The following is a 72,089-nucleotide window of genomic DNA, read 5'->3' on the forward strand; positions in this document are numbered from 1 at the left end:
GGTCACTATAGTAATAAAGTGAGGGTATAAATCCATCTCCCTCCCTTTGGCCTCCCATTGTTGGACAATATTGTATGGATATGCCATTTTATACTAGTACTATTGTTTCTCCCTCACCTTACGTCTCTGATATGTGATTGACATATAAAATACATTAGCGTCATACATAAAAAAAGAAAAAATATTAAATGAAAAATGTATTTAACATTATGGAAACATAACTTTCAATTAAAAAAAATCAAACATGTGCCCAAAATACCCTCATGCACCAGCTTCAGTGCATTTCCAAACACAACCAGATCATTATCGACATGCATGTATGTATGACCCACTGTTGTTGGCTAACAAATTTAAATTTTCATTGCAATGTGCCACACTTATGCACCGATATGTAACGTTCAGGTTATCAAACGCATCGAGTTATAACTATATTTTTAAATATTATTTTTGTGGTGTGTTTGTTAAATATAAATACACGAGGTATAACACATTGACATAGAATTTGTTCCTTTCCTGACATGTTTTCATTTATGGAACACATCACAAAAATGGTGGTGTGTTACGTTCACACATAAAAATGTGGTGCACCCTGTAAATTTACAGGGTACACAACTACCAGTGTGAGCTGAACATATTGAGTGCAGTACACAGGAATTTCCTTTTTTCAAAAACAATTTGGAAATTTTAATCTAATTTGCAATTCTAATATAATAAAAAATTAAATTAGAGAGAAATATATATGTTACCTAGAAATTTTTCTGTCAGGGAGGCATTATTGACACATAATGGAGAAAATAAAATTTTACCACAGTTTGAAAATTTTGGAAAGTTAAGCAATGAGCATGGTACAAAATGATGTTTAGCAAGAGAAGCACTAATGTCAGGGCACTTGCATGAGGCAAGAGTTGGACTGGTGCTTCAAATCTCTCTAACTCTATAGATGGTAAAAGTGAAATTTGTCATCGAGAGGTTTTTCTATTTAATGCTCCTCTAGTGCGTTACTATAACCATAGTGATTCAGAACATATCCAAGAGCATCATGTTATTTTTAAAAATATAAAATATATAGTGTTTATTTTGTTAATATGCCTTGGGTCATTCTAATACAAGTATTTCATCAGTGATTTGTTTGAGTATAGCACTACTATTTTTTTAGAAATTAAAAATAGCCTAGCGGGTCCCTTTACAAGATGACCTAATATTTTTTAGTACATTTACCACACTAGTGCATCGTTGGAAAATAACACTAAATTTTTTTGAAATTTAGAAACTATAGCAGTTCTCCTTCTTGGTATCCATCGGAGAATCTTACTACATGAAGGGCACCGGTGTTATGGGTGTATATAGGACCAAAATATTTTAAAACTAAAATTTTTCTTGGGCTATCAATTATTCAAGCACAAGTGTATGGTGTTATTTACCGTATTGTGTTTTTTTACTTTATCAAAATAAATTTTCTACGATGCACCATGTTCTATGCAGCATCGACGCTTGCATGTATAGTAAAGCACTTGTGCATTTGTAGATTCTAGATGCACTGTCAAAAAAAGATCATCTTCCCTCCTACCTCCACCAGTGACCTCCACTACAAATGGATTTTTGGGTTATTTTGATAGGGGCTTCCACAAAAATATTTGCTCCAAGTCCCTTTCCTTGTAGTGTGGGCGTGGTCTAATGGAAAGTGTTGTATAGGAATTTCTCCAGCAAAAGATGAAAAAGTTTCTATCACATCGTACTAAGTGTGGTAATTGTTTTAGCTCTTTCCTCGGAATGGTGGTGTGATGAAACTAGTTAAACTAACGTGGGGGCACCACACTTGTATTTTGGTTACATGGTAGATCTATATAAGTCACAAAATAGTGCTTGCAGATATGGTAGGGTTTAATGAGCTAATCTCCAAACGGGCATAAATTTGAATCTAGGATTTAGATTGAGAAAAAAATATTATATTGTTGGAAGGATCTCACTAAGTAAAATTCAATGGTGATGTTTGTTTTTAGATTTAAGAGGGTTGGAAAAAGAGGATTTTTGTGACCATATTTTCATGAAATTCATTAAATATCAAGTAAATTTTAATGTTGTATCTTCCATTTTCCGAGACAGGATGGGACGATGTGTTACAAAGTGATACCAAAGCATGGTTCAAAACTAGACCTGGAGGGGCTCAAATGTGCACACCTAGGATGAATAATTGATCTTCTAGTCTCTTCTCAATTTATGAATGTGGAATGATTTTAAATTATAGTAGATACTTTGTTTAATTGAACACAATTATTGATTTATTATTTTATCTTTAAATCTACATAGTAACTCATATTTGATGTCTCTAATGGTTTCACATCAATTCTTGTTGCAAATAATACAATGTGATGGGAAATTATATTTAGTCACATTTTCGACGTCTAACGATTATGTGTGTGTAATAGCATATAGGAAGACATCAATGAGAAATGAGTAAAGGGGATGGGTATCAGGATTGAGTAGTATGGCACAAATAGATCCTAGCATGATCAATAAGAAGAATCAATTGGGAAAATGAAAGAAGAGGACTCCCTTGCTTATATGGGCACTCTCAGATGCCAAAGAGTTGATCTGAGAAGATGCAGAGGAGATAGTGAAAATATTGTCAGAGCACAAGAAAGGTAAAGAGAAGTAAGTGTTGTGAAATTGCAGATCCTATAATTATGGAGAAGGAAAAACCAATACAAGACGATGCCAACTACCTATAAAGGCACAAGTCAAAACTGAGCAAGTAACAATTCCAATAGAAAAGGTTTGAATTCCGTAAGGAAGGAGTCTGAAACCTCTCCGTTTCTTTGTAAATATTTTTTTTTCTTAGATTGAACTATTTTTAGTTGTGATGGCTAGAAAGCCATAGTGAACTCAATTTGAAATAAAGTATGATGATGTAATAAGTAAATCTTATGAATGAAAAACGAAAAAACTGAAATTACTTGAGGAAAACACTTGAGTTAAAGAGATTATTGCCAAGATACGGAAATCAATGTGGACGGCAAAGATCAAGACAAACTTCCATTAAAAAATTCCTAAAAATCCTTAGGTGTTGGTTAATAAATTTTAATATTATTGTGGATAAAATCTATTAAATCATTCAATGTAGAACAAACATTGAGTAAGGGTGAATAAATTTTCCTTGGAGAAAATCTCATGCTTTAACAAAAGAGGGGAAGATAATTTTTTCGAAAGATACCAAAGGCCTACACTATTGGGTTGGAAGACCCTAGAAAGTAGGACACCGCTAAGGAAAAGTATTGTAGGGAAGCAACACATAAAATACCTTGTCTAGAATCACAAGAGGTTTTTGATTTGATGGCAATGAGATATCATCTCGGGGGGGACCAGTAGTGACGATTCATGCTTGGGTGGAAAATTGGCTCTTCCCAAGTAGTTTCCAATTCGAACACAGTTATAATTTATGTTTATGGGTTTCACATCAATTATGTTGTTTAATGGTTATACATTAATCATTGTTTTCACTCGGTGTACATTAATTATTTTATTACGAGTTATTTGTAAATTTTGTACATGCGTAGTATGAAAAAATAAGTTTAATATTTGAAGAAGAGCACTAAGATGGGTAGGTACTATGCGACAAAGCAAATCTATATACCCTACATACACATATCTGATGTGTGAATATATTATGAAATAAATTGAATATGTGAATTATTAGTTGCACAATAGTGAGACTTTATTTAAATATTGTCAATTTTTATATGTTGAGACATATATGTTAAACATATTTCTATGATCGTGTATGCTAGAAACAACATTGATATGGCTATGCAGTTTTTAGTGTCACAAGTACTATGGTAAATAAAAAACAAAACAAGATAAATATATTTTGTCTAACCTAGAATTTAGCAAAAATTTCAAATCTATATGTTTTCATACCCAGCTAGAAAGTCCTCACTAGGTATGGTGATGCTATTAGGAAGGGATTCATGATTTTTCTCAACCCGAAGAAAAATGAACTATTGGTCAAAATTTTATGAATTTTCTCTAAATGATATATGAAGGTAAAGAAAGATTCAATTTGATTTCTAAAGGTGTGCACAGAGGAGGGTTCTCAATAGCAACAACATGAGACTTTATCAATTGCCTTGGGAGGCTAAACTAACTTTACTAATTGAAATAAATTATTTCCATTATTGTGGAGGGGATCTCTACCCTACATGTAAAATCAATGCACATACAAGAAATGTTCACAACATAATTAAATGGGGGAGAGGCGTAAAAGTAGAATAATGGCCAGATGAATAGAATGTGACCGTGTATTTTTTTTATAGTTTGGGTGTCATCTGGATTATTTCCAACACTAATAGTGTATTAATTATAGGAACGAGTTAGAATCCCAAAAAATGATTGTGTTAGAACTCAAAGGAATCCCCTATGATATGCAAAAGGCATCATTCTAGATAATGTATAACAAGTTATTAGGCATAGTGGCCAGAAAGGAAGTTATATATTTATAAGATATGAGTGGTCGGTTAGAGCCGTTAAGGCTATGGAAAGCATAAACATACTAGAAATGTAATATTGCTAATGCCTGGATAGGGTTATACCTAGTAAATTAGGATGGGATTTCATGGACAATGATCTCCACCTATTCCTCGAAATAGCTAGAGCTCATGATAGTTGAGATTATAAGATATATATAATATGGGTGAATATACCTTATATGAACACATATAATGGTAATTGTGTACACAAGGGTAGCAAAGAATTAGGGAAAAACGTAACACAGAAGATAACCCCCTAGAGTGACATTATATGGCCATCTATTATGTCCTAGAAAAATAAATTAAAAGTGATTTTAGGGAATGAGAAGAAATACATATTCGTATTATCTAAATCATGGAGTCACAATATACAAATAGGAGGCTAACAATGAATGAAACATTACCTGCATTTACGTTATACAAATAGGAGGCTAATCATTGAACGAAATATTACATGCCATAAATAATTAGTACAACAATAAAAGAAAGGACCATTCATTAATTGAGTATATAGATACATATCATATACCATTTGAATAGAAAGACAGAGTGTGGAATGTAGCTTGTTAAAACCAAGTTAGGAATTCCACATAGAGAGCAGAACTGAAAAGGGTTCAGTCCAAGCATAAGTTCAATCACCCAAGTACATATTACATTTACAATTTTAAATTGGAACAAGAACCAACTGTGTGGTATCCTTTTGCTAGGGACTTTGGGGAAGTCGATAAACATGTTCTCGTTAACATAAGAAATTTTTAAAAACAAGAAAATTAAACGGAGCACATGAGAGCGAAAAGGAACAATGGGCATTGGTAAACTTCTCTGAGCAATAAGGGGCATGTAGAGAAACAACCTAGAGGTGAACATAAGAAACCAGTAATGGAAGAATAACCCCAATGTTTCCTTAAGTTTTTTTATATATAAAATAATGAAGAAGTATATCAAAACCTATAGGCTCCAAAAACAACTTGCATAAGACCACCATAGTTGTATAAAAGATTTCATAAGGAGAGGAAATGTAGTGAAAATAATGGCATGTAATAAGAAATCAAAAAACCATGTTACTATAATACTTAGAGGAAAGCATGATTTCTTCAAGCTTGTCTCTCTTCAACCAACAAAGAAACACCAGTAACCAGTAGCACCTAAACAGGGTGTGTGGTAACCATGTTTCAAGAAAACAAATTTAGATTGATGACCTATTCCTTCATGGAGTGAGCTTTTCCCCAGAGGATTATAAACATACCATCTCTCAATACAGTCCTAAGGTTGGGAATGAACGAAATGAGAAAAATAACATGGTAAGAAAATCCAAATTCATATCTTCGTAACTTTAAAATTTTAGTAGGCATGAATGATATAGGAAACATTGAGAACCATCAAAATGATATACCTAGGGAAGAAACAATATGTGAAAATTGTAGTAAGGAGTTGCATCCAAACCATGTCATCGATACGCTTGGCTTGATTAATAATTTACACACCTTGAAGAAGAATCTCAATTAAGTATAATGGAGCAAGATAAACAGACAAGGAATATTGGTAAATAGAAAGTGAAGTTAGTGTAATTACTAGTGTCAAACATGAATGAGAGGATGATGTTGGAATGCCATGATAACCTGCAAATTTGAACCGGGTGCTATTATCTATGTTGTTCCTCCATGGCATAAGTGATAGAGATCTTGTAGTATACCTAGGGGGGATATTATGGGGTATAGAGGGAGTTACTGAAGGGAATAATATAATAATGTGATGGGCCATAGTTAATATATAATGTCTTTAACCCACATCATGTAAGGGACAACAAGTAGTTAGGAAAAATGTGATAATCCCATTGTATTAGATACATGGTATTTACCCAAGGTATTGTATGTATGAAGCCTATATAGAGGCTAGAGACTGCCCATGGAGATATGTCAAGGATTATTGTATTGGCAAGCATATGGATTGTGGAGTGTTCTCCTTCATTAATGAGTGATTGTATGGTTTTTCCCTACCTCAAGGGTTTGATATTAATAAAGATATGAAATTTATCTATTTTTATATTGTATTGGCTCTTGGGTTTAATTGCAGTATTGGGCATATTTCTATTCTCATATATTTACATGTCAGATATGTTACTAGTGGTATCTACTAGATATTACTAGTAGTACACTACTAGATATTACTAAGAGTATACCTAGGGGGATATTATGGAGTATAGAGGGAGGTACCCAAGGGAATAATGTAATAATGTGATAAACCCATTGTCCTAGATACATGGTATTGAAATACCCTTGGTAATGAACCAGGGTATTGTATGTATGAAGCCTATATAGAGGCTAGAGACTCACCATGGAGATATGTCAAGGATTATTGTATTGGCAAGGATATGGCTTGTGGAGTGTTCTCCTTCCTTAAGGAGTGATTTTATGGGGTTACCCTACCTCTAGGGTTTGATATTGATAAATATCTTGAGTTTATCTTTATCTACCTTGTTATTTTTGGGTATATTTTCTTTATCATATATTTGTAGGTCAGATATATTATAGCTCTACAACATTGATACAAATGGATAAAAACCCCAAATGATCTCGATGATGAACTAACTACAAGGTTAGAAACTGATTAGGCCTCTCTAATGTTGGATGGGCATGAAGCAGATTCCAATGTGAATGGGTAAGTGTTACTAAACCATGTGATCATCACATGGGTCTCATGTACGTGGTCAAACTCCATTGACCATGAGAAATGAAGTCTAAACACCAACTGAGCACATTTTTCATTTGGAATATGTTAAAATATTTCACCAAGGAGGTAATGAAGAAAACACATAAATGTGAAGGTAATTAAGCTAAGACAAGAAAAAACCACATTATCAAAATGCGTGACAAAACATAAATATTTTAGGGGAATTTTTTTAGCCTAAGTGAGCAGCAGGACCTACACGATCTTTGACATGTTCACGTATAACCAAAAGAGGGAGTATCACATGCATCATGTATAGAAGGAATTAAGTATTTAGTCCTATAACAAAATGGAGGAATATAACTTCCTATAAACCTTTAGGTATCAAGACAATTAGTGGGGTTACTCGCCACCAAACTTAGGAAATCCACTTCACATTAAAAGTAAACTTTGGATGTAAATTGACGTAAATAGAAGAAAAATAAATAAAAATGAAAATAAGTGCTAGATGGAGAAGTGTTATGGAAGTGATAAGCGGAGAAGTTTTACAACAAGGAAGAAACAAAAGGAAAATACAAAGGCATGTAGGTGAAGGAAAAATTCTAGTCAACACTCCAGAGAAAGAATTAGAAGACACTCACCGACAATAAGATGTTGTAGCTTTGAAAAAACATCATAAGAGGAGAAGCAGTACGAGTTCAATGTTAGAGTTGTTTAAGAAATTGAATTCCCTTACCTTGGATGGAGAGGTAAGTAATGCTAAATAGATGGAGTCTTGGCAATTGGGGATCAATAAGTATTTCAAGGTGCATGAACACCCTAAGAATATGAAGGCCAAAGAAGTTATTTTCAACTTCAAAGGAAAATTTATTATATAGTAGGAATATTTGAAGAATGTTAAGGACATCAAGAAGAAATAAATTTCACGGAGAAAGTTTGAGAAATACTTCTAAGAGAAGAACCTATCTAAGAAGTACTATGAAACTAATACCAAAGAATTCCATGACTACAAATGAGGTAAATTAAAATATGTTGAGTAGAGAAGGAAATTCTTAGATGTGTTGCAGTATGTTCCTTACATCAAGAATGAGAAGGGGAATATCCATAGGTATCTTAGTATCTTGTCACAAGATTATTGGGAATAAAAGGAGTATGATGATCTAGAAGATGAGGCATTTCTATGACTAGTCCAAACACAAGAATGAAGTCCAAACGGAAAGGAAGAAGAAAGATAAGGTAAAATTTAGAGGACAATTAATGAATTCTGTAGGATATAAGGAATGAGGGAAGAATGGGAAGTTCACTACTTATTCTTTGAATGAATATCAAAAAATTTCCATAGTGATTGTTATAAATGGACCCTCAAAATTAGAAAAATATGCGAGTGAAGGATCAGGAAGGGGTTGGTATATTGTTGGACTTATGGACAGAACCATTTTTGGAGGAACTATCCTCAGTGATTGTAGATGATCACACAACTATACAATGTAGAGGAAGCAACAACAATGAATGATGTGGGCCATAACATACCACAAATTTATGTTGCATTGCACAATTTGTAGGTAGACCAACAAGTTATAGTAATCCAACCAATTTGTTTCAATTTTAATTAACCCACATTCTAATTTTAGCTATATCAACACAAATATTGTAGATACATGTAAATTTAGAGACGAAACTTATAAAGGATCATGGTTGGTTCAACTAGACACATGAAAAAAATGACAAGTGACATATATAGTGGAGTTATGCCCTATGGAGATTTCTGGTATGGCCAGCACATGTACTTTCAATTTATCACCAACGGAAGCATATGATGTCTTAATTAACATGGACCATTTGGAAGCCCAAAAGAACAATATTGATTGCTACAAGAAACCATTGTAATGCCTCAGTGATGATGGTGAGAGGATAACATTACCGGAGATAAAGAAACCATTCTCGGTTAGGAAACTATCCATGCTTAAGTGAAGTGATGAAGCCTTAAGGACTACACACTATACACAATAAATATGGATGATGAAATGTAGGGAATAGAGGATCAATTTTAAAGTCACATGATGATAAAACAATTTAGTGATGTATTCCCATAAGAAATCCTTAGATTGTCACCCAAAAGAAATTTTGAATTTACTATTGAAATAATTACCACCAGCCTACATCCATCTTAACTCTGGATCTACCAAGCACCGGGAGGGATCAAATATATTTTACTATAAAAGAGGTTTGCTTCTCAAGATATTTTATCCCTCTCAATGCTTGGTATAGTTGTAGTTAAGGTGGATGTAGGTTGGATTTATTACTAACTATAATTATAATTATTAATTTTTTTATTTTCTATTTTATTGTTTTTTATTTTTATGTAATTTTTCCAAGTCAAATTTTTTTTATTGATAATTATTATGATTAGCCTTTTTATTTTATTTCTTAATTTTATTTTCATTTTTATTTATTTTGATGGACTCAAAATGTTTACGGCACGTTACAACATCTCTATGTACTGGACAATGCTTCTCTAAGCAATCACCTTTAACTTTTTATTGTTTTTTAATTGAGGCAACATTTAAATGTTTACAAATATTAACATCACTACAACATTTGCCCATGGTTTTTTCTTTTAGATTTAATTTAAAAAATGTTATAAAATAAAATTAAAATATATTATTTTGATTTTGAAAGGAGTTATGGTTTTTGGGCAAGTAGTATTGGTAAGCTATGGTGTTGGTCAATGGTATTGAAATAAATCCTATGTACAAGTTAAGAATATCCATGTTAAAATGGGGTGAATATCCAAGTTTAAGAATCTTGTTATATTGTATTTTATTGTAAGTATTAACTTTTAATTTTAAATATCTCATAAAATTAAATTGAAATAAAATATTTAAATTTTTGTTTTTGTTTTGAATCGAGTTATGATTTTTGGCTATGTGGTGTTGATAAGCCATGACATTGCTTCATGGTATTGTAATAAACTCTATTTATATGTTAATAATATCCACCGTAAAATGGGGTGAATATTCATAGTTAAAAATCTTATTATGTTGTGAATATTAAAATTTTATGTGCTTATAAATTAAATTTAAATATGGTTATGAAATCATTATTTTAATTTATATGGTAAAATGGATCTTAATTTATAACTATTAAATATATATATATATATATATATATATATATATATATATATATATATATATATATATATATATATATATATATATATATATATATATATAGATAGATATATATATATATATATATAGATATATTATTTTCTTTTATCTAAGAAATTGTTCGTAATTTTATTAATAACAAAATTAACAATATAGAAAAATTAATTGAAAAAAACATCTACATCTAACACCTACATTTCTACACTATAATGGGCTTTATAGTACCTCTCCATGCAATAATAATGGCAACATGATGTTGAAAATTATAACTAGAGTTTCTCTTCATTATGATGTAATTATAATCATGACATTGTATATTCTTTATAAAAGAAGAAAATAAAAGAAAGAGAAATTATATTTTTTTGGGAGTATGAGTTTCATACTCAAGTTTAATCCAGAAGCATGTTCTTGATCCTTTTAGTTATTCTTGGTATTCCTAGGACTTTCTAGGATAAATAATAATATTGGTCATGTGTCATAGTCCCATTTCGACTCAGCGTAATGAAGGAAAATATTTATTTCATCAAGAAATATCCATGGATAATCCCAACATCAAGCCGACCAAAGAGAAATAGCATGTGGTCCTAAAGGATGCTTATTTGATCCTTAAGAAAGGCTATAAATACAATAGACCTTGACCTCATTTGGACACTCAACTCGACAAATTTTGATGCACAATAACAAAGGAGAAGAAGAGTAGTTGGGAGAAAAAATAAGAGGCACAAAAGGTGAATTTGTCAAGAAATTATTTCTCTTATCTCGCTAGGGTTTGTGAAGCTGCTAGTTGTAGGAGAAGAAGAATGAGGAGCAGTTAAAATGGCGCCTAAAATTACATGGTCAGGATTCTGTTGCAGCGGTTGAAGTTGTAGTAGCAGTGTAATAGTATGAAATTTCTGGATGTTGTCTCAAGGGATATGTTGTTGTGTGATGGTGTAGGGCTTGCAGGATTTTTTGGCTTGGGTCTTTGGGTTTTTTAAGTCTCTTTTTGTAAGTGAAATACTAAGAAGAAGAGAATCATGTTTCTAGGTTTTCCCCTTGAAGGGGTTTTTCTATGGATTGGAGCCTACACCTTGTGTACTATTTCTCTTTGTGACCTTCATCATATATGATAATTGCTTGGTGAAGAAGTATAAATAAGTAATAAAATACCAACTAAAATCACAAGTGATTATCAATATTAGGAAAATAAGTTATCATCATCTGTCTCCATATTTCCTACCATGGTATCATAGCTAAGGTTCAAGAAGGATACTTAAGATCACATTTTATTTGGGACTATGACAAGAGTTATGATGATGAGTTTCAAGTTTCTAGAAAATATTTTTACCTCCATATTGAAGCTCATCTCCAAGGTATAAAATAAAGAAATAGAAGGATGTACATTCTCTGGGACAAATTTGAGTGTCGTCGAAGATCCAAAGCCCGATGTAGGGAATAGGTCCAAGGAATAACTAGGTCGGTCTCCATCAAATGCCGATAAGCCTATCGATACCCCCATGTTAGAATTGATGTAAACATATAAATATCTATGTAAAATATCCTTCCATTACCTGAGTTGATAATGTAACGAATCACATTTTTACCAGGGTGAGGTAGACTTAGGCCAAGTGGGAAGGACTCTAAGAGGTATACTTGAATGAGGATTATATAATATGATACATAAAATTTGGTTTTGTAGTAGCTTTTATTTGTACTAAAGTTGTTTGAATGTCCTTCTAAAAACCTATAGAGTATTCCTTATATTGAGGGCAACCACCCACCCATGAATCCTTACTTTACTAGAAGAAACCATGCTTTCCATATTTCCTTTTGTTCTCGAGGAAAAAATATATCGGTACCTTTTAGTCTGATTAGTTATTTGGAATGTTAAAGGGTGAAAATGTATGGTTATTGACACTAGTGCCTCCAGATATATTACAAGAAAATGCAGTCAACATCAAACCTTGTCAAAAGGAAATTATTTTGTGACATGCTCAAGTTAAAGTTTAATGTAATAAAGGATAATGAAGGAAAAATGAATAAGACCAAGGTCATGGGACATGTATTCCAAACTAAATGTTGGGAAATTTCTATAATGTGCATCACTTGTGTTTTATTATGGCTAAGAAAATTGGCACAGACATTGACAAAAGCATTGCAAAAGGGAAAGATGCATTAGTTGGAATTTCATTATGGAAATAAAGGAAAATAGGAGAAAAGGGAGATGAAGAGAGAAAATTTTATATGGAAGGAAAATTAGGGGAAAATGAAGGAAAACAAAGAAAATAGAGGCATCAATGATAAAAAGGCATAACAGAAATAGTTCACAACTTTAGCTGGTTTAAGTTTTTGTTAGTGTTTGGCTTGCATATATTTTTAGAGAGAGAGGGAGGGAGATCCAAGGGAAGAAAGAAGGCAAGAAAAGGAAAGAAAGGGAAGGAAAATCATAAGAAAATGAAAGAAAAGGTCAAGAAAAATAAGGTTGGATCAACAACTTCAACAAGAGGATTTTATAGGTAACAAGTAGCATGTGTAATTTCATAGATAAGGTGTGAATGAATGATACGTGCTTTTATTTATTTGGTTCATTTGTTTTCATTGGCATGATTATTTTCTAGTTTTATAGTGGTTTCAACCTCACCTTTCCATTTCCTACATAACCATGGTATGATTGGGTTCATTATTAGCTAACCTTTCGATTGTCAGAAGTTTTTGGATCTAGATGAGGTGGCCTGACAACAATTCCCAAGGGTTGCAAGTGGTGATGGTTTCCTCTAGGAAGCCCTCGACATATGGGTGGAGATAGGATAATTCCTCAAGGTATGGTGCAGGCATTCTAAGGCATCCAAGCTTAGTTTTCTTTTGTGACCTTGGAACCATTTTAGGTGAGATTAGAGTAGCTTGATGGTAGAGGTGATTTAACCTTCAGAGTCCATGGTTGTTTATGTCTTATTTTATCCCATGAGGCCTTACATTCATGCTTGGAATATGCCATGAGGTTGACTGGCTGAAGGCAATATTTGGTTTATCCCAATCTATGGTCAGGTGGTAGTTGGAAGTCCTTGACATTGTGTTGTTTTTTCTATGTTAATAAGAGTTATTTTCCTATTATGATTAATCAGCATATGTACTAGTCATTATATCGATTTCATGGAAAATTTGTCATGGTTCATATTCTCGTTATATGTTGGTTATATGCATGGTACTATGATGTGTTCTAGTAATGTCTATTGTTCATGATTTTATAACTTAAGGAATGGTTGATGAATGTATGCATAAAAATTCTTAGTGAATCTATCTTGGGATGGAATTATACCTTCTTGGTGAATCTTGGATGAATTTCAAACTCTCATGATTAGGTATGTAGTCATGACCTCTAGCTTCTATGTTTACCATATGTTTGACCAAATGTATGTCATGGATTAGGCATGGGTAGGTCAACTTCTTGTTCAAGTTATCAATGGTTAGAATTGTTAGCATCTTACTTATTCTTCTATAAGGTTACAGGTTATTTAGGGCAGTGGTCTGGAGGCTATCCTGAAAATTGGCTCACATCTCGAAATTGCAGACACAAAACAATAGTTGTTGGGTCATAACCGCATGGAGGAATGCTTGTGGGTGTGATTAAAGGATTAAATGCATGGATGTAGTGTCAAGGGTGCATTTGTGGATCTAGGTTAGTGAGAAAGGGTTTCCGCTCACAAATTGATCACTTGGGGTGGCTAGTTGGCTCTTGAGTGGTATGTAGTCCATCGGGGATGTTAAAAAGGTTTCAATTTGTAGACCCCACTTCCATCACTATAACTTTGAGGTCGGGTCATGTCATAGTACTAATCATCTAATTTTTACCTTATAGGGCTTATGAAAGTGTGTAAATTGGTGGTAGGGTGTTACATATTGGTATCAAAGCTTCTAGGTTCAAACACATTGACTGGATGGGCTAGATGCATGCGTAATAACATGAATTTAAGGGTTATGGTTATCATTCACATGATTATTGTCACAAACTTATGTTATCATACATGATATTGATTTATTGATTTCATTATATATATATATATATATAGATATGATGCTAATCTAGATTTATTTGTGCAGATGTGATAGCCTCCTGTGAACTTTGTTGAGGTATGATTTTGATTATGGTATATATTTGGTTTAGCTAATGACATGTCTTTAGGAAAGAGAAGGCCAAATATGAAGATAAATATGGTGGATTAAAGTTCACATGACTCCCCTTAAAGAGCTGCTGTGAATTCTATGTAATGGGAAAAGTTAGTTGAGCACCAAGGAGAAGAGTATTCTAGTGATATATAGTAACACTGAAGAGTTTAAGGGAAAAGATTAAAAGTTACAAGGCATATAATAAGATACTAACTGAGTTAGAGGAAGTATTTGAAAGGGTTGAAGGAAAGCATGTAATACTTAATGAAATGATTCTATAGATTCTTTCAGAGTTGCAGAAGAAATGTAAAATGGGGATCAGACATGGAGATAGGAAGGAGGAGATGAATAATACAACATATTGTAGTAGGTCCCGATCAGGGTACATGTTGGAAAAATATGACACAGTCAATGGTGGCATATCATTCAATACACCTAATAGGATGAATGGTAAGTATGGATTTTATTCTAGTTCTTTTTCTAGGATACATTATCCTCATCAACGCAAGCACCATAGGAGTGTTAGTTTTTGTAGCATTGGATGTGTTATAGCCACAAAATTTGGTGGAGAGGATAGAATACATGAGATCTCCAAAACCCAAAAACCATTTCTAGAAATTCCACCTAGAATTTTTTCAACTAGATTATTATGCAATTTTTAAATATTTCCTATGTCTAAAGTTAACGAATATGGTTAATTAATTAATATTAATTGAGATAAGCTAAGAATCATCTCTAAACTCACACATATCTAAAAGGAATTAATGCAGACCATCGATTATGTTTTAGTATTGGTCTTTGGTGCTCCAAAAAAGGATTATAAGAAGAATTCGATGGGTAGATGGAGAACACACTAGTGAACATACTCATTTTCCCAGGAAGTTTGATCTTCTCAGTGACAGTGATTCAAGAGAGAAGATAGAGACAAAGCGTGAGTAGCAGGTGGTATATGAGGGTAAAGGCATTCCAGGAGGAATTTTTCCTATTCCAGGAAGAGACATTCACTGGAAGGATGAATTCCATAGAGGTTTTGTGCAGAAAGTGACGTAGAAGGTCTAGTGTAAGGCTAGGACGCCAATCCCGGGGGCAGAAATTAGAAGTGGAGTGTGTGAAAATTCTTAAAATATTTTTTTGATTATTTTCCTCAGATTATATTTTCAGTAGGGCATATAATTATTATTCTCATCGTTATTGTTGAAGAATAATAATAAAACCTCCATCTGCTACACCGGTTTTCCCACATTGGGTTTTTTTGGGGACATTTGTCCAAAAATGATTGTGTTAAAATTCTTACTGTGTGCTAGAATTTCTCAGTTCCTAGTATTTTATTTTCCACAGTATTTTTATGGTGGAAATTACAGTTGTGATTTGATTCATTGTTTTCCTTAGAAAATAAACTGCATAATTAAATTTATAGTTAGAAGAATAATTTTCAGTTTTTGTAATAGATGAACTTTTCACATGGTATAAGAGCTCAAAATGATGAACCAAGAAGCTTAGAAGCAGATGAGAGAATTTCACTAATCAATAAGAGTAATAGGTTGGAGTTCTTGAGGCATCATAGATCGTTAACTGGCAGATTCAGTTGCTGAGTGCATCATTTTTGTTTTCAGTTGTTGGTAAGAAGAAAAGTTTAGTTTGATGTATCAGTAATTATAACAATCAGAGGGAGCAACTGTAGCTCATATTTTCGCTAAGTAGACTCCTTGGTTGGACACAAAGAAATAGTATGAAATTACAAAATCAACGTTGGGAGGAAACAAGAATAACACACTGTAAATTCTTCAACATTGGCATGGACATACTTAGCATTTAGCAAGATTCAATTTTGTCTTCTAAGTTGGAGGACGAATTTGGTTTCTTGTTAGGACCACCTTCATAGGGTATCTGGCATATAGATAAAGGAGCATCACCTCATATGACATGGGTTAGATAATATTTCTCGAGCTATAAGGATGAGAAGATGGACTTCAATATTACTATGGGAAACAAAATGAAATGTACTCTAGTAGGGAGAGGTACCATATAATTTTAGAGGGATTCAAGAGCAAGAACCAATGCTACAAATGTATTGCATGTGCCAGGGTTGGGTAAGAACATGATTTCAGTATCCCAATTGTAGGATAAGGGGCATGATGTCCACTTCATAGGGAACAAAGTGTATTTAAAACACTCAAGGTTGAAGAAGGTAAGACAAAATGGAGCTCAAAGAAACAAATTGTACATGTTGCAACTTGACTCCCCAATGGAAGTAATAGGTAGTGAGAGTAGGAGTGGGAAGGAGTTGAATTAGTTATGGCATGGGAGAATGGGACATCTAGAACATGAAGCACTCAATACGCTAAGGAACACGAGTTCTAAAACTTGGAATGGAACATGATGATGTGTGAAAAGGATGTGTAATTAGGCATTATGCTAAGGAAACATTCCTAGGACGTGACAACAAAGAAGATGGAAAGTTAGGACTTATATGATTAGATATTTATGGTCTGATATCCACTAGAGCTCTCAGTGGTCCCAAATAATTCATCACTTTTATATATCATCATTCCAGGAAAACCTAGATCTACTTCTTGAAGACCAAGGATGAGGTCTTCGATCGTTACAGAGAGTTTAAGGCTGTTGTGGAGAATGCGGCATGGAAGAAGACTAAGGTGCTTTGCTCAGATAATGGTGGAGAATATATTGATAAATAATTAACATATTTTATTGCAAAGGAAGGAATCAAAATAGAATGAACAAATCCATATAATCCACAATAGAATGGAATATGAAAGCAGAAAAACAAAACCATAGTTGCGGCTACAAAATCTATGTTATACGACTAGGATTTGCCCATATTTTTATGGGTAGATACATGTAAGATGATCATGTTTATTCAAAATAGGAATCCTCATAGCGAATTAGGGAAGAAGGAGTCTTCATAGGGAAGAAGCCAAAAGTCACTCACTTCAGGATTTTTGGTAGCATTGCTTATTACAACCTGCTAGATGAAAAGTGTATGAAATTGGATTAGACTGGAGAAAACGGGTTTCTCATTGGGTATAGTGACACCTCAAAGGCATATAGGATCTACATTTGTAGAAATAGGAATATTGTGGTGAGATGAGATGTGAAATTCATGGAGGACTAAGCTTTGAGGCCATCTCATGAGATGCCTACAGGTGACCAAAATCAATAAGAAAAAGATACTTTGGTCTAGTAGTAGGGGCAGTTAGTGGGACTAGCAAGAGGAAAATCATAGGCCTCAAGTACAGTGAGTAGTACTAGTATTTCCATAAGTGCAGAATATTTAGGATGTTCTCATCATATGGAGTAGAAAAGGTTAGAAGAGGATGAGTTGGTTCAACCTCCCCCCACTAGTGGTCGAACCATCAAAGAAGTTTATTAGACATTGTGACATGCAAATGAGTTTATTGGAACTCTTAGGATGAAAAAAATACAACACAAATAGCGTGACAGGTATAAAGCATTGGCGGCTAAGGTTTTATAGCCTTCCATATTTCAAGAGGAAACACAACATCAGGTCTGGTTAGACGTGATTGTAGAAGACTATTGCTCTATCATGACCAATGGTGTTTGGGAGGTAGTGCCAAGGCCTGAAAACAGGTCAGTTGTAGGCTCCAGATGGATCTATAAGAAAAAGTGTGTTGCAGATGGTAGTGTGTAAAATTACAAGGCTAGGTTCCATGCAAAAGGGTATTCACAAAATAAAGGGATAGATTATGAGGAGACCTTTGCCTCAGTTTCTAGACACACCTCTATCAAGTTAGTTATATCCCTAGCATCTCAGGTGTGATGGAATATTCACTAGATGGATGTGAAGACAACATTTTTGAACGAGGTAATAGAGTAAGAGGTGCACATAGAAAAACCAGAAGATTTCGAGAGTTGTGAGAGATGAACTCATGTGTGCAGACTGAAAAAAGTTGTATACATGCTCAAACATTTTTTCAGGGCATGGTATGGTTAGATTGACAGTTACTTGGAGCAAATGGGGATCATCAAAGATGTAACACATATCATTGTTAGATAGGAGTTGGTTGATAGTAGTAGGCATACATCAGTGATGTGACAAGAGGTGACACAAAGATAGGGTGTTGTGACAGGGTGTGCAACACTAGAACACAGTCCTCGCTAAGAGGGAGTACTATTTTTTTAGAATTAGATGTGTTATAGCCATGAAATTTGGTGGAGAGGTTAGATTACATGAGATCTAAAAAACCCATAAATCAATCTATAAATTCCTCCTAGAAGTGTCTCAATTATATTATTAACCAATTTTTAAATATTTCCTAAGTCTAAACTTAGGGAATATGGTTAATTGATGAGCATTGATTCCTCGATAACATTAGAATCATCTAGAAACTCACACAGGTCAATAGGGAATTAATTTGGTCCATCAATTATGTTTTAATCTTGTTCATTGGTGCTCCAACAAAATATAATAAGAAGCAGTCGATGGGTGGATGGAGAATGCACTAGTGTAGATGGTCAGTTTTCCAAGCAATTCGATTTTCTCAATGGCAGTGATTCAACACAAAAGATAGATCTAGAGGGTGAGTAGCGAGTGGTATAGGAGGGTAGAAAATTTCTAGGGTGAAGTTTTCCAATTCAAGGAAGAGATAGCGAGAGGAATTTTGAAGTCCACAGAGGCTCTGCGTAGGCACCACACAGAAAGTGATGCAGAAGCTCTTGCATGAGGCAATGAAGTCAATCATAGGGGCAAAAAATAGCGTGGACAGTGAGAAAATTCTAATAACAATTTTGCTACTATTTTGCTCAAAGTAGATTACCAGTAGAGTGTCTAAATTATTGTACTTAGAATTGTTGTTAAACAAAAATAATAAAACCGTCATCTACTACACTAGTTTTCCCACATTGGGTTTTTTCGGGGACATTTTTCCAAAAATAACTTTGTTAAAATTCTTGTGTGTGTGCTAGAATTTCTTAGTTTCCTGTACTTTATTTTCCATAGTATTGTTATGGTGAAAATTATAGTTGTGATTTTATTCATTGTTTGCGATTGCAAATAAACTGCATAATTAAATTTAGAGTTAGAATAATAATTTCTAGTTGCTACAATAGATGAATTTTTCACAACGAGGAGTGAGTACTTGTGATAGGAGTTTAAGAAAGTTAAGCCACCTGATTTTGATGGAGATATGAAGAAGTTAAAAGATGTGGAAGCATGGTTTCTTGGGATAAAGTAGTTCTTCATATTGCATTGCTATTAAGAGAAGATGAAATCCAAGATAGGCACCTTTAGTCTTAAATGGAAAGAATATATCTTGTGGGAATATCTGAAGCATGCTAGAGGCATTAGATAAGAGGACATAATTTTGGATGAGTTCGACAGACTCTTCAGGAATAAGTATCTGTCTAAGAGGTATTATGATGACAGGGCTAAGGATTTTTATGAGTTGAAGATGGGTTCTATGACAGATTATCAATACACGATATGGTTCCTATTGATATTAAGGTATGTTCCTTACCTTGAGGATGAGAAAATTATGACTGAAAGGTTCATCAATGGGTTTCTAGCAACATTGAAAGACCAGATTGAGTTTGATGAGCCTCAGTCACTGGAGGAAGCCATCAGGAGATTTAAATATTGTTATGAGCCATGGAAACACAAGGGTGAGCCTAAGCATGATTGGGAAGGGAATGGCAAAGCTAGGGGAAAATGAACTTGAAAGTGTGAAATAGAACATGATGCATGTGAGAAAGAGAATGTGGCTCCTTATAAGAAGTTTAATGCAATAGAGAAGAGAAATGGACCTCATCCTGGAGACTAGCAGAATAAAGGTGATGGTAGGGTACCATTGTAATGTTGGGTTTATGGAAAAGACCAATGAAAGAATGATTTTCTATTGTACCAGGGTGGTAGGCCTTAGATTTACAATGCTCAAGAGGCACAAAAATTGGAGATGTTGTTGACAGTATACCTTGGATTTATGCAACAGTGGATAATAGGTAGGCTAATCATCAGGCATCCATTATGAAGATGGAAGGTAAGCTTCATGATCAAGTTTCTTCCATTGTAATTGCTATTGGATCTAACTATATCGATATTAGTCCTGACCTGGTGGATAAGTGTTGCTTGAGTAAATAAGTGCATACAGAATCTTGGTTGGTGCAGTTGGCTACAGGGACCAAGAGAGGAGTTCATCATTGGGTGAAATCTTGTTCATTTGAGATTAATGGTATGCCTACATCAACACATATAAATGTAAGTCCTTTGGGATCATAATATATACTTTGGGCATGGTTGACTATTCATTCACAAGACTAATGTGGGAAACTATCACAAGGTTATTGGATGCCTCAATGATGAAGGAGAAAGGAAATTATTCCAAGGAAAGAAGATGCCTACATAAGTGTGGATGGTTACAACTATGCAAGCTAAGTGTAGTTGTGGGAAGGGATGTGTATTGTTTGTAGTCAACGTTTCTAGTGACAAAGGGAAGGATGCTGAGGATGATGAAGTCTTGACAAAGTATATTATTTTGTAGTGGTTTCACAATGTGTTTCCTGTAGATATATAAGAGTTACCACCTCATAGGGAAGTGGATTTCTCTATTGATTTGGTACCAGGATCACCACAAATATCAAAGGCACCTTACAGGATGAATACTCTAGAGTTGGTGGAACTAAAGTTATATCTTTAGGAAATTCTTGAAAAGAGTTGCATAAGGCCAAGTTTATCACCTTTCGGTGCACCTATGTTGTTTGTATAGAATAAGAATGGTACTCTCATAATGTCCATTAATTACAGGTAGTTGAAGAAGTTGGCGATCAAGAACATGTATTCACTACCTCAGATTGATGACTTGTTTGATAAATTGAAGGGAGTAGTAGTGTTCTCAAAGTTTGATCTAAAATTAGGATATTATCAAAGAAGAAGATATATAAAAGGCCACATTCCATACCAGATATGCACACTATGATCTTGTGGAGGTTCCTTTTAGTCATACTAATGCTTCAACTACCTTTATGTGTTTGAAAAAAAATGTGTTTCATCCTTAAGTGGACAACTTTGTGATTGTGTTTATTGATGATATATTGATATATTTCAAGAATGAGCAAAAACATATAGAGCACCTCACAACAATATTGATATTGCTGAGAGAGCATCACTTGTATGCCAAGCTCGAAAAGTGAAATTTCATTGAGACTGAAATTCATTACTTGGGACATGTTGTTTCAAAGGAACATATGAGGGTGGATCTAAAAAAATTATAGCTAGCATGGAGTGGAAAACTCCTAAGAATGTGGATGATGTCAGATCATTCATTTGGTTAGTAGGTTATTATAATAGGTTCATCTGGAACTTCTCAAGGATTTCCTATCCTATTACATCATTACAGAGGAAAGGAAATAATTTTGAATGGAAGGAGGAGTGAGCAACTAGTTTTGAGGAGTCTAAGAATTTGCTTGAAAATGCTCACATCTTGAAGAATGCAGATCTAGATAAAGAATTTTTAGTTTGTACATATGCTTGTAAGAAAGGAATTGGTGGTCCTAATGTAGGAAGGACATGTGGTATGTTATCATTCAAGGAAACTGAATGAGAACGAGAAGAAATGTGGACTCGTGATCTTCAGTTGGTAGCTATTATTCATGCCTTGAAGATGTGGAGGAATTATCTTCTTAGAAGGAGATTTATTTTGATGAGTGATCATAGTGGGCTAAGGAATCTTTTTTCACAAACTAATATGAATGAAAAAAAAAGCTGGACAACTATCTATCCTTAGTGATTTTGACTTTGAAACTGGATTCATCAAAGGAAAGGAGAAAAACTTTGTAGATTCTCTTAGAAGGAGAGTATAGGTGAATCAAATTTCAGCAACGAGTCCTTCTGGGATAGATTTATGGTAGCGGATCTTGTAGGAAAGGTGGTAGGATTACATGTGCCATTAGCTGAAACATAAATTACAACAACATGGTCAGTGTGATAAGGATGAGGAGTATCACCTCACGACAGATGTCTTGGTTAGATTCAGGAACATTATTTATGTGTAAAATGATGGCAAACTAAAGAGGCTTATTTGAAGGGAGTTTCATGTCAATGATTATTCAAGTCACCAAGGATACGGTAAAACATTGACAATTGTTAAGAAATTCTACTATTGGCCGAATTTGAGAAAAGAGGTGGTTGAGTTTGTTGCTAGATCTTTGGACAACCAGAAAGTTAAAGTAGATTGTAAGCATGATCCAGATTTAAATAGAAATGCAACAAAATACAAAGATAAATATATACACAAAGATGCAGTGGAAATAATACTTCATTTCATTAATGTAAAACACTGAAATATGCTTACAAACAAAAATAGAAATAAACCGGCTAGGGCGATCATAGCTTATCTCTCAGAAAAGATGTGGCAACTACATGCCTCTGAACTGTGTTACAATTAGGCTTGAAGACCTATTTATTGTTGAGAAACAATGGAAAACCCTAAACATCCAAAAGCTTAACCCTAGAAGATGAAACCCAAAATTGTGGGCCTCGTTTGGGTAAATTGGTACATCAACTTCTTGGGGTTGTAACTTTGGCATACGATCTCCATTTGACGTGCACAGTATCTCGTTAGAAAGATCCATCAAAGAGCTACAACTTTGGGAAGAGAAATTTGATCCACAAACACATGTTTCTCCTAGGTTTCCCAAAAAATGTTGTTTACAGCCTCAAAACAGCTCTGGAAGTTCAGGACCGAAAAACTGCAAAAGATAGTAAATTGTGTTACAATTAAGGAAACTGAAAAGTTGAAAGAAACAATGGTGGGGGTCCAAGTGGACTTGGTAGGTGGCCACCAATATCCACCTGGATCATTCCTCCCCCCCTAGGAGACAATGGTCTCCCTTATGTTGAGTTCCTCCATTAGATGAGGAAACTTCTGCTGAACTTGGTCCCGAGTGAGCCACTTGCCCTAGTGAAGGAGTTGGCCTACTTTTACAACTTGATACAATTGGATATTCTGCTAGTGGGTGTGCTTGATCTGTGTGTCCATGATCCGATCAATTGTAGCTTGTTCCATGAAATTTGGATTTAACTCTCTGGATGTGAGTTGTTCTACAATGTTGGATGTGTCTAGTAATGGTAGAAAGTATAGCCAAAGGTAGTCCACATTGAACACTAGGTGCAGACCAAGGAATGGGGGAATCCTGAGCTCAAATGCATTATCTCCCATAGCCTTGGTAATTGTGTAAGGACCATATTGAAGTGGTCTAAGTTTTCGATAGGCTTTGGTAAGGCATTCCTTTTGCAAATGCAACCAGACTTTGTCACCCACTTGAAACTTGTGTGGCACCCGATGTTGATCATTTTGCTGCTTCTACATGGCATTTGATTTCTCCAAAATTTCATGGACCTACTAGAGAATATGTTGGATGTTCTCAATGAAGTTGTTTTCCTTATCTGTTTCAGACTGGACATGAGTTGAATCTGCATGAGTAGCTGCAACTGGCATGGCCATATTGATGGGACATAGTGGCTGGAATCCCAATCCCACCTGAAAAGGGCTGTGGCCAGTCGAGTTGTGGGGAGCCTAGTTGTAGTTGTGTTGAACATAGGGGAGGCTCTCATCCCATGTGTATGGATGCTTTTATTTTTACATGCGCAGAATGTGTATGATCATCTTGTTGATAACCTCTGTCTCGCCATCAGTTCGAGGATGGAAGGTTGTGGACTTAGTGAGTTTGGTGTCGAGCATCAACCAGAGACTGGACCAAAATTTATTGAGGAACTTGTTGTCCCAATCTAGGATGATAGACTGTGGGATCCTAAAGTGTACCCACACTCGTTTAAAGAATAGTTTAGTAGTGGCTTCTACTGTGATATTCTCCTTGCAGGCGACCATAATGGCCATCTTCGAGAACTTATCGATGACCACAAAAACATATTCATTTCCATGCTTAGTGGAAGGAATACCTGACATGTAATCCATGGAGATGGATTACCAAGGTCAACTAGGGGTAGGTAGTAGAGAATAGAGGCCTCGTTTCTTGATGGTCAGTTTGGTAATGGCACAGGGAGTACATGATCTAATGTACTTCTCGACATCATGTCGAAGATTCGGCAAATAGAAATACTTCTGTAGTACTGCCACTATTTTCTCAACCATGAAATGTCCAACAGCCCGATTGTAGTGTGCTTCCCAAATTGTCTTGGCACGCTCACTTGAAGGAACACAAAGGTGACCGAGGTGGCATAACAGGGCATCCTGGAGGTGAAAATATGGAACACGTTGACCCTCCAAGAATTTTTGGTATGTGTGCCTCAATTTTGGGTTGCTTTTGTAGAGAAGTGGCCAATCAGAAGTCGCGTGCCTACAAGAGTTGAGAACAGAGGTTAATTCAATGATAGGTGGTCGACGGAGGCGCTCTGCAACATTATTGGTGCTATCCTTCTTATACTTGATATTCAAATGGAACTGTTTCAGGTATGTGGACCACTTCTGATGGTGATCATTCTGCAATTTCCCATGGGTCTGTATGAACTCCAGGGGTTGGTGGTCTGTGTGGATGACCATTTCCTTCCCCAAAATGTAATGCTTCCATTGTCAGCAAGCTTTCACAATGGAATACATCTCTTTGTCATAAGTGGGATACTTCCAAACTGTGTTTGAAAGTGTCTCACTATGATATGCCACTGGATGCCCATGTTGAGTAAAGACTCCCCAATAACATAGTGAAAGGCATCTGTCTCGACCTAAAATTGTTGTTGCAAGTATGGCAATGTGATAATGAGTTTCGTGCAAAGGTGATCTTTCAACTCTATGAATGCCCTCTGTTAAGATTCAGACCAAAATAATTTTTCTTTGGCTCCTCCGTGGTGACTTGACTCAAGGGCCAAGTGATATGAGAAAAACCCAACACAAACCTACAGTAAAAGTTGGTAAGACCTAAAAGGTTGAGGAGCTCTGTCAGAGTGGTTGGAGATGGCCAATCGTGAATGACTTGGATCTTAGATGGATCCACATCCACCCCATGTTCATCAATAATGTATCCTAGATACTAAACTTGGGCAATGCCAAAAGTGAATTTCTCCAAATTGGCACATAACTTGTGTTGCTGCAGTGTTTGGAGAACCTGTTGTATGTGGTGGAGGTGCTCTTCCTAACTCTAGTTGAAGATCAGGATGTCATCCAAGTATACCACTATAAATTAGTTGGTGAATGGCCATAAGATGTCATCCATTAGCCTCATGAAGGTTGTAGGAGCATTCATCAATCCGAAAGGCATCACCAACCATTCGAACAGGCCCTCCATGGCTTTGAAGGCTATCTTCCACACATCAAAGGGTTTGATTGGTACCTGGGGATATCCTGACTTCAAATCGATCTGTTGAAATATTTTCCCCCCTTTAGTTGGTCCAAGAGGTCATCAATCCGTGGGGTTGGGTACCTATTATAGACAATGATCTTGTTTAGTACCTGATAGTCAATACAGAGTCTCCAAGTCATGTCCTTCTTTTATAGCAACACGATCAGGCTCCCACAGGGCAATTACCTTGGATGGATATGACCTCTCTACAGCAGCTCTTGAATCTGTTTCTTGATTTCATCATTCTCCAGAATGGAGCATTGATAGATTGGTCCATTGGGCAACGACACACTTGTGGTCATATCGATGGAGTGCTTGACCTGACAGTGTAGAGGAACCCCTGCGGGGGAGGTGAAGATGTCCTCGTACTCCTGGACAACCTTGTCCATCTGTAGTTGTTGTGCGGAGGGGCCCTCTCTAGAGGTTGTGGCCACCATATTCTTCTTTCTTTGAGGGCATATCATCAGGAAAACAAATTTCCCAGTTTTGGAAATGAGCTTATTATTGTTTTGCAGTAATCAAAGAGATGGTGTTAGGAGGTGATACCTCCAGTATCTTGTACAACTTAGTTCCTAAAGTGACAATAATAGCATGGGGCCTTGATTCATACATACCAAGTCACTTCCATAAGTATGGTTGTCCTAGTAATACATCACAAAATTCAAGGGGAGAAATGTCACACAATACCTCATCCTTGAAGGGCTTCATATTGTATGAAGGCGACACTGCTGGCTCACATGAAGATCTCGTCCTTGGTGAAGCCACCTGATGGTGTACAGTTGTGGATGTGCTATGGTCGGTAAGCCCGACTGCTTCATGACCTCTGCCGAAATATGGTTCTTTTGGCTCCCGCTATCCACAATGAACTATAGCGGGTAGCCATTTACCTACATCTAGGAGTGGAAGAGATGCTCCTCCCCCTGTAGATCTTCGGGTTCCTCCTTCTGGATCTCTGTGGTGGCAATGGTGGTCTTGGGCTCCGCATCGATAATCTGCTTCCCTTTGTCATTCCCCTTGTTAGGTTTTGACTCAGAATTGGAACCTGCATCTAATTCTGAAGCCTTTAGCTCAGTCACCAGTGACTGCTTGGCCCGACACTCACTTGTGTTGTGAGTGGAGCTCTTACAAAACTCACACCACTTTCCCATCTCCTTTTTCGACTTTGCAGCACTATTCATTGCTTGTAGCTTTGGTGGGTTGCCTTGGGCCACCCTGCCTTTGCTTTGTCCATTGCTTTGCAGTTTAGGGGCACCTTTCCCTTGCTTCAGATTTACAGATCCAAAGTCTTACTTCTCTTTTTTTTAATTTTGCTCGACCCTAACGGCATATTGGTATGCAGTGGTGAGCGAGGAGATGTTCAGGAATTATATTTCTTCCTGGATTTACTTGTGCAGGTAGCCATTGTGTTTGAGTACCAAATGCTGCTCAGAATCCTTGATACCAAACTTTGCACGAAGGGTATGAAAAATATTGGTGATCTCTGGCATGTCTTGGTCCCTTCCCTGCTGCAACATGGTCCACTTTATGTATTGATCCTCATAGCTTCCAATAGGGTAGTACTTCTCCTTGATGGCATCTCAGAATGAATTCCAAGTGGGTGCGACTGAAAATAGTGAGCTTGTACTTTCATCCTTATGCTCGCAGTAGGTTTCCCACAAGTCCTTGATGTGGGGGGCTTCTTTGAGAAAAGTGAAAATAATATTTTCTCGACTAGAAAAATCATGAACAAAAAAATAACCCTCTAGCAGATTTAACCATTTATCGACAACATCTGTGTCTATCTGACCCTCGAATATGGGGATTTCGAAATTAACTTATACCTTAAATGGTGTGTCATTTCTAGAGTAACTATTGGAAGCCAATGCGTCACCTCGAGGTAGCCGCTGAAGGATCTGGACAAAGTTGTCCATCATTGCATTCCTTTATCACTCAAGGGCTTCTGCAAGAAAGATTTTGATAGGATCTCCTACCCCCTCATCTTTCTTTTCATCCGCCATGGGAGGCTATTGGGATTTGTGAGGCTGGTCTTGCAAAGGTTCGACTAGTTCAAGCCCTAACTACTTATATCCTGACCTCGTTGGGGACATGCAAAGCAAAACATAGAAAAAAAGCAGACCACTCTGATACCACTGATCCATATTTAAACAGGAATGCAACAAAATACAGAGATAACCATATACACAAAGATGCGGTGGAAATAATACTTTATTTCATTAATGTAAAATACTGAAATATGCTTACAAACGGAAATGGAAATAAACTAGCTAGGGCGATGGTAGCTTATCTCCGAGAAGAGATGTGGCAGCTACATGCCTCTGAATTATGTTATAACGAGGCTCAAAGGCCTATTTATTGTTGAGAAACAATTGAAAACCCTAAACATCTAAAATCCTAACCCTAGAAGATGAAATGCCAAACTATGGGCCCCATTTGGGTAAATTGGTACGTCAACTTCCCGAGGTCGTAACATTGGCATACGATCTCTGTTTGACCTGCATAGTATCTCATTAGAAAAATCTATCCGAGAAATACAACTTTGGGAAGAGCACCATCGGTCCACGGACCCATGTTGCTCCCAATTTTCCCCAAAAAATGTCGTTTAGGGCCCCAAAATGGCTTTGGAAGTTCATGACCTGAAAAACTGCTAAAGATATTAAACTATGCTACAATTAAGGAAACTGAAAATTTGAAAGAAACAATGGTGGGGGTCCAAGTGGATTTGGCAGGTGGCCACTAATATCCACCTAGATCAAAGCATTTAGTTGGTTTGTTACAATTTATTCTAATTCTAGAGTGAAAATAGGAGGTCATCTCCATGGAATTCATTACAGGATTTCCAAGGACATCGAAGTAGCATGATTCCATCATGGTTGTGGTTGACAGGTTAAGCAAGGTAGATGAATTTATTGTAGTGAAGTATACTAATTAAGCTATTGAGGTAGCCTAAATCGTCATCATGGAGATAGTGAGACTACATGGTGTTCCAAATAAGATCATATCAGATAGAGCTGTCAAGTTCACTTTCAGGTTTTTGAAGTAGTTGTTTGCAGGCTTGGGGATATAGTTAACTTTAAGTACAAATTATCATTTGTAGATAGATGGATAGTCATAGAGGTTCGACCAGATTCTTGAGGACATGTTGAGGATGTATGTCATTCATTATTATAGGAAGTGGGAGGATTACCTTCCACTAGTATTGTTTTGTTATAAAAATTAGTATTAGGAGACATTGAGGATGAGTCCATTTGAGGCTCTTTATGGGTGCTTTCATAATACTCTTATTAGCTGGAGTGATACAGTGAACGAGGTAGTTATTAGACTAGGCATGTTGGATGAGATGGAGCGGGCGATGCAAGTTATCAAGAGCACTTTGAAGGAAACACAATATAGGAAGAAGAGTTATGCATATTAGGATAGAGTGTTCAAAGAGTTTCAGGTTGGGGAGCATGTGTACTTATGCATCAATTCGAAGAGGAGATCCTTGAGGATTAGATCATGTGCCAATATGGTAGCTTGGTATTGTGGGCCTTTTCATATCCTTGAGAGGCTTTGACTAGTGGCCTACATACTTGCATTGTTTCCAATAGTTAAATTCCATTCCCATGTTTCCTTACTGAAAAGATATGTACAAAATATTGATCATGTGATTGATTGGTATGTATTGAAGGTGGAATCAGAGGGTATTTCTAGCCAGAACCATACTACATTCTAAAATGGAAACAACTCATGTTTCAGAAGCAAGAAATAGAGTAAGTTAAAGTGTATTGGAAGGACGTTGGGCATGTTGATTGTTCTGGAACCTCCAACATGTCAAGGGATCTCGCCGGTAAGAAGTTCCAACTAGACCTCAAACTATTTGGAGTAGGAGTCCCAACAGTGTGTAGTAACACTATACCTTGACTGCGATAAAATGCAGAGGTAAGCAACATATCCTTGTCAAAAGAAAGTGTGTGACATTACAGAAAGTTAGGAGAGATGCATGGGGAGGTTATAACACACGGAAGGGGAAAATAAGTGTATCCCTTAGAAGCCTGTAATAGTATGCATCCTCAAAAGAACACACAAGCCAAATGACATCACAAAATGGAAATCATTATAGTCGACAAGCCAAAGTGATGTGTTAAACCAACAACATGCTTCAATAAGATCCATACAATCACATACGGAATAGTAAATACATCAGTGCATAAGTAAAGCTACATAAATTGCTAAAGTATTTAGAATAGTCGAACTAAAATAACAACATATGCATGAAATGTGATGGCTCTATTATATTATATAAAGTCAAAATTCCATCCATACATACAACCATGATAGCCACTAGCATCAGTAGTGGAATGTTACATTCAACATCACGTGCTCCTCCAAAGAGACATACTCACTTTTCACTATGGAAAACCCAAGGCTCTTCATAGTACTCTCCAAGCCCTCTCTAAGAAATTCCTAGCAAACTCTTGGCTCCCAAAAGCCTATTCTATGAGCTATGATGTTCTATTTATAACAAAGGGTCGGTTGACCCTTGACATTCCCCTTTGTGAATATTGGACTACCCTCTTGACTCTTTGCATTACATATGACTGTTTGTATTCCACTAGTCACAGTTGGAATTTCACTTTACGTAATTTTTACAAAAATGATACATTTTCCACATATATTGATGTGGGACAAAAATGGATTGAGTTAGCCAAACAAGACAACACTAAGACTCAAACAACGGTGGCAATGCTAGCTCATCAACCTTCTCTATGTGATCCTCAGTGACAAACTGATACCATGCTTGGTAGTGTTTAATCATTTCCTTGTACTCTTTGATGAAGTCCTTCTAGAAATGAACTCTTGCCTCCATTTATTCTGAGTATACTGATTTGGAACCTGAGTCCAATTCATTGTGTAACATGTAGAGCTTAGTATTGAGCATGGATGAACCAGTGATGTTCATCTGCATGTTATCTGTGTTAAGTTACAAATCTGCATTGATGGCCATGATCATCACCTGATCGAAGTATGCATCGAACTCCAGTATGACTTGGTTCTTCTCTTTGGCCTTGGTGAGCATACCAATTGATGGGGTGCCATACTTCCTTATCATGACATCCAAACTCCTGTACAGTCATACATATGAAGCCTCGATAAGCGTGATGAGTGACGGGAGTTCCTTATAGTTCTGGATTTGACTCTAGATGCACATGCTTTGTCCAACACCACATGTGGCTTCATCTTCTTGTGTAAGTGAAGTGGGGCTCCCTTGTACCTAATTTTCACGAAAAATTTTAAGGATTGAAAATTATCTTGAAGTTTAAAAACATTGGCGAATCTCACTAGTCCCTAACATGTAAACTATAAAATGTTTATTGTTGTATTTTTAAAATTATTCAAATTTATAATGATTATATATATACTCTATATATAATTTTAGCGATTTTTAAGGTATAATAATTTTATATTGTCAAATTTGGCCGAATCATTTTTATAAGAAATGGAAACTGTCAAATCATTTTTTTGGAAACATCATGAAAAATTAGTCCACCTACGAATATTAGCCCCTAAAATTTTCCATGCTCATTTTCCATGTCGTACATGATAAAGTGTGGCATGTTTGTCTGTGAGCATTCATGCTATCTTAGTGGAGCACTGCTAATGTCGATGTAGGTGGATAACTACCTTGTGAAAGGTGACCAAACTATCATACAGTTTCCAAGTGACTGTCTCAAGAGCCAATACTCCACCAGGTATGGCCATCTTCATCTCTACTTTGGTAGATCCGATTGATTGTTCCTTTCTTTGCCTGGCCTCTTGCAATTCCTTATCTATGTGCTCATTTTCTGCTCTCATGAACCTAACATTCTAGCTAGTGGATTTGGCATAAGCATTTGTAGCATTCGCCAAGGTAGCTAGATGTCTCTATACATATAACACAATCATCCATTCTTCCAAGTGCGTAGGTGATGCATGCTCATCTGGGGTGTGCACTCTACCTTGTTGTACAACTTTTTACTACGACTCATGAAAGGTTATGTTGTACATCTCTATTCTCAGATGGTCCCTAAGGATGAAATCCCCTTGTTGACTCAAGACATTCTCTGTTGTTGGAGTTGGTGATGCCTGTGGAGTGACGTCGGCTACTTTTGGCATTAGGTCGGTATCCTGATATTGTTCTAGCTACTCCACCTTCATATCCATCTATTATATTATCTCTTACTCCTGTAGAGAAAGTTCTTGTTACTGCAACCGCTCACTCTGTTCCTCATATGCTACGAGCTCAAAGTCTTCAATCTGTATTGGTGCAGTTTGCACTATCTGCACACCTTTCACTTCATTCTATTCTCATTCATGTTCCTATTCATGTTCATGCTCATGTTGTGCTCCCTTCTCTCTTCTGTGAAAATCTTGTTCTTCCCTGAGCTTCTGTTGGACTTCCTACAACATCCTATCAGTATATTTCAGCCTTTTCTTTTCCTTCTTTCTTTGCACAATCCTCCTGTTGCGTTGCTTCCTCTTCATATCTATCTGCAAAACTACCTTTTGCGCAAGCAGGTATTCCTTAAACTTGTAGCTTTTCTCTGTCTCTATGGATTTGGAAATATTCCTCTTTAATTTTTCTTGCATATTTTTACTAGTTGCTATTGTTGTTGTTGTTGCTCTGTTCGGTTCTGCTACCATGAGTACTGCTAGCCACTCTACTGCAATGTTAACCAGTTCACTGAGTGTAGAGGATTTGTAACAATATCTCCATGGGTCTTCCTCTGGCCAATGAAATGCCTCGTGGATCCAAGGGTAGTACACTCACACATTGCACCCTGCATAAACAATGTGGGTCATATGAGTTGAAACTCCTAGTGCCGAACTTAAACTTCTTGAAGTCTTACACTTCGACATTTTCTTCTTTCAAATTCCCAACCATGTACAAACCAATTCACATAGGAACTATGGGCCATGGTGCCTTCTTCTTCCTATGCAATCCATATGATATCCTTGTCAAGATGTGGTATGAAACCTCCTTGATGACTCACTTGTCCTTGGTGAACCTCAAAAACATATGCAAAGCCTTCTTCGCTTTGTACATTCTGATGAAGGTTCCCTCAGGTGAGGTGTACCAATCTACAATGATTTACAATGCCTTGATTGCTGCCTGGGACATGTAGGGTGCATCTATTCAAAGATCATGATGTACAAAGGGGTAACAAACTCGTCACATATTCTGGCCATGACTCCTTAGTAGTTGCAAATTGAGAGCAATTTGCAATATATGTTCACAGAAATTTTTGAAGGTATGCATGCCCAACCCATGCTAGGGAATTGCTAACACACACAAACTGAATCAAGTAGGTATGTATACATGAAGAACTTCACTTGCTGATATTTGGGCAGACTTTCAGCATTGGACGGATGCAATTTTAAATGGAGATGTAACGTGTTGGACCGGTTGAATGGCTTTCATTCATTTTCTAGTTGATCCAACATAGCAGCCCAACTCTACGGGAAGGTCTTTGTACTCCCTTGGCTGTACAAGTGACATGCGAAGATGACCAAGAAGTGATATGCATTACTGAGTGCATTTGTCGTGTATATTACGTTGGGTCCCATCCTGAACATTGTTGGCTCATTTACCTAATGCTTCATGATATGTCTTGTGTTCGTGTTGTTGTTGGGACTATAGAACGGTGCATCCATCCTTCTCACTAGGAATGAAAAATAATATATCTCTTGATAATCCTCCATCCTAAAGGAAGCGAGCCTTTTTCCAATAACTAGTATGTGAGACAATCGAGTGGATCAGATCTGTCCAAGGGAACACTGGAAACCTGCATGCAATCTTATATAGTCTTGACTTATCCATGTTCACATAGACATTTCTATCCTCTAGATTCTCCTCAAATCTTCTTGAAAATATGGTTTTGATGTCTTTCCATGTTATCTTGACTTCCATCTAGATGAAAATTCATGTGTTTGTGCACAAGGGCAAGCTCATTGGCCCCTACTGAACCACATGCCCGATATTTCTCTCAACTGTGTCATTTGATCTTACTTTCTCGGAAGCCATTGTACATGTGCTGCTGAGAGACTGGTGAAAACCTTTGGTACATGGAGATAGAGAAACACTCATGGAAATCTAAAATCAATTGAAAGCCAAAAGCAACATGACGAGTGACATGAAACACACTTGGTTGACTACTTAGGAAAATTGCGCAGTTTTGTCTCGGAGAGGTTGGTAGATTGATAGCTGAAACTGCACAAAGCATAGTCCATGATGCCAATGAGATGAATGTCTACTAAAACTGCTTAGATCACAGTCCAACTTAGCCTGTTGAGGACTGGAACTGTGCGATGTAGAGTTTCAGTCAACATGACTGCAACCAGGAAAAAATGCACTTTGCAATCCCGAGGGCCAACTAGGCATTGTCTCCCGAAAGTACATAGACCACAACCTGGCAAGCCAGTGAGAAGAAATATATGTGTAATTCCTGGGAGCAAGGTAAAGCCTTCCATCCTAAAAATGCACAGTCAAAATTGGGCAACACAAGGTCTGGGCCAAGGTAGCTCAAACCTACCGATGGGCGACTGAAAATCACTAAGGACTAAATGCATATGAAAAATTGGTGTTGATCTAAGTGAAATAAACATGCATATGATTCAAGTGAATGAAAAAATAAATCAATCAACAAAACATGAACCTCAAGAAGCAAGTCGCCGAAACGGTGGCTATGGGTGCAGAAACAGTGTTATGTGTGCGACAGAAAGGAAACGTAATGAACAACTTAAAGAAAGACTTCTACAAGCTAGAATTAATTCAAAATCTAGTGGTCATTTATTAAAATCATGGAAAAAACACTCATACCAGCAGAAAACTAAAAAGTAACAAAAAAAGTAGCAAAAGGCATGAAAAGAAATACTTACTCAGAAATGTTGCGCCGATTGTGCTAAAGGTTCCTAGATGCCTTAGGAATGCTAGAGCTCCAAGATCAAATTTGAAGAATGAGCTTTGAGGCACCAATTAAATAGATTTGGAAAAATTAGACTTTATGAAGTGCATGCCACAAATATAGGAAAAGGTGACACTTGCTAGGAAGTTTCTAAAAATAGTTTTGCATGTAACTCTCGCTGTTAAAAATAGATCCCTAAAATCTGGGGATGCATTTTTTCTATTTTCTTTCTTCCTATTTGGGAAAATTTTCCTGGCATGCAAGGAAGGATTACGTGGTTCTAGAGGGAACTAGAGAATATTTTGGCACATGTGAAAAATAATCAATCGGGGAGAGATTTTTCATTTTTTCTGGATTGAGGGGCTTTGGGTGACTGGACATCTCTTTGGAATCTTCCATAAGGGTGATATTGGGATGCACAACACATTTATGGGATGCAGTGCAGCTGGAAAATTTTGCGCAACTCTGGAGAATAGTGCAACTAGCCTAGTTGTTCTCCACGTTTCTCAAAGACATTGTAGCCCAGTTATTTTTTTCTCAATTCCTAGAGGCATCACAACGGTGTGAAACTGTGCAAATTTCAAGAGCAATGTGGGCTAACCTGCTCTGGGAAATTTCTAGAGCTAGGCTACCTATCCTTCTCTACACAAGTTTGTGTTGGGTATCCACTGGGCTTCTCTGAGAGATTTTTGGAGAGGAAGACAAGATGCTCTCCAGATTTTTGCAGTATTGATCGATATCCAGTTGATTGGATGTAGACCAACTGCTGGGTGTGCTTATGGTTGACCAACATGAATAGTGAGTTGTACATAAGCAGTGAAACGATAGATGAACTCAAATAAGTATAAGTACCTAATCAGTGTAGGATAGATACAATTATTTCAAGGAGGGAGGATCCAAAAAAAAGTGAAGGAAACATTTTAGATGGTGGTTGTAGATGCTACAACATTGGTGACACACTGGTAGAACTCTAGATCTTTGTATAGACCTTGTTCATGAAAAATGAGTCTAACTCCTTCAGAATTATTATTCATCTCTTCAATCATCATTGCTTCAACACTAAGCTTGAGTTAAAGATATAGTTCCTTACGATTCTATTGATCAGTCAACACACATTTCAAGCCAAGTCAAGTTCATTGTTTCGATTGGGGACGAGGTGTGTATTGGTAAACAAACAATAAATATGTCAGAGTGTTAATTTTATCTCTAACATTGTTGCACTGCTAGCAGGCCTTGATAGTACCCCAATGGAGTTACTTGCATCACCTCTGTGCACAAGAAGCCTTTCTCTTCCTTCTGCTTATTCATTATTCATTTTTATTTTTTTATTTTCAAAGAACTATGCATAGGCACTTATTTATTTAAGAGGTGGAAGAGGGATCTCGATTTATCAAGGGTAGAAGAAGTTGTCCCTTCATAGAAGAATTTTATCTATACCTCTGACAATACTTGTTAAGTTTTCCCCCCTCACCTTACTCTACTTGACTGAGTTGAAGGGTTAACCCAAAACAACCAATTAGAGTAGGGGGTACTAGTTAAAGCACAAGAATTTTGCTTTCACCAAGACTCACTTGAACATAATGAATTTTCCATCATGGTATCATCAGATGAAGACAAGAACTTCTTTTTTAAAGAGAGAGGACAACCGATAATGAAGTGTTGATAGCAATACAAGTCCCCTTGTACTTTACCTTGCTTACTTCGAGAGCCACACACAGTTTCATGCAAAACTAAACCTATGGGTGAAAAACAAGAAAAGAAATAGAAATAAAGGGACAAAAGTAAATGAAAGAAAGTAAGAAAAAAAAGTAAGCAAACAAGAAACAAGAAAAAAAAAAGTAAGCATGCAAACCAAGTAAAATAGGAAATATAACATTACTCCTACTCTTAAGCTAAACAGTGCATGGGCCGACTTATGTGAAGTGATATTTCCAATGCAACCATTGACGCATTGGTTGACCCATTTTGGTTAAGGTGTGGTCTACAAGAATGATAAACATGTAAACCAACAAACATGAAAGATATAACAGTGAAGACCAACATGCTCCGAGTTTGAGAATATCCACAGAAAATAAGATAATAAAAGCACAAGACAAGCATTCTCCAGATGTATCATGGCCATGCTTCACACTAGATGTAGATGACAAGCATGCACATTGTTTTTATCATGAAAAATGAGAGAACAGGAGAAAGAAATATAGCTTATTCTTGGAAAGAGTGCTCATTGTATATGATTCCTCCAATGCATAAGTGATGGCATCATGTGATTCAAGTGGAGGAAGTGAATTTTGTGAAGTAGATTGATCTTTAGTGTAAATAGGTGAGTGATGAAGAGTCTTGGGTGTTTCAATAAATTTCTAATCTCGAGTGGTATCGATCTCAAGTTAGCAAGGACTTGACATAACCATCAGCTCAGGATAAAGTGCCTCAATAGCTTACGAGGTTTCCACTTTATAAACAGGTAGATCATCGAAGACAAGTGTTTTACAAAAATTGATAATGAATGAATCATCATCATGATCGAATGAAGGAGAAAAGAGATCATCACTGCCATGATGACAAAATTTGATATGTTCATAGGCATCGTCATGATCTGATGAATTGTATAGAGGGGTTGACGAGAAGAAAGAATGGTCACCCTCTACATTTTCAAAAATGACAGATGAAATATTGAATGGATTCTCAAACACAGATGTATCCTCTCTACTAAGTAATGACAGGTTGACATCTAGTGTATTTTGTGAATGATCAGGAGTAAATGCATCTGAGAATGTATGCTAACACGGAAAATCAACAATTGTAGAATCACCAAAGATGTCTGAAACAAGGAGATGAGGTGCGAACAAAAGGAGGTCATCCTTCACCACAAGTTCTTCATATTCCCACACATACTCATCATAAACGATATGAGAGGTTTACATCTCAACACCAAATCCACCGAGAACTTGGTCCTCATGAACAGAAAGTGTGGAATATGGAATAGGAGAACATGATACAATACAATCCGAAGGATCAACGAAATGCAGGGACAGAGGTTGAGGAACTAAATCCACGTGACAACCAACAATCCTTTTAGCCAAATCTACACAGAGATCAAGAGCACGTGGGGTGGGAAGATGTGATAGTTCAATACATGGATGCACACCTTCTCCCGCCTCACATTGTAGGGCCAAACTTGTCTAATGAGATGAGGTCAAATAGTCACTTGTGACAGTCAGTATGTCCGCCTTGTACTTGGTAGCTCTAACACAAAGGTATGCTAAGAGGGGTTCGAATGAGTCTAAGATATGCGGATTCTCTGATATATGAATAAATTAAGGAAATCTTCCATTGAGAAATTTTTAATAAATTTCATCCTTAGGGAATTGGTAGGTGAGATTATGAAAATGATACCAAAATTGTGCCACAGATTCATGAGAATCTTTCTGTAATTGAAGAATTTTTTTATTAAGTTATTAACAATCAAGATTATGGAAAGCATGACATAACTCAAAAACAAGGTGAACAAATGAGCGATTAGATCTTTTGGGTAGTGTTTTAAGCCATTCCAATGGATGCCCACGAAGAGTGAATGTGAGCACCATGCAGATCACATAGTTCTCATGGGACCCAATGTGTTCACATAGATTTGGAAAAAAAAAGAATATGCTTATCCAAAGCTATTAAGCCTTCACCTGCATATGTGTTATGTGACAAGAGATTCTAGAACTCCTGCGAGATTTCAATGCCATCTTCATAATACAAACATCTTGGATGATGAAGAGTAACATAAGACATGATAGATGAGTGAAGATTCAAGTCAAATTTCAAGAGCTCAGCTTGTCATCCAGGCCTCTTTCTAGCACCAGAAATGTTGATGGTGATGGACCCACCAACTTGTCATGGGATATCCCTAGTAGGAAGTCCCAACTAGACCTCAGAACATTAGGAGTAGGAGTGCCAACATTGGGCAGTAATCTTATGCCTTGACTATGATATCAGAGAGAGGTAAGATAGATATCCTTGTCGCAAGCAAGTGTGTGACCTTGCAGCAAGTCAGGAGAGATACATGGGGAGGTTCTCAGACACAGAAGGGGAAAATAAGTTTATCCCTTAGAGGCCTGTAATAGTACACATTTAGAAAGGAACACATGAGTTGAATGGTATCACAAATTGGAAAGCGTAATAGTCCACAATCCAAAGTGATCCATTAAACCAAGAACACGCTCCAATAATATTCATACAATCACATATGGAGTAGTCCATACATGAATGCATAAGTAAAACTACATACATTGCTAAAGTAACAAAAATAGTCAAACTATAATAAAAACATTTGCATGAAACATGTTGGCTCTATTATATTATATAAAGTGAAAATTCCATCCATACATACAACCATGACATCCACTCGCCCCAATAGTGGAACATTATAGTCAACACCACCTACTCCTCCAAAGAGACATACCCACTCTGCACTATGGAGAACCCAAAGCTTGTCATAATACTCTCCAAGTTATCTCTAAGAAATGCCTAGAAAAATCATGGCTACCAAAATCTTGTTCTATAAACTATGATGTAATCTTTATAACAAAGGGTGGGTTGACCCTTGACATTCCCCTTTGTGACCATTGGACTACACTCATAACTCTTTGAATTACATATGACTGTTTGTATTCCCATAGTGACACTTGGAATTTCACTTTACATCATGCTTACAAAATGATTCATTTTCCACATATACCCATGTGGGACAAAAATATCTTGAGTCAGCTAGACAAGACAACACTAAGACTTAGAAAATTGCGGAAAGACTAGCTCATCAACCTTCTCTCCACAATTGTCGGTGATGAACTGATATCATGCTTGGTAGTGTGCAATGGTGTCTATGTACTCTTTGATGAAGTACTTCTGGAAACAAACTATTTCCTCCATTGCTTCTAGGTATACTGATTTGGAACCTCAGTCCAACTCATCTTGTAACATGCATATCTGAGCCTTGAGCATGGGTAGACTAGTGATGTACATATGCATGTTATCTACACTCACTTGCAAATCTATGCTGGTGACCATGATCATCAACTGATCAAAGTATGCATAGAGCTCCAGTGTCACTTGATTCTTCTCTTTGGCCTCAGTGGGTGTACCAATCGATGGGGTGCCATACTTCCTCACCACAACATCCAAAATCCTATACAAACTTCCATATGAAGCCTCGATACTAGTGATGAGCAATGACAATTCCTCATAGTTTTGGATTTGACTTGGATGCGTGCTTTATCCAAATAAACCTATGGCTTCACCCTCTTGTGCAAGTGAAGTGGGGCTCCCTTGTACCTCATTCTCCATGTCTATACATGATCAAATGTGGCATGTATATCTATGAGTGTTTATGCTATCTTGGTGCATTGTTGTTGATGACCATGTAGGTGGATGACTTCCTTGTGCACGTTGGAAAACTTGTCATAAAGTCTCCACGTGACTGTCTCAAGAGCTGATACTTCAAAATGTATGGTTATCTTCATCTCTGCTTTGGTGTATCCTATTGACTATTACCGTCAATTCTTGGTCACTTGCAATTCCTTATCCATGCACTCATTTTCTCCTATCACAAACCTAATGCTTGAGTTTGTCATGAGACTTTGTAGCATTGGGTAACTTTGTTGGATGTCTCCATACATCCGACAAAATGATCCGTTCTTCCAAGCGCGTAGGTGATGCATGCCCATCCGAGGTGTGCACTCTACGTCCTTGTACAACTCTGTGTGGCGACTCATCAATGGTTATGTTGTACATATCTATTCCTTGATGGTCCCCAAGGAGGATGGTATCCCCTTGTTCACTCGATACTTTCTCTATTGTTGGAGCTGGTTAAGCCCATGGAGTGACCTTAGCTACTGTTGGCATGAGGTCAGTATCCTGATCTTGTTTTTGTTGCTCAACCTCGCTATCCATTTTTTATATTATTTGTTCATCCTATAGAGCAAGTTATTGTTCCTACGACTGCTCACCCTATTCCACCTGTACTATTGGTTCGGAGTCTTCAATCTATATTGGTGTAGTTTGCACTATCAGCCTGCCTTGCACTTCCTCCTATTTTGGTTCTTGTTCATTTTCATGCTCATGCTCATGTTGTGCAACTCTTGCTCTTCCCTGAGCATCTTCTAGGCTTCCTGCAACATCCTCTCAGTACCTTCCAGCCTTTTCTTTTCTCTCTTTCTTTCTGTAATCCTCCTATCACACTGTCACCTCTTCACATTTAACTCCAAAGCTACCTTTTGCATAAGTGGTCCTTCCTTAAACTGGTATCTTTGCTCCATCTCTGTGCCTTTGAAAATATTCCTCTTGCCTTTGTCTTACAGAAGTTTTCTTCTTGCTGCTAGTATTGTTGTGTCTCCCTATGGTGCTGCTACCTTCAGTACTGCTAGCCACTCTACTACAATGTTGACCAGTTCGTTGAGCCTAGACGAGTTGTAAAAATATTGCCATGGGTCTTCGTCTAGCTAGTGACACACGTCGTGTATCCAAGGATAGTACACTCTCACACAATGGTCCCAGAATAAACCATGCATGTCGTATAGATTGAAAAACTTGGTGTCGAACTTAAACTTCTTGAAGTATTCCTCTTCAACATATACTTCTTTGAAATTCCAAACCATGTACAACCCAATTCGCATGAGAAGCGTGGGCCATGGTGCCTTGTTCTTCATATGAAATCCACTTGACAACCATGTCAAGATGTGGTATGCAACCTCCTGCATGACTAGCTTGTCCATGGAAAACCTCGACAACACATGTGGAGCCCTCTCTATGTTGTGCATTCTTATGAAGGTTCCCTCGGGCGAGGCGTACCAATTTGCAATGTCTAGCAACACCTTAGTTGCTTCCTATGACATGTAGGGTGGATTCTATTTAAATATCATCTCATCCAAAGGGGCGATTGACTAGTCACATATTCTGGCCATGTCTCCTCAGTAGCTGCAATCTAAGAGAAACTTGCAATATATGTTCACAAAACTTTCTAAAGGTCCCCATGCCCAACCCATGCCAGGGAACTGCTAATGGTCACAGATTGCATCAAGAAAGTATGCAAACATGAAGAAATTTACTTGTTGATCTTAGGGTGGACTTTGGGCATTGGACAGATGCACTTTCAATTGGAGAGCTAATGTGTAGGACAATTTGAATGGTTTTACCTCATTTTGTAGCTAATCCAGCGTAGAAACCCATCTCTGCAGGAAGGTATTTGTACTCCCTTGGCCATACAAGCAACATGCAAAGATGGAAAAGAACTAATATGCCTTCCTGAGTGTCTTTTTCTTGTATAGCTAGTTGGGTGCCATCCTAAACTTTTTTGGCTCCTTTACGTAACACTTCAAGATATCTCTTGTGCTCATCTCACTGTTGGGAGTGTAAAATGCTGCATCCATCCTGCTCATTGCAACTTAAAAGTGATATACCTCCTAATAATCTCCATCATGAAGGAGGAGAGTCATGTTCCACTCGCACTGATCATTTTCATTGTCTCAGGATTAGTATGTGAGAAAATCTAGTCGATCATATCTACGCAAGGGAACACTAGAAACCTTCATGCAACCTTGTATAGTCCTGACTTATGAATGTTCACATAGATATGTCTATCCTCTAGTTTCTCCACAAAGTTGCCTGAAAGGATGGTGTTGATCTCTTATCATGTTATTTTGACTTCCTTCTTGATGAACATGCATGTGTCTATTTATAGGGGCAAGCTCATGACCCTTCTCAACCACATCCCCGGTAATACTCTCAACTGTGTCTTTTGATCGTGCTTTCTTGGAAGTGATTGTACCTATGTTGTTGTTGTAGATCCATTTGGGCACATCACTCCCATCATCCAGATCAGTACTATTAGGGCACATCAAACCCTAATTTAGTTGCTACATACCCTAGACAAGTCAACACACTGAATGCCTTCTTCCCTGAGAGTTTCTTGGCCTGAATCCCCCTAGAAATGCCTCCTTGAGGTACCAACACATCCTTGGATAGGTGTAAGTCCACTTTAGTGTAGGTAGGCCCATCTTAGGGTGCTTTCTAGAGCAGTTAGGCCCACTTTGACCTGTGCTGAGTGAGATTGAGTGAAATTCACAAAAGGTTTTGGGAATATTCTTATCTTCTGGATCCATCTAGAATATTCTCACACTTATTATCTCCTTGTTGAAGACCCGAAAATCGGGTCTACAACAAGGGGGATACCTGCCCGGTCCGGACCTTGGTTGGGAGCTCCTTATCTGTTTGGTATAGCAGGGCCGACTGGGGATATGGGATCAGTTTCCCAATTTATGAGTGTGTGTGTGTAGAATTTGATGTTCCTGATCTAACAGTTCCTAATTAAGATATTCTAATTCTAACTTTAATCTAATGCTATGCTATTGTATTCTAATAAATAGCAACATCTAAGTCTATACTAACCCGGGCTGTAATTCTTCTATTATGCAATCTAAACAGATTTCAAATAACAACTGGTAATAAAGATCATTCAGCTATTATGAGAAAAGAAATCAATAAGGATGAACCACTTCGTATAAAAGTTAGACGAAACAGTTGTGAAAAACATATTGCATAATGAGATATTCATACATTAAGCATAAATAAATAGCTATCACCATACAAAAGTGCCAAATGATAACTCAGGCATTCATACATTAATATATAAACAACTAAAAATTGTATATCACGTTAACACATAAGCAGAAATGGTTAAGAGATAAAAGTACCATTTATAACTAGTCCTACTCATGAGCTTCAAGCGACAATGATTTATCTCTCCTTGCTCTAACATCCACTAAGAGTACAAAAATGCAACATCACTAGCAGATATCAAATGCAAACATCAAAAAATCATGTTCCATTCATTCATCAAAACCTCCTCGGAGGGTGCAAAAGTGCATGTTCTGAGGACAAGTTTTTGATAAATTTATGGACCCTTCTCTAAATGCATGAGAAGGGTTTAAATACTACTAACTAAATCTAAAAATAATTTATTTACAAAACTTCAGGATGCGGTTTAAATGACCGTCCTTTTTCTAAGAAAAAATAAAGCAAAACTATTTATAAAATTAAATCTAATATCTAACTATTTCTGCATTTGCTCCTTAACGTTGCAAGCATTCAGTATTTGCTTGAGTAGAGTCGGCCGACTGTCTTCCACTTTTACTTGAGCTAAGCAAACAGAATTGGCAAGAGCTGGCACCATCTTCTTACCAAAATCGATGATATACTTTGAGAGTCATCCACTAACTATGTGGCTTTACCGTGTATGCCCAGTAATAATCTGTTATGAAACCAACTCAAGAAAAGATAGAAAAGATAGATCAACACCTTAGAATTCAGCCTCTTCGAGGGGGAAACCTCCTTTACATTACATAAATGAACAATTCTTGGATGATACAAATGACAAAACCTCCTTTCTATATATAGGAGTCTAGGGAGTCACAATATAATCCAGCCGACCTAACAATAATAATATAAAGCCACAAAAATAACAATAGAGGGATTCTATGGGGCACAAAAATAACAATATGGGGGTAATAGGGGCACAACAATATAAATAAGGGGTATAACTACAATAGTAATGGGGTAATCACTAGTATTATAGGGACCCAACATGCCCCTCTCCTTCAGAAAAGTGTTGTCCTCAACGCTTGAGTAGTTCTGGATACTTCTGCATAAAATTCTCATCCTCCTCGTCAAGTTCTAGCAATATTGTTTGAATTGGGAGCTTGTCACCTATAACCTTCTTTAAACATGAAACATGGAAAACTGGGTGCAATCGAGAAGCTGTAGGAAGCTCCAATTTGTATGCCATAGTACCAATCTTTTGCAACACCTTGTATGGACCATAATACTTTGGTGATAATTTATTATCCTTCTTAGCTTGATTTAGGTACATTTTCTTATATGGTTGTAGCCATAGGAATACCCAATCACCTACATCAAAACTTCTTTCACTGCAATGTTGATCTACCTGTTGTTTCATTCTATTTTGTGCCAACACGAGGTTATCCTTTAAGAGTTGGAGGACTTGTTGTTGATGTTCGATGTGATGTTCCACTGCCTGAACCTTAGAATTTTATCTTAAATATGATGTGATGGATGGTGGTTGATACCCATAAAGTGCCATAAATGGGGTCATTTTTGTTGCTGTATGGAAGAAAGTGTTATACCACCATTCAGCCAGAGGCAACCATTTGACCCATTGTGTCTGTTTATCAGATACAAAGCAACGAAGATATCCTTCCAAACATTTGTTTACTATCTCAGTTTGCCCATCAGATTGAGGATGATAAGATGAGCTGTGAGCTAACTGAGTACCAAGACAAGAAAATAATTCTGTCCAAAAATTTCCAGTGAAAATGGGATCTTTGTCACTTACAATAATCTTTGGGTTTCCATGTAGCTTTTGAACTGTTTCCATAAATGCAGTAGAAACTGTACTGGCTTTAAATGGATGTGATAATGCACAAAAGTGTGCATACTTGGTAAGTCTGTCAACTACCACCATGATGACACTCTTTCCCTCAGACTTGGGTAAACCTGTGATAAAATCCATTGAAACCTCCTCCCAATGTTGGCTTGGAATGGATAAAGGTTGTAATAGACCCGGTGTCTTAATTGTTTCAACTTTATTTTGCTGGCAAACCAAACATTCCGCCACAAACTTTTGAATATCTGATTTAAGGCCATCCCAAAAAAATTCCTTCTTAACCCTGTGGTAAGTTTTTAAAAATCCTGAGTGCCCTCCTAAGGGAGAAGTGTGCAATTCCATAAGAATCTTTTGTTTTAGCTGGGAATTCTTACAGAGGTATAAGCGATCTTTGTACCATAACGAATCATTTTTCCAGCTAAATGTATCAGAAGTACTGGAATCTTTTTGTAGCTTTCGAATAAGTGCCCACACTTCTTCGTCATTCTTCCATTCCTCCCTTGCTTCGTTTATCCAATCTGGTTGGATAATAGAAATGGCACACAACAATGCTTCCACATCCTCATCCTTTCTTGAGAGTGCATCTGCCACCACATTTTGCTTCCCTTTTTTGTAGATGATTTCAAAGTCATAACCCAACATCTTTGTGACCCACTTTTGTTGCTCTTTAGAGGATAATCTTTGTTCTAAAAAGTATTTAAGGCTATCATGATCCGTTTTTACCTTGAAGTGTCTTCCCATTAGGTAGGGTCGCCATTTCTTAAGTGCATGGAGTATTGCCAACATTTCCTTCTCATAAATAGCTTTGCTTAAAAACTTTCCCTTGATTGGACGACTTTCAAAAGCAATGGGTCTTTCATCTTGCATTAGAACAGCACCAATTCCATTTCCTGAAGCATCACATTCCACAATAAAGGTTTTTGTGAAGTCCGGTGTAGCTAAGACCGGTGCTTGGCACATTGCCTCTTTAAGATGTTCAAAGGCCTTTGTTGCTTCCGGAGTCCATGAAAATGAATCTTTCTTCAATAATGTTGTTAGAGGTGCTGCTATTCTCCCATAATTCTTAAAAAACTTGCGATAATACCCTGTCAACCCAAGAAATCCTCGCAGATGCTTTATGGATGTGGGGATTTTCCATTCCTTAATGGCTTTAATTTTGCTAGGGTCTACCTTAACTCCTTCATGAGATACAATATGACCCAAATATTCCACCTCCTGGACTCCAAAGAAACATTTGGATCTTTTTGCATATAATTGTTTCTCCTCCAATAGTTGTAGCACCTTGTCAACATGTTCAACATGATCCTTCCAAGACTTGCTGTAGATTAGTATATCATCAAAAAATACTAACACAAATTTTCTAAGGAATGGTTTGAAAATTGAATTCATCAAACCTTGAAATGTTGAAGGTGCATTGGTAAGGCCAAAAGGCATGACCAAAAATTCATAATGACCCTCATGAGTTCTAAATGCTGTTTTTGGAATGTCTTCAATCTTCATTCTGATTTGATGATATCTTGAATGAAGATCCAACTTGGTGAAGTAAATTGATCCATGCAATTCATCCAGTAATTCATCAATAACAGGAATGGGGAACTTATCTTTAATAGTGAGCTTGTTGAGCTCCCTATAATCCGGACACATGCGCCATGATCCATCCTTCTTGTGCACCAATACTACTGGAGCTGAGAAAGAACTTTGACTCGGTTGAATTATACCAGCCTCTAGCATTTCTGCAACCATACGTTCAATTTCACTTTTTTGGACATAGGGATATCTGTACGGCCTGATGTTTGGAGGAACACTTCCTGGAATCAGATGAATAGCATGATCATGATCACGCATAGGTGGGAGACCCTTGGGAGTCTCAAATACCTTGGAATGATTGTCCAAGACTTTTTGGAGATCTGGAGAAATAGATGATTCCAATGTGGAAACATCTAGCGAGCATAATTGTGCAATTACACCTCTTTGCTCCTTTTTTAGAAGCTTTGTCATACCATGAGAGCTGATTATCTTTCCTGGTTTCCCTGCAATACCCCTTAATTCAACTTCCTTTCCTTCCGTAGAAAATTTGATGAAAAGTTCTTGAAAATTTAAAGCTATTGTACCCAAGGATTGTAGCCATTGGACTCCTAGTACAACATCCGCACCTCCCATTGGAATGGAAAGCATTGGGCTAGTCAATACATATTCTCCCATGGATAGCTTGATATTATGGCACTTTCCAGAGAAATTTATTGTTCCTCCATTTGCAATCATCACTTGACACTCTGGTGCTAGATATAGGAAGCAATTCAATTCTTTTGCTACCCTACAATGAATAAAATTGTGGGTGCTTCCTGAATCAATCAACACTATTACCTTTTTCTTCTTGATTTGTCCTTCTATCTTGATGGTTTGAGGAGTGGTAATTCCCGCCAATGCATTACAAGATATGGTCAGATTTATTTGTTCTTCATCTAGGCTTTGTTCCTGAAGTATATCTTCTTCTTTTGACCTTTCTTGCTCCTTTTCTTCTTCCTCTTCACAATCTATGTAGAATAATTTCTTCTCAGCACACTTATGACCTTTAGTGTATTTTCTATCACAACTGTAACAAAGCCCTTTTGCTCTTTTTTCTTCCAATTGTTGTGGTGTCAACCTTATAGGTTGTGGAAGACTAGGGGCAACAACACTTCTGTCTTTATAGTTGTGAGTGGTATGCTTCCTGGTTGCCATAATTTTTCTTTCCATTTTTCTTGCTAACCTGAATGCCTTCTCTAATGAATCAGGTTCCCAAAGGAGAACATCATGTTGGATATTATCCTTTAAAGACCCTATGAACACATCAATCCTATGCTCCTCTGGAATATCTTTTACCCTTATGTTCAATTTTTGGAACTCCTCAATGTGCTCCATTACTGAACCCTTTTGTTTGAGACTTATCAATTGGCTAAAAAAAGTGTTGCTTTTTGTATCTTCATAATGTGCTATCAATTCTTCCGTAAAAATTGCCCAAGTGATAAATTTTTTACGAGAGAAAAGCCATTGATACCATACAAACTGATTTGGTTCCAAATATACAGTTGCCATACGTACCTTTTGTGCGTTTTGCACATTATTGAGATCGAAGAATTGCTCCATCTGTAATATCCATGTGGCGGGATCCTTGCCATCAAACTTCCTCATATCGATTTTTGGAATATGGTGATTCTTTGATCCAACATTAGCGTCTATGGAATCATGATTAACATTTCTTTTGTTCTCATCATGAGTTTCCTTTACTACCTTTTCACCATTAGTGACCCTTTCTTGTAGCAACTTCTTCAATTCTTCCATGTCTGTCTTCATATCTATCTTCAAATCTGCCATGTCTCTCTTCAAATCTGTCTTCAAATCATCCATCTTAGCTTCCATTCCCTTTATCTTAGATTCCACGCCATTTATCTTAGATTCCACGCCACTTATCTTAGCTTTTGTTAGCTTTTGTGAGCGTGACATTTGTTGCACTTGTTCTTGTAATTTTGATATATCATGTAGCATTTCTTCCTCTTCTTCATGGGTCATGCTAGAGCTTTCAGTTTCCTTACTAGGTGTTTGCATTTTCTTTCCTTGAGGCATCAGTTACCGATAATAATGATTTACTATGCCCTTTGAATTTCGTTAAACCAAGCTTACACAAAAATAAAATAAAAAACTACACACCTTTTTTCACATTGTAGAAGCTTGATATTGAATCTGATGTATCTCTGTAATTTCGGATCATCCAATTGTAAAATTTTTACCTGTAGTAGCCTTCTGTGTCCTCTTTCCAATGCCACAAGTCTAAGCCAAATTGGATTCTCCAAGGAAGAGTTATGTGAAATATCCCACAGTGACCTATTTTTAGACTGGTTCAGTAGAGCGAACTTGTACGACGTGCCACGGGTCACTGTTTCAACCTTTGAATCGGAAACACACATACAAGAAACTATAGGTCGTCCTCTTTCTGTACCTTCTTACGAAATTTCAATCTGATCCCCAGAGATAAAGTTATGACGATTTTCCCCAGGTCACCTGTTTTGAATGTAATTCAGGAGTCTGCAAAAAGACCAACTTCCTCAGATCATATCTTCGCAAATATCACCCAAAAAGCTCTGAAATTCGGACCCACGGTTTAGCGTGATTTCTTCGCAAATGGGTTTTTTTTGCGACTTCTGAAACGTCACAGAAAAAAAGTTATAGCGAAAATGCCATGATGACCTGTTTGGAGCAGCGAAACCCTAGAATCCAAAGCTCCGATACCAAATGTTATGAAACTAGCTCAAGAAAAGATAGAAAAGATAGATCAACGCCTTAGAATTCAGCCTCTTCGAGGGGGCAACCTCCTTTACATTACATAAATGAACAATTCTTGGATGATACAAATGACAAAACCTTCTTTCTATATATAGGAGTCTAGGGAGTCACAATATAATCTAGCCGACCTAACAATAATAATATAAAGCCACAAAAATAACAATAGAGGGATTCTATGGGGCACAGAAATAACAATATGGGGGTAATAGGGGCACAACAATATAAATAAGGGGTATAACTACAATAGTAATAGGGTAATCACTAGTATTATAGGGACCCAACATAATCCGAGTTCAACTTGGTTAACCCTTGGATTGCTTCTACCTTTTCTTTAGCTTTCTGTTTCTAGTTTGTTTTTTTATCATTGCTTTCTTGCAATTTTCGGGGCTTGCAGGTGACTGAGAAATTAGAATCTTTCCTTCTCGAGCAATTTTCTCAGCAATGCACGATTAGCGCTAGGCGCTAATCGCGCATCAGAAACTGCCTCCATTTTTTTATCCGGTCTTCTCTCATGCATTTTTCGCCTTTTGCACCTCTTTCTCTTATTGGGTATAACGCTCAAAATTTGTAAAAATAATGATTTCGTGAGCTCTTGACCCTGAGCATTAAACTGTATTTTTCTGATATCAGCATCGTTCAGTACTCATTTAACCATGGTTGTATATGAGAGATCTGTAATGGATGGCTCAACAGAATTCTGGGAATATGCAGCTCTGTTGCATGTGGTGTCCATGTATAAGGGTGCCATTTCTCTATCTTAGGTCATTGGAGCCTTACCCCTTTTCCCCATAGCTTCCTGCACATTGCTTTGTGTAACCTTTGTTCTTCGTTCCTGCAATTCACAAGTGAGGAGAGAGTAATGATAATAAATAATGACAGGAAAGCTTTAAATGCCACGGATATGCAAAAACATGCCACCTTACGTGAACTGACTCTTTGGAAAACACAAAACCATATTTTATTAACAATTGGCGTGTAGCTCATTAATTATCATTAAAGCACGTAACTAGTTTTTGATTTATGGAAAAACTTCTTTAATATTGAGCCAGGAAAATCTGCGATGGAATTTTTTTGTGATTTGCATCGTCGTGTCGCATTTCTCTGTATCGCATTACCACAATTTCATCGTGTTGTTTTATCGCAAGGTTTCTTGATTGCAAGATCGTGGATTGCAATATTGCAAGATCACTTAATCGTTTAATCGTTATGTGTATTTTATGTGATTTTGCAATATGCGATATGCGATATCGAATATCGGCGATTTTAAGGTTTCCCAACGTGAGTGTTCATTAATGCATGCTATGTGATGGAGTTCACGTCGCAATCTTGCATTTTTTATCATCTTGGCTTACAAGAAGGTACCTTATCATCCTTTGTGCGATGTGATATCTCTTAAGGAGTGACTTTACCTTCTTCATCATGAAACTTAAGCTTTTTTAGATTTTTAAAAAATATTTTCCTAAGTTCATGATGGTAAGCTTTATCCAAAGGGAAATATAAGCACTAATTAATTAAAAAAAAATAATTGACTAAGGTTCCCCACTTATATAGTGTTATTGCTAATACTAAATAAGGAGAGGGGTAGTTGGTGGCCACAACAATTGGCGATTCACTTGAAAGAACTAGTTGTCTCTGTTTTTTCTATTGAATTTTCTAAACTTGCAAAACAGAAAATTCTTCAGAAAGTTAAACTTTATTATGGAAAGATAAAGTACATTATGCTTTAACCTGTCAATGACATTTTGTTTCAACTATTTTCAACTTTGAGTATTTGCTCCCTCAGGCTAGTCCTTGTATTTACATTATTCATTACTTGGTCTGTAAAGATAAAACAAAGTCTTCTCTGTAAACCACTTTTAAATATGCTCATTTGTCGTAGATAGAGCCTCTTCTGCCAGCAGGCATTTATAGCCTCGACAGGGTTACCTGTTACCCAGCAATGATCCTGTATCCTACTTAAAGCAGCCTACAACTTTTAAAGGAGAATCCACATCCACACTTATTGCTTTGATTTTCTTTTTACTCTTAAAGAACAATGTCTTGGTTTGATAGCCAATTTATGACACAGTCATTCACTTGATTTATAACTTTGCTGAACAAGCTGACTCGTGATGAGACCCCTTATCTTTTGATTGCAACAATCTTGAGTCATTGCCCTGTTGTGGTGTACAATATTTGGCAAAGTCATCAAGTTATAATATATGTGATTATGATAAGCCGACTCATGATGTGACCTCTTATTCTTCAAGATGAAGTGTATCCTTGGGTTGTTCCTCTGAAAGTTGTGGTTTCCTTAGTAGGGAGGAAGTCATTGTTTCCTTAAGATAGCTCTAGACGACAATAGTAGAGTTTTTGGAAACAGTTGTTCTACAGAGAATCTTTATTTTGTTATTGATACCTTTCATTGTATTGACGTAAAACAATTTCTTCACTAAGGGTTGTTTTTATCAAACTTTATGAAGTTGAAACTAGTACCATATCTAGGCTAGAGTCTTTAACTATATATATCAATAATCAAGATCAATTTTCCAAAAGATTTGCTATTTATACAAGAAAAAAGTTCAAAATCTGAAAGAGAATCGGTGTCTTATTCGTAAATGCCTAATGTAACCACTCACAACTGGTTTTATTATGAAAAGAAAAACAATTACTCTAAAAAAATAGAAGAATAATCTTCTATGGAAAATATTTCTAGAGAATTTTTCTATTAACACACAAAGAGTCTCTTTTACCTGCTAAATCCTGTAACACAAACGTTGATGGACCTATGACTTCTGCAATTTGAAAAGGACCAAGCCACATTCTTTGAAATTTTGTATGTTTCCCTTTTTCTTCATGAGCCATGTCCCATTTTAAAGCTAAGTCTCCCATTTGAAAATATTTTCTGGTCATTATGTTTGAATCAAAAGAGGATTTTACTAGTGCTTGATGATGAGCATGGGTTTTCTTAGCCTGTTCTCATTGTTCTTCTAATTTGATTATTTCCATTTGTCTTAGCTGTAAGGAGGAACTTGGTACTTCATCAATGTATTGAACTAGAGACAAAGAGGGAATTGCTAAATGAGTCGGAAGAACCACTTCTTTCCCATAAACTAAATTAAAGGGAGAAGTGTCGATAGCAGCTTTTTGCGTTATTTGGTCTGCCCATAAAGCATCTATTAAAGACTTATGCCAATTTTTATGATTTTGGTCAACTGTTATTTTGATAATCATGATTAGGTTTTTATTTGTAGACTCAGCTAACCCATTGCCTTGTGGGTAATAATTGGCCGACTATTTAAGTTTGAATCCTCTTTTAAGTGCAAATTCAGTCATTTCATTTCCAGAAAAGTATGATGCATTATCAAACATTAAAGCGGAAGGCAATCCAAACCTGGTGATTATAAATTGATCTATGAACTCAATAATATTTTCAGCATTGCCCATCTTGAGTGGAACTGCTTCTACCCACTTAGTAAAATAATTTGTTGCTGTAAGGATATATTTATGCTACTTAGAAGAGTGAGGAATGATCTCACCTATTATGTCCAATCCCCACTAACTGAAAGGTTGCTCAATGTTAACTAGTTGTAGTGGCAAGGATGGCTTCTTTTGTCTCCTAGTAGTAGTTTGACAGACTTGACATTTTCTCACGTAACTGTGCAAGTCTTTAAATAACATGGGCGAGTAATAGCTTGCGTGCAAGATATTATGTGCAGTAGCATCTCCAACATAGTGTTCGCCTGCTGGCCCATCGTGGAGTTCCTGCAAAAAATTTTCAGCTTCAGATTTCTCAAGACATCTAAGAAGAACAAAATCATAATTTATTCTAAAAAGAATATCATTTATGCGCTGATATTGTTTGGCTTTCAACCTTAGAGCTCTTTTCTTAGTATGATCGAGGTGTGAATGATCATACCCGTTCTTAAGATAATAAATGATATCAGCGTATAATGATTCTGCATCATTTAGGCTTACCTCGCACATTTGTACCTCTGCAGATGGAATTTCAGAAATTTGCGACGCTCCAGCCAGCATTTTGCAAAAGCCTTGACCTTTTACAATGTTTGCTGGTTTAATTTCTATGTCATATTCCTGCAAGGCAGTAACCCAATTGGCGCTTTTCTCACCGACATCCTTCTGTACTAGAAGATTCCTTACCACTGGAAACAGTACTATAATTTTAGTATGGGTTTTGAGTAAAAAATGTCTGAAGTATTTGATTGCTTTGAAAATAGCATAAGCCTATTTCTCCACATCTGAATAATTTAATTCAGCACCCTGTAAATTTGAACTAAAAAAAGCAATTGGGTCTTCCGCTCTTTCTTGATTTGCTTGAGTGAGTATCGCAGCATATGACCTATCTGAGGAAAATGTATATAAAATAAAAGGCTCTGAAAAATTCAGAGTTGCTAAAGATGGAGTAGTAATAATAGCTTGTTTGATCAGGTTGAATGCTTCATGTTCATCTTGGCCCCATTTAAAATTTGAGTTCTTTTTAATCATGGCTTGCAAAGGAGACACGATTCGTGAAAAATCTGGAACAAATATCTTTACAAAGTTGATCTAACCAAGGAAAGATTGCATGGATTTTTTGTTGTGAGGTAGGGATATTTCAGAAATCTCTTGATTTTGTTAGAATCAATGTGAATTCCAGATTTTGACACCATGAATCCTAGAAGTTTAGGATTTTTTTGGGTTAAGTGAAATTCCATACCTTAAATACTGTTGGAAGATTTGTTTTAAATCTCTAAGATGGTCACTTCGTTTCTTGGAATACACTGTTATATCATCCAAATAAATCACTATAGATTTATTGACTAAACCTTTGAATGCGATGTCCATGGCTCTCTAAAATGTGGCACCAGCATTAATCAAACCAAATGGCATCTTTCGATATGTGTATGTGCCCCATTTAGTTCTAAATGTGGTTTTTAATTGATCATCAGGATGTACCAACACTGGATTGTATCCCGAAAATCCATCCAAGAAAGACATTAATTCTGAACCCACCACTGCCTGCAATATCTATTCCATAGGTGGTAAAGGAAAATGATCTTTTTGGCAGGCCTTGTTAAGGTTTCGAAAGTCAATGAAAATCCTAATATCTCCGTTTTTCTTTCTAACAGGTACCATATTGGAGACCCATTTAGAATGTCTAACGAGAAAGATTATTTTGGCTTTCAATAACTTATTGAGTTCAGTCTTTATGTGATTTTCTAAATTGGGATGGATCTTTCTCAAATTTTGTTGGATAGGTTTTTCATTATCGATCATTGGAATAGTATGTTGGATGATAGAAGTGTCATATGTTTTGAGTTCATCATAGTTCCAAGCAAAAACATTTTTAGATTTCTCAAAAGATGAATATATGCTAAGTTTTCTTCAGGGGCTAGGCCGAGACATAGATTAATGTTTTGTGGTTTGGCATCAGTTCCTAGGTTTACTAATTCGTAATTCAAAGTTGAACTTTGGAGTTTTGAATTGGTAGATCTTTTAAACTGATATTTCAAATCGTACAAGTCTTCTAACTTGACTATCAACTTAGGTATAGCATTGTTAGTGCTATCTTGTTTCAATTGTCGATCATGTTGGTCTTCTTCAATTATTTGATTGGAGTAGGATCCTTCAGATGTGAGGAAATTTACGATATGAGAATTGTCATTGAATACTCTCCAATTTGTGATGTTATCAGGAATAGATGGTCCAAAGATTAATTCTATTGAGAATCTATCTGGACTAAAATCTTCTGAAGGAATAAGCTTAGAAGCTACGTTATCTAAAGGGTTTGCACTTGCATTCTGGAGTCTGTGAATTGAAGAAATATTAAATGCTATAAAATGCTCAGTCAGATCTTGAAATAAGGATTGATAATGTTTTAAATGACCTGATAAGTAATGTAAAGTATTACGTACCTGTCTGACTACAATTTCAGAGTCTCCGAAAACTTGAAGGTACTTGACATCTAACCCAATTGCTTTGTACAACCCTTGGACTAAAACCTCATATTCTACTGTATTTTTGGTGCAATCAAATTCGAGTCTGCATGTTAGCATAATTTTATCTCGTTCTGGACTAATTAGAACGCATCCTGCTCCTGCTCCTTCGTTAGATTTAGAACCATCAAAAAATAATTTCCAAAACAAAGATTTATTTACAGGACTATCTAAAAAATTGATACATTTTGAACTATCCGTTTGAGAAATTTTTTTGACTTGGGACAAAACAGAATGTTCTAAGTAAGGTGACGTATGAGCATTAAAATTGCCAAGGAAAGAATCTACTGAGTAATTTCCAATAATGCTACTGTTATATGCTACTAGTTCATTTTCCCCCTCTAGCTCCGTTACTATGTATTTCTGATGTAGTTCTCGTTCAACTTTTATTTGATTTGGTTTACCATTGTAGGGCAGCCACATGTGTGACCAGTCAGTTGCGAAGTACCCATGAAGTTTTTCTGACCAATCCTTGCTAAGAATTAGGCCATAAAATTCTGGAATATCAGCAACTAAAATGTCAATAACTTGACATACCTTTGGGTTGGATGATAGCCTTATGGTTACTTGATTTAGTTCGCCAATCACTTCGACTTGAGATCGATCTACCTGAACTATGCACACAACGGATTTTTGTCGTTGAATGTTTAATTTGGAACATATGGACTTTGGTAAAATATTCGATGAAGCACCAGAATCCACTAAGTAATTGTGCACATTTTTATTGAAAATTTTATAAGTAAGGAGAAACGGGGGAGTATGAGATCTCGATCTTCCTCCAATTAAAGCGATGTCATTTGGATCAATCTTATTGGTCGCATTAGTTGGAGGTCTTCCCATATTATCAGAAGCTTGAGAAAGTACAGCGGCAGGCAAAGGTGCAACTGGCACAGCATGTAATTCTTTCAACATTATCTTTTGTTGATGCTTTAACTTGCTCAATTCGTAAAGAGTGATGTTGGCCCTAGTATTTTTCATATCTTCTATAATATTGTACTCCATTTCATCTGAAACGATCAGTGTTTTAGATGGAGTTGATGCATTTGTTTGGACTTGGCTGGTTTGAGTCGCTTTAGATGTCGTTTTCTTCGTTGCGACTTTATCCTTTATTGCAGATCTTGCACTCTTTGGCTTAGGGATAGTTTGGGGAGGATCAAGTTGATTTCTACTTCGTGTGCTAACTGGGAATACCTCTTGATCTTCTTCTTGTGGGAGGATGAAATCCCACATTCCTTGTAACTCTACAACTTCTTCTTCATCGGTTTTCTCTTCAGTGGCAATTTCCTCTTCCTCTTCTTCGGATTCAACATTTGTGATAGCATTCGATGGCTTTGAATCCGTTGAAGGGCCTCCCTTAAAATCTCTATAGGGATTTTTTGAAGAAGTTTCCGCTACTTGCTTCTTGATGTCGACCATCTCATTAGACATGGTCTTCAGAACCTTTTGCAATCCCTCCAAATCGAATGGATCTTTTGTTTGTTTCTTCTTGGAATCTTCCTTGAAGGTGACTTTCTTGGACTTCCGTTCCCGTATCGTGGATTTATTTTCTAGGGCTATTATATGTTTCTCTACTGCTATTGCTTCTTTCATGTTTTCAGCTAAGGTTGTTTTATTAGCCCTGTCCACGAAGATTGCTATGTTTGATGGTAAAGCAGTGATATACCATTCACTTCGCACTTCTTCGCTAGGCTGGGAAGCAGTAGGAATTTTGTCTAGGATCTTATTGAACCGTAAATTGAAATCTTTGATAGGCTCTCTTGACTCGGCCCTAAGGTTAGATAGGTCGTTGATTAGTGTTGCCGTAGACCTGTCATCACCAAACTTGTTCAAGAATTGCTCTTGGAAGATGTCCCAGCTAGTGATGGATCTAGAGGGTAATGAGAAATACCATGATCCGGCTCTTCCTTGCAGAGTATAAGGAAAAAGTCGAACAATAGCATCTTCATTAGTAACCCCATTGAAATTAATGGATAGCATAAAATTGTTTATATGCTCTTCTTCTAGCATGTCTACCTCGGGATTAAAGTTAGGTAGCCATTTCTCAGGATGGGCCGCTATTTGACTCAAGGGTGCAGGCATTAAGACTGCCCCAGGGTTATTCCATGGAGATTGGGCCATTGCTGAACTACTAATAGGGGAAAGTGCAGAAGATGATCCCTGCGGTTGGGAATATGAGGATATTATGATTGCAGATGATTGAGGAGGAGTTGTGGGGGTTCCAATGGACGGATGGACAATGATCTGAAGTGGAGGAGTGGATGGTTGACTTCGCGGTGAAGAGGTTGAGATGGATGATGATGATGAAAGAGTCTCGCTATCGGACTCCTTAGGTGATTTCCTTGCTCTTTTCCTTTTGGGAAGAGGTAATTCGGTTGGTTGAATGCCAAACTTTTCACTCTTTAATCTAGTTAGGGGATGAGCAGGGTTATATTGTGAAGTCACGCTGCCTTGAAATTGATCAGATCTTTGGGGAGAAATAGAAAATCACTGAAGTTTGTGAATAAGATATTCGAATTCAGGAGGTTCAATAGTAGATTGTTTTGAAATGTCAGGGTTTGTAGCAGTAGTTGATGCTCCAACGACTTCTAATTCGGGATTTAAGTGTAATGGAGGAATCAGGGGAGATGGTGAGGGTGATTTACTCTCAAAATGGTATTCAGATTTAGATTTACTTGCCATTCATAGTTTAGGCCCTCCTTCTATCGCCAAATATGTTGAAGCCCCGAAAATTGGGTCTACAACAAGGGGGATACCCGCCTGATCCGGACCTTGGTTGGCAACTCATCCGTTTGGTATAGCGGGTCCGACTGGGGATATGGGACTAGTTTCCCAATTTATGAGTGTGTTTGTGTAGAATTTGATGTTCCTGATCTAACAGTTCCTAATTAAGATATTCTAATTCTAACTTTAATCTAATGCTATGCTATTTTATTTTAATAAACAACAACATCTAAGTCTATACTAACCCGTGGTGTAATTCTTCTATTATGCAATCTAAACAGATTTCAAATAACAACTGGTAATAAAGATCATGCAGCTATTATGAGAAAAGAAATCAATAAGGATGAACCACTTCGTATAAAAAGTTAGATGAAACAGTTCCGAAAAACATATCGCATAATGAGCTATTCATACATTAAGAATAAATAAATAGCTATCACCGTACAAAAGTGCCAAATGATAACTCAGTCATTCATGCATTAATATATAAACAACTAAAAATTGTATATCACGTTAACACATAAGCAGAAATGGTTAAGAGATAAAAGTACCACTTATAACTAGTCCTACTGATGAGCTTCAAGCGACAATGATTTATCTCTCCTTGTTCTAACATCCACTAAGAGTACAAAAGTGAAACATCGGTAGCAGATATCAAATACAAACATCAACAAATCTTGTTCCATTCATTCATCAAAACCTCCTCGGAGGGTGCAAAAGTGCATGTTCTAAGGACAAGTTTTTGATAAATTTCTGGACCCTTCTCTAAATGCATGAGAAGGGTTTAAATACTACTAACTAAATCTAAAAATAATTTATTTACAAAAATTCAGGATGTGGTTTAAATGACCGTCCTTTTTCTAAGAAAAAATAAAGCAAAACTATTTCTAAAATTAAATCTAATATCTAACTATTTCTACATTTGCTCCTTAACGTTGCAAGCATTCAGTATTTGCTTGAGTAGAGTTGGCTGACTCTCTTCCGCTTTTAGTTGAGCTAAGAAAACAGAATTGGAAAGAGCTGGCACCATCTTCTAGCAAAATCAATGATATACTTTGAGAGTCATCCACTGACTATGTGGCTTTACCATGTATGCCCAGTAATAATCCCAATTCAACTTGGTTAACCCTTGGATTTCTTCTACCTTTTCTTTAGCTTTCTATTTCCAGTTTGTTTTTTATCATTGATTTGTTTTTTTATTGGGCCTTGCAGGTGACTGAGAAATTAGAAGCTTTCCTTCTCGAGCAATTTTCTCAGCAATGCGCGACTAGCGCCTTTCTCAGCAATGCGCGATTAGCGCTAGGCGCTAATCGCGCATCAGAAACTGCCTCTGTTTTTTGATCCAGGCTTCTCTGATGCATTTTTCGCCTTTTGCGCCTCTTTCTCTTATTGGGTATAAAGCTCAGAATTTGTAAAAATAATGATTTTGTGAGCTCTTGACCCTGAGCATTAAACTGTCTGTTTCTGATATCAGCATTGTTCAGTACTCATTTAACCATGGCTGTATATGAGAGATCTGTAATGGATGGATCAACATAATTCTGTGAATCTGTGGCTTTGTTGCATGTAGTGTTCATGTATAAGGATTCCATTTCTCTGTCTCTGGTCATTGGAGCCTTACCCCATTTTCCCCATAGCTTCCTGCACATTGCTTTGTGTAACCTTTGTTCTTCGTTCCTACTGTTCACAAGTGAGGAGAGAGTAATGATAATAAATAATGACAGAAAAGCTTTAAATGCCATGGATATGCAAAAACATGCCACCTTACGTGAGCTGGCTCTTTGAAAAACACAAAACCATATTTTATTAACAACTGGCGTGTAACTCATTAATTATCATTAAAGTGCGTAACTGGTTCTTGGTTTACGGAAAATCTTCTTGAATATTGAGCCAAGAAAATCTTCGATGGAATGTTTTTGTGATTTGCATCACAGTATCGTATTTCGCTGTATCGCATTACCGCAATTTCATCGTGTTTTTTTATCACAAGGTTTCTTGATCGCAATATCGCAAGATCGCAGATCACAATATCGCAATATCGTAGATCACTTAATCATTTAATCATTATGTGTATTTTATGTGAATTTGTGAAATGCGATGTGTGATATCGCATATCAGTGATTTTAAGGTTTTCCAACATGAGTGTTCATTAATGCATGCGATGCGATGGAGTTTGCGTCGCAATCTCACAGTTTTTATCATTTTGGCTCACAAGAAGGTACGCTATCATCCTTTGTGCGATGCGATATCTGTTAAGGAGTGACTTTACTTTCTTCATCATGAAACTTAAGCTTTTTTAGATTTTTCAAAAATATTTTCCTAAGTTCATGATGGTAAGCTTTATCTAAAGGGAAATATAAGCACTGATTAATTAAAAAAAAAAATGACTGAGGGTCCCCACTTATATAATGTTATTTCTAATACTAAATAAGGAGGGGGGATGTTGGTGGCCACAACACTCCTATGAGCTCAAAAATGGATGAGGAATGAGCTAAGGAACCTCCTATCCTCTCATCCATTCCTCCATGGAAACTAACTCTATGTTTGGAAAGCCATTCAATACCCTCATTTATGACCAAACCATCATAATTTTCCTATAAATTGAGCACTCATCTAAGTGATGAAGGGATGGAATTTGAGAATTTGTAAAGAGACATTATTGGTCTGAGGTTTGAGATTGTAAACAAGTATTGTTATGTTGTCGAAGTGTTGTGCTTTTGATGTGATGTTGGTTGGAACCCAAGCTGGAAGAGTGAAAATGGATCGGACTTCATGGTTGTAATTCTTCCTTCTACTTAATAAAGTTGTTGACACCTTTTTCCCATATTCTTGTCTTAATGTTTGATGATTATATTTGTAAATGATTTCAATTGCATTTGCTTATAGTAGATAGATCTCTTGCTTTGATCGGTTTTTGTCCTCTATTTATGATTGCAGGTACTTGTCAAGCAAGTTAAGTTCAAGAAGGAGTGATGGGAGCCATACAAAGGAGACAAAGATAAATTGAAAGATAACAAGTAGGTCCCTTGTCTTATTTATCTTCTATAGAAAAGGGTTAAATGCATTAAATCTATTGTTCTAGGTGTAACTACCCATCTAGGGAAATTATGTTTATCCATAGATGCAAAATTCCACATAACAAATGAGCGACTCAACTAGGGAATGATCATCATTCCGGGTAGTTTACCTTCATCCTAGTACACCCTAATAGACTTTACTTGCTTCCACTGATGTTTTTTTAGCCTGTTAGAAGTGCTTTTTGGAAAAAAATTGTGCTTTCAATCCCTTTGGATGGCCTCTTTGGCACCAGCATAGGTCTGGTCAAGAAAAAGAGTGCTGCAGAGCACCCCTAGCTTGAGGATAGTGCTCTGAAGCATGGTGTCTCCCATTCAAGACTGTGTTAATCCTACCCAGGTCAAAAATCCCACCTTTGAATTGATTTTTCCCAAATTGCCTTTTGTTTCTACTTGCTGAATGATCAATGATGTTTTTCTCGGTGAAATCAATTTGTGCTTCCTCTCCCAGCCCTCCTCTGGCCTTGATTCTTTAATGTTTCTTAAAATATTTCTTTATCACTATGAATACATTGTCAAAGTTAATTTATAGTCAAATAATCTTTGTTCGAAAGAAAGTGTCGTAAAAGTCTTCATTTCTTTTGAAATTGAAACTGTTGTAAAGTCTTCGTTCTTGCAAAGAGATTGATTGATTGATTTTACGTGCATTAGTTTCCTTTTGTTCATCACAACATTAAGGGAATTGAAAAGAAAAACTTGCATTGTGCATTAAAGGACTTTGTGTGTGCTCATAGGAATAGTTTAGGGAAATTGCATTACATGTGTTCTTTTTTATTCGATTATAATAATCTGTTTTCTCTATCCCTACTAGCTAAGGTTTTCATTGTCGAAATTGAATGAAAAGGATGCTTATCATATTATTTTCATTCTAGGAATTGAAAAAATGCATCACATGGTGAGCCTTGAAAGGAAAATTTTTAATGAAGATCAACTTAAAATTAACATCAATTAGCCTAACGAAGCATTTTCACCTAACACAAAACATTTAGAGGTTCTAGGCTAAAGACATATTATGGCATTGTAAAACATAGCAGTAGTCGCTAACTTTTCTATGATACATCTTGAGTGTGATACCTCATTCCACGTATGTGAGTATATCGTAGCTCATCCATGTACCTTCGGGTATATAGGGTGGTGTTACAGTACGTAAAGTGTATGTGAATGATCTCACTATGCGGTTTCACATTAGACAATGCTAATATGGATTGGGCTTGCAAGTACTTTCAGGTATATTTGGGAGGACAACAATAGGTTTCTATCCATCATTAGATAGCCGAGTCAACTACCTTGTACACTATGATACACCAAACACAATATCCGGGGAGATTTCCTGCCCATACTTCTTAGTTCACCGGGAGGTATTCTGTAGTTCATAGTTGCTTGGTAAACCCTTTTTCCTAGCTTACCCCTTTTCGTTTATTTCTTTTTTGTAATAAAATCAATCAGCAATCATGGAGGAAAATAAACCCTTACCCCATCGTCCTAGAGAGCAGTGAGTAAACTTCCTTTACCACCCAAAGCTACACCCATCCCATCGAAGTAGTCTCGTTTGACTGGATCTAGTACTTCACAAACATCTGGTTTTTCATCTGAATTACCATAAACACCTATACTGGTAAGTACTATGACTCCAGTTACTTGTAAAGTTGTTGGTACATCTGTTACTGAAGTGGAATCTCCACAATTACCTAAGGAAACTACAACTAAATCTAGTGAAATTTTAACCAAAGTTGTTCGACAACAAATTGATTCTAAACTTGAATTTGTTCAACAAGAAATTACTTTTGAACCTGAATCCTTTCAACCAAAAGATAATACTGAACCTATCATTGTTCAAAAAAAAGTTACTTATGAACCAGAAGTTGTTCAAGAAGTCCAACCTGTACTTGTTCTTTTACTAGAACATTTGGATCTTGAGGTTGAACAATCAGAATTTGTTACCTTACCAAAAGGAGATCGATTGGTACATCCTAAAACATCCGTAACTATCAGAACTTCCTCTTTATCTCAACAACAAAACCCAGAAATCTATTACGGACCAAGCGGTGAAATTCTTCCACCTGTTTTGATTGTAATAGAAGAGGAACCTGAGGTATAATCACCTAGAAGTCCATTCCATTTTGGAACTGGAGTTTATCTATATCCTTATACTCCTCATTTCAGTGCTCCTTTTGATTTTGATTACTTTCAAACAACTTTTGATTCCTTAGGAAATTTATTTAGACATTTGAATATGGAGAACTCAACATCCCATACCATACCATCTGTTATGGCCATGGTAGAATCTTCTATCGCAACCTCTTCAATGTTTACTATGACACCTGAGTCACACTTGTATGGTGTTTCACTCATCTATTGGGTTACCATTATTTATCAGGAACCCACTCAAGTGTTGCTTCTAGCCCTTGGTCTTCAAAAAATTCCTCTACTAGAATTTTATTTGGTTCTCCATTAATGGAAACCGAACAACTAGACCCATCAATTTCATATCAATCTATTTCATCTGGCTACCATCCTATGTATCAGAATTACACTGGACTACCCCCAATATGGAGCGAACATTCTCCTCATCCTCCACTTTCTATGGGGCAACCATATGTTCGTATGTCATCATCTTTAGGTCAGCTTGGAATGACTGTCTGTCAGTGATAGCCAACGATGCCCATTCAACCTAGGCTTTTGTATCCATCACAACCTTTGCAATCCGTATCATCCATACCTACAACACCTGTTGTTACAACTTTACCACAGTCACATGCTTAGATTATGGTATCTCAACCTGTGCAAGTTGGCCCTTCAACCTTAGACCCACAAGCTTCAGGTATACAGATTCAACCCTCTCAGGCCGTTTTACAACAACCACTTGTGTATGGAGTCCAACAACATCAAGCTAGTTTTCCTTTTACTGGAATGACTCATACTTACATGAGTTTAGTGTATTCACAACCTGGTCAACCTTACATTAGTGGGAAACAACCTTTAAATCAACAGCCGTTGTATCAACAACAACAACAGTTTCTTCAATAGCCTTGGCAGGCCCAATATCAACAACAACAATTCCAGCAATACCAACCTCAACTTGGACTTTGTCAACATGCTTATGTTGGGTTTTGTCAACGAAAATTTTATCCAAGTCCTTGTCAATGAGCCTATGATTGGTTTGGACAACAACAAATGTATCCCAGTGCTCAACAACAACCTTATGCCGGATTTTCTCAACAAACTTACCCTTAGCAAGGTTACCAATAGCAGATGCCTTATGCTAGTATGTAAAGGCCTATTGCCCAGGCAATCCCATCTTACGCTAGGTATGATCAACTTGACTTCAATAGATAGTTTCCTTTTGTTACGACACTTGAATTACCAGATCTAAACCGACTCACCAATGACCCAAATCATTATGCACCTTGGCAGCTGGTGATTCCTCATAAATTATGTTAGGCCCCTATACTACTAGTGTAACCCCTTATTTCTATTAGTACAACCCACTTATTATATTGATGTACCCATGTAGTGCCCATATTGTTACTATTGTGCCCCATACAAGCCCACTATTGTTATTATTGTGCCCTTACATTATTATTGTTATGTCGGCTCTGATTATGTTATGACCCCTTAGACTCTTATATATAGAAATGAGGTCTTTTCATTTGTATCATCCAAGAATTTTTCATTTATGTAATGTAAAGGAGGTTTCCCCCTCGAAGAGGCTAAATTCTAAGGCGTTGATCTATCTTTTCTATCTTTTCTTGAGCTGGTTTCATAACATTTGGTATGAGAGCTTTGGATTCTAGGGTTTCACTGCTCCAAACAGGTCATCATGGCATTTTCACTATAACTTTTTTCTGTGATGTTTCAGAAGTTGCAAAAAAAAACAATTTGAGAAGAAATCATGCTGAACCTCGGATCCAAATTTAAGAGATTTTCGCGCTATATTTGCAGAGATATGATCTGAGGAAGTTGGCCTTTTGTAGACTCCTGAATTGCATTCCAAATAGGTGACCTGGGGAAAATCGTCATAACTTTCTCTCTGAGAATTGGATTGAAATTTCATAATAAGTTACAGAAAGCGGACGGACTGTAGTTTCTTCCATATATTTTTCAGAGCAAAAGGTCAAAACAGTGACTTGTGGCACATCGTACAAGTTCGCTCTACCGAACTAGTCTATAATCAAGTCACTGTGGATATTTCGCATAACTCTTCCTTGGAGAATCCAATTTGGATCACACTGGTGGCATTGGAAAGAGGACACAGAGGGCTACAACAGGTCACAATTTGAAAACTTAAAGATCCTAAAGTACAGAGTTACAGTCGTTTTAAGATCGAGCTCGTAAAATCAAGAAAAAGAAAGATGAGGAAGTTTGATGGCAAGGATCTGATAAATTGGATACTTCAGATGGAGCAATATTTTGATTTACATGGTGTACCACTATTACAAAAGATATGTATTGCATCTTCGTATTTAGAACCGGATCAATTTTTATGGTATGAAGGGCTTTGTTCTTGTAAACAACTTGTTACATGGTCAATTTTCATGGAGGAAATGATAGCACATTATGAGGATACAAAGAGCAACACCTTCTTTAGAGCAACACCACAACAATTGGAAAGAGAAAAATGGCTTTGTGACATATTGGAAAGAAAAATCATGGAAACCAGGAAGCATAGCCCTCACAACTATGAAGATGGAAGTATTGTTTCTCCTAGCCTTCGACAACCTACAAGAGTTACACCACAATAATTGGAAGAAAAAAGAGAAAAAGGGCTTTGTTACAATTGTGATAGAAAATGTAATAAAGGTCATAAGTGTGCTGAGAAGAAATTGTTTTACATAGAATATGAAGAGAAGGAAGAAAAGGATCAAGAAACATCAAAAGAAGAAGATATACGCCAGGACCCCACCCTAGAGAAAGAAGAAATGAATCATACGATATGTTGTAAAGAGTTGGTAGGAATTACCACTCCTCAAACTCTCAAGATAGAAGGACATATCAAGAAGAAAAAGGTGCAAGAAGTGAAAGATCACATCGAGAAAGAAGAAATGAATCCAACCATATCTTGTAATTCATTGGTCGAAATTACCACTCCTCAAACTATCAAGATAGAAGGACATATCAAGAAGAAAAATGTTCAAGAAGTAAAATATAACATTGAGCATCAAGAAATGAATCCAAGCATATCTTGTAAAGGATTGGAAGAAATTACCACTCCTCAAACTCTAGAGATAGAAGGACATATCAAGAAGAAAAATGTTCAAGCAGTGGAAGATCACATCGAGCATCAACAAGTTCTCCAACTTTTGAAGGATAACACCACTTCGGTGCAAAATCAAACAAAACAATAGGTAGATCAACATTGTAGTGAAAAATGTTTTGATGTAGGTGATTGGGTATTTTTACTGCTACATCTCAAGCAAGCTATTTATGAGAAGGAAATGTTGGAAATACTACATGCACTTAAAAAATGGCAACCATACCGAATGGGAAGACTCTTCAAGGATGATGATGTGGAAGCATTGTTTTGTGCTATTTCTATTTTCCAACCAAATTGGATAAACGAAACAAGGGATGAATGGAAGAAGGATGAAGAAGTATGGCCACTTATTCAAAAGTTGCAAAAGATCCAAATTGAAACAATATTGCCAGAAATTGAAGAGGAAGGAAAAATTATACTGAAACCTGGAGCAGTGACAGAAACAAGAACCTGACAGCTACGAAATCAATCAATTTCATAGTATCTCATCAAGTGGAAGAACTTACCCGCTGAAGATTCCACATGCGAGGATAATAATTTTATACAGAAGCATCAAGAACTACTCAAGCGTTGAGGACAACATTTTTTGAAGGAGAGGGGCATGTTAGGTCCCTATACTACTAGTGTAACCCCTTATTTTTATTAGTACAACCCACTTATTATATTGATGTACCCATGTAGTGCCCATGTTGTTACTATTGTGCCCCATAGAAGCCCACTATTGTTATTATTGTGCCCTTACATTATTATTGTTATGTCGGCTCTGATTATGTTATGACCCCTTAAACTCCTATATATAGAAAGGAGGTCTTTTCATTTGTATCATCCAAGAATTGTTCATTTATGTAATGTAAGGGAGATTTCCCCCTAAAAGAGGCTAAATTCTAAGGCGTTGATCTATCTTTTCTATCTTTTCTTGAGCTAGTTTCATAACAAATTACCTTTTGATATTACGAAATTCAATGGAAACCCTGGAGAAGACCCATCCAACCATGTCATGACTTTTAATTTATGGTGTTCATCAAACTCCTTCAATTATGATTTAATTACACTATGTCTTTTCTAGATAACACTTATTGGTCCGGCTGCTATGTGGTACATTGAGTTACCATGAGCTTCTTTCGATAACTTCACTACCTTAGCTACCATTTTTGTAACCCACTTCCAGTTACCCATATGATATGAGACTGGAATAGAACGATTAACCAACTTTAAATAGACCATTGCTACTCATATCTCTGATCATATTCATGAGTGGCATCGTCATCGTCGAATGGTTAAGACTTATGTTCCTGATCAGCTTTTGGCTAGGTGGTTTATAAAATTATTGCTACCATCTATCACTAGGGATGTGGAAAAAGGTGGAGTTGTCACTAAAGGGCAAGTAATTTCTTGTGCCCAATATTTGGACTTGATTTATACATAGTCTAGCATGCTCTACGATAAGACTGTGAATGCACCCTAAACAAATTTTTTTGTTCCTCCTCCACCATTGAGTAAGGGCTCTCATGCCGATGATGGTGTGATTGGTTCTTCGAGCACACAATTGGTAGGTAAACCTTTTGGTCGAACACTTGCCATTTCCAATCAAACTACAAATGCACTTGATAAAATTCTTGCTTCTAAAATCAATGTCGTGTCATCTGATAAAGGCAAGAATGAAAAGAAACTAGGAAGCAAGAAGAAGGGGAAGAATAACAGGGAAAAAAATAATTCCCCTCAAGAGAAATCATGTGATTCCTCCCCTTCATCTAGGAAACCTCGTTACCCATGTTTTATCTGTAATGATGAGAATTTTACATGAGATTGTCCTCACCGCTCCAAAGTCTCAAAGCTTCTGAAGACTTCTAATACATCCAAAGTATCGAATGATCCTTTTCCAAAACCAGAGACAATATGGCTTCTACAGACCATCCTTCCACTAACCAAGTGCTTATTCTATTCACCTCTAAGCCTAAAGTTGAAGTTTTGGTGTCAACGCGAAGTAAAGATTATGGAAATCAATCGTCGTCATCGAATAACCAAGCTGATCAGCCTAACTCTTCGACTTCGACTTCGACTAATCCTATTCAACCACCTATTGCACTAGAGTTAACAATAAAACCACCTAAGGGAGTTGTACGTATATCGACTTTTAACCCTCGAGCTCGAGGTGCACAGAATTATAACATAGTATAAGATTTGTCTCAATCATCTTTTGCTATGTTGACACTTAAGGTGCTTCAAAATTGTCCCTCCCAAAAGAGGCTTTGTTGTCAGAAATTGGTGGAATCGATCCAACTGATTCCAATCTTGTGGTTTTCAATCATGTGGGTTATACACTGCAGTTACCAGTGCAATTAGAATTCCTTATTCAAGTAAATTCCTTGAATAAACTTGTTCAGTGAACCAATATTGACAAGGGGGAAGCTACTTATATTATGTCTATGAATTGCTGGAAAACAGTTGGCTCACCACTTTTGTCATGTTCACCAACAAAGTTAAAAGCTTTTGATGGTTGCACATATACGCCTTGTGGAATACTGAGTAATCTGCAAATCGAACTAGGAGGAAAAGTAATAACTGTTGAAGTTGAGGTTGTTGACAGATCCCTTGACTACAAAATTTTTCTAGGAAGACTGTGGGTTGATGTTATGGCTGTTGTGGTTTCAACGTACTTTCATACAATTGCAGTCCCTCACAAGGGTGGAATCACAATTATCAACCAACTCACCTTCTTCGGCTCTAGTTCACAGGCTATTGGAAACATTCTGTTGGTATGCAGACCCCCACTATCTCTTCCAAAACATTAGTGTAGGTATCTTCAAGGATCCTTCCCTAATGGGTACGTTTTCATTACCATCACCATCAAACTTGGTGGAAGTTGCAAAATTTGAGACTTGCAACATGATATCTTCCACTTCATCTGACTTAAGGAGGTTTACCAATAGTTCTAAAGTTGATAGTAATATTGAAATCATGCCACTAAGCCTTATTGAACTTGCATAGCAATCAATCTTTTTAGCTTTTGTGGCAAACCCAAATACATCTTCACCAATTGTATGGGTAGATCATTCATTAGAATATGGTACTTCCTTCGATCCTTTTTCACGTATATTTTCTACTGATGAAGGAATAGTCCAATCAATTGTTGTAGACATTTTTGTGCCTTACAGCTCTAAGCATGAAATGTCCATAAACCAAGGGCTCCTAAGTCCCTAAAAGTGTTGTTCTAACTCCTAAAGGAACAAGGTCAACAAATTACAGCTTCTCCCAGAAGTTCTCCACCAGAAACTACTCAGAATCAGTCAAATCAAGATCATTTCAGCTGCTCCACTAGCCAAGTGCGTTGCATAGCACCTAAGTCCACTAGCTAGGTGCATTGCAACACACCTAAATGCACTACCAGGGTCCGTTGAGCAGGAAATGACAAGTGGAAGAGTCATTCCACGAGGTGGAGAGACAATGGAAGCTTCCAAGAATCTTCTCCAATGACACTTGCCTCACTGAATTCGACAAAGGATGAGTAAGAGGCTCTCAGTCTCCAAGTGGAAGCAAGAACTGACAGAGAGAAGCCACTAATCAATTCATGAGCTGACTCATCCTCCTTGCATACATCTATATATGGATCCCTCATCCCAGAGATCCAGAGGCTGGAATTTTGCACATTGTAAGGAATTGCTGTTGGTTTTGAGATACATATCAGAGAATTGGGTGATCTATGCTTTGTTGGGGTTGAAGAAGGACTTCTTTGCTGGGAGGTTGATGCTGGGTCAGGAATCATCGGTTGTAACTCCTCCTGGATCTTCTTGTATATCAATAAAACTATTTTAGTTTCTTCTCCATGCTTGTGTTTCATTGATGCTTGTTACATTTGTATGGTTAACTTAAATCTGATCCTAAGTTATTTATGAATATAAACCCATGTCTTTGTATAGTTTCTTTCTTCTGTGATCTTACAGGAACTTGGTGAAGCTAGGCAAGTGAGAGAGTAGGTAGCTGGAAGCTGTCAAAGAGGAGAGAGATTGGATCAAAGGACTAGCGCAAGACACAGGTTGGTTCATCCTATTCCTCTTTGTTTATAGTTCATAAAGAAGAATACAAAAGTAGTTTTCTCTGTTTGTTTCTAAGGTCACTGTCACACCTTAGTGGGATAGAGCAGATCTAGATAGACACTTTTCCCGATAACAAAATGGCGACTCCACTGGGGATCGTGTCTAGTTAGTTAGTTTGTGTTTCTCTTGTTGTTTGTTTTGTAAACTTAGAAGCAGCAATCAAACTGCATTTTCCATTAACAAATGCAAAGTAGACATCTGCTGCTTCAATCCATTCATTGGATCTATTTATGACTTGAACAACTGATTCATAGACCAACTGATTGCCCTTGTGATAGCTCTTAGAACCCCCCTTAGATCTACCTCTGATTGTGCATTTCTGATTGCTCTTACCCGGCCAAAAACCATAGACTAAACTGCAAACCGTGAACCAGAACCCGGATAGAATTCTCGTTTCTGCCCCAGCGCAGGCTCTGTGAAGAGGTTCTACATTTCAACGCACTTCCCGAGAGGGCTACCTGCGCTGCAATGTAGTTTCTCTTTGTAACAGGTGTGCTGATCAGCCTAGCCTTGTGCAGTTGAGGTTCTTTGCTTCATTTTTTCAGTTTTGTCTCTGATTTTTACAGCCTATGATCAGTATTTCACTGTTTCAAACCCATTTTCCTTACTGATATTCTGCCTCAGTTGTACAAAAGAAATTGTAGATGTTTTTATGTGTTTGTTGCGTCGTTTACAGTTTTCCATTGCAAAAGTATAATAGTCGTACTGTCGTCCTTTGATTTAGATCTGTCGCAAGTGTCAATTTTGATCATAGGAGAAAGTTTATTTGCTGTTGATAGTCGATTAGGCTTTTACTTTTGCCTTTGGCTTGAATTTGTCACTTTCTAGTGTCGAAACGAGTATTTATTTCAAAATCATAAAGTGTCGTAATCATCTCTACCTTGTGATTTCGAAAAGAAGCTTGTTTGTGTTTGTCACTTGAAAGAAAATTCAGATTTGTACAACAACTTTCTTTTTAGGCATCAATATTAAGAAAGTGAAAAACAAAACACATGCATGTGGATTTGCATATTGGTAGTCTATTTGGCTTGATTTAGGAAAAGTGCATTTACAGTGTGCTCTTTTCTCTTTGCGAAAATATTGTGTCTTTCTTTTCCCTTAGTAGCTAGGATTTTCATTGCTGAAAAGAGATAAAAGTTTGTTTATCATCTTTAGATTGCATTTTAGGAATTACATCTACATCTCGTGGTGATCCCAAAAGGCAAACTTCATAAGAAAGATCAACTTAAAATAAACTCAATGAACTTAACAATGCTTTGGAACTTAACGCACAACATTTAGAGGTCTAGGCTAGAGACGTATTCCGGCGTCGTAAAGCCTGGTAACTGTTGTCCTCATTGATGGTTGGGTGATTCCTCCACTTTAAGATGATAAGTGCCAGTACGGTTATGCTCCCACGTACCATCGAGTATATATTGGGAGAACCCTATAGGCTTAAAACCTTTATCCATAGGAAGC

The sequence above is a fragment of the Pinus tabuliformis genome, chromosome 9 (assembly GCF_031772625.1).
Source record: "Pinus tabuliformis cultivar Carrire ecotype Pingquan chromosome 9, CPIR1, whole genome shotgun sequence".
Lineage (NCBI taxonomy): Eukaryota > Viridiplantae > Streptophyta > Pinopsida > Pinales > Pinaceae > Pinus > Pinus tabuliformis.